The sequence below is a fragment of the Pseudonaja textilis genome, chromosome 2, assembly GCF_049901715.1.
Source record: "Pseudonaja textilis isolate UNSWEBS1 chromosome 2, rPseTex1.2, whole genome shotgun sequence".
NCBI lineage: Eukaryota > Metazoa > Chordata > Lepidosauria > Squamata > Elapidae > Pseudonaja > Pseudonaja textilis.
In genome coordinates, this window is record NC_141991.1 from 226990448 (window position 1) to 227045433 (window position 54986).

General features: G+C 36.9%; 1 protein-coding gene across 1 annotated transcript; it reads left to right on the forward strand.

The window, feature by feature from the left end:
* The first annotated feature begins 3130 nt into the window (after nucleotides 1–3130).
* THBS4 (thrombospondin 4) lies at nucleotides 3131–43565 on the forward strand. Its single transcript, XM_087927193.1, has 22 exons — nucleotides 3131–3505; nucleotides 5556–5759; nucleotides 15460–15707; nucleotides 17098–17203; nucleotides 18903–18985; nucleotides 19757–19808; nucleotides 20188–20360; nucleotides 21281–21418; nucleotides 22777–22854; nucleotides 24306–24458; nucleotides 25106–25210; nucleotides 25429–25536; nucleotides 27474–27633; nucleotides 29778–29896; nucleotides 32097–32149; nucleotides 33256–33449; nucleotides 33977–34155; nucleotides 37020–37068; nucleotides 37979–38175; nucleotides 38366–38538; nucleotides 40152–40291; nucleotides 42074–43565. Exons 1-22 carry the CDS (start codon nucleotides 3415–3417, stop codon nucleotides 42133–42135), a joined length of 2865 nt encoding a protein of 954 aa, XP_087783319.1. The 5' UTR covers nucleotides 3131–3414; the 3' UTR covers nucleotides 42136–43565.
* The last annotated feature ends 11421 nt before the right edge of the window (nucleotides 43566–54986 follow it).

Sequence of the window (54986 nt, forward strand, 5' to 3'; positions counted from 1 at the left end):
CACTGTAAAGGTTGAGTTGAAACTCATAATTTAGCTCACATGTAGAAACTGAAGATTTAAAATACAATAAACAGTTTCTTGTCCCAAATTTCTAGTTATTTGTCTAATGCAGATTTTTAAACATTTTCAGGCTGTGGAACCTATTACTTAAAAAAAAAAAACCCAAACACCTTTGAAACTTAGTCAAGAGGTAAAGCTCTAGTTCAGTGATTCTCAATCATAGCAACTTTAAGATGGGTGAACTTTAGTTCTCAGAATTTTCCAGCCAGCATTTAGTAATAGAAAACCAGCTGTTTGAGTGATACATTTGGGTGGTTTTTTTTTTTTGTCCTTAGTCCCTTGAGAAATCTCCATCAAGTTTTGAGGAGTTGAAAACTCTGTATTCATGTATAGCCATGAAATCTCTAAGAACCAACTTATTTCCCTTTTAACCTTAAATACAATTTGAAATCTTATATATAACCTAACCCTGCTACTGATTATCAATACAGTATATTTGCACATGAATCAGTTCAATGGCAACAATTCCTTTATCTGGAACAAAGCAACGAGGATTTAAGAATAGCAAAAACCTCTCAGAAGGAGATGGGTGGTTAAATATGAAATATAAATAAATAAGTAGTTCTTGATTTCTGACCATAATCAAGCCCAAAATTTCTATTGCTAAGTGAGATAGTTGTTAGGTGGGTTTTGCTCCATTTTACCTTTGTTGCCACAGTAGTTGAGTGAATCATTGCAGTTATTAAGTGAATATGACTTTCCCACTGACTTTGCATGTCAGAAGTTTGCAAAAGGTGATCACATGACTTGGGGACATTGCAACCTGTCATAAATACGAACCAACTGCCAAGCACCTGATCACATGACCATGGGGATGCTGCAACTGTCATTAATGTGGAAAAAGGTCATAAGTCATTTTTTTCAGTGCCATTGTAACTTTGAACAGTCACTAAATGAACTAAATCAGGGATGTCAAACTCCTGGCCCATGAGTCAGATGCGTCACACACTGGCCACGCCCACACCATTAATGAAAGGGAAAAAAGTCCTGATACGTCACATGATGCTGCCTTGGCAACATGAGTTTGACATCCCTGAACTAAATGAATAAGTCAAAGACTACCTATATCTGGAACCAACTGCAATCAAGGTATTTGTGGAACGTTCATTGAGGTAATGGAATGTGTACAAATATGCCTGAATTTAAATATATTCTTCATGTTAATAAGTATTAGCAATCTGTCTTTAGTTTTGGCAGTTTCATAGATTAACAGATTAAAGTGTCAAGAATTTAGCTTTATTAAATAAAATAGTAGACATTAGGGTTGTACATACTTCTTAAACCAGATGAAATAAGGGCTTTAGACTTCACATAAGCATCTGTGCCATAAATTAAAGTAGCCCAATTTTTACAGGTATCTCTGCCTTAAGAACTCAGTCATAAAATAGGTGCACTGGGTTTTTTTTCAGGGTCAAGCAAAACCCTGAAAAATTGTCAGGATAGGTAAATGAATTGGAAATAATGCTAGGCTTGTAGTTGTCCAAGGTGTAAAACACTTTTTGCAAATCATTTTGAAACATAACCCTATTACTAAAAGAATTCTCTAAGTTGTTAAAAATGATATCGAAGTGCAAATTTTCACAAATGTGGAATTTCATATTTCAAAGTGTTAACCCAAGCTCTTTATAACTCATATATGGGTTGAGACATTTGTTTCCTTTCCATAATTATATGACAGCATAAATAAACATTTATAAATAGATATAAAAATACTAATAAGCTAGAATGTGCAATATTACATTCTAGATTCCTTTTAAGCTAGGGTCATTGTTTTCTTTTATTTAAATCTCAGGGTACCTTGGATTTTCTGGTGATTTCCTATCAAATCCTAAATTGGCTTAATTTTAGTGGATTTGAGATCAACCAAAGGGGCAAAGAAAACTTCAAGAAACTCTCAAAACACTGTACTCATTAGACCCAAAATTTAGAAAGATAGCTGGGAGAAAAATACAGGAAAAAAATGGGTGAGAATGGAATTGTACTCTTTGTAAGAAATGATTGGCTGGAATTCTGAACAGGCAAAGAATGGATAGCCTATATCATTTTCTAGCAGGTAGCACTTGCTTACCTGTACATTAACTCAATTAAAAACATTTCGTAATACACAGATACTGTTGCCCTGATAATGTGACTAATAATCCCACTAAATGAGGGAATAGATTCTCAGAGCTATGGTCCACACATATTTCATTAATTTTGAATTTCAAAAAGCTCTTACAAAGCCATAACTGTTAGATAACTTTTGAAACCTGCTGCTTATCATATGGCATCCTGCTTTCAGTCTTACTATGAAACATTAAAAATGAAATGATTCCTGAACAAAAATTAAGCCTGTTAGCATTTTATGAAAATTATATGGATGCTGTCTAAGAGAGCTGGATGTTACTGTCAAGTGACAGAAGAGAGTTATGGATTTCTAATTGCATTTCCAGAGAGAAATAATAGACCGCAATATGCACAGACACATCATGCAGAGGTGCAGAGCTGATTATTTAATTATAAAGCTCACACATAAACATACAAAATAAATTCCACCAAGAATTAAAAACTAATAAATCTAATGTCAAATCCTCTACATATTTAACCCTAACCCTGGGACTTACTCCAAAATGCGTGCAACACTATCTTTGCATGGGATTGCACTATAAAGAAGTTCCATTTCAGTCAAATCGGATTGTTCAAAATCTGCACTGAACATCCTCATAAATTACAAATTATATACATAAAAAACATGGCACTGGTTTTTGTGTACTCTGTGTTGTTTATGAAATTTACCCATTCATCCTGCTCTCATCTTCCAGATGCCTATGCCTTCCAGAAATGGGAATCAAAGCCCATCGTAGGTGGAGAACGCCAAGTTGGAACAACAGCCTAGATTGGTTTCATGTTTTGATTGAGATTTTAAACCGGTAACAATATCAAGGTAAAATTATCACCGCTGCTCTGGGCAGCTTTGTAATATTCTACACACATGCTAAAATGATGGGGAGTTTTGTATCCCTTATTTGACTCGTATATATTGATGATCCGGAGGTCGAGTTTCTAAATCCCGCCTGGAGATTCCTCCAGTAGTAGTTGGCAGCGGAAGCGCACGATTTGGCCACTGGAGCCCAGTCTCGGTCCCTTTCGATCGCCTCTTTTGCTAAATCGATTCTCCAGCTCTAGCTGAAGTGGGGATGGGGGGGAGGCTGCCCCGGTTCGCGGAGGGAGGAGCCTGGCATCAGGTAGCTTCCTCCTTTCTTAAGGGGGAACCGGCCGGTTTGCCTCCCCATTCCACGCACGTGTGAAGGCAGAGACTATCGGAGCCTCGAGGAAACCAAAAGCAGCTGAGGTGGCAAGCGGGCTGTGGGCGGGATGAGGAGTCAGCGGACGGGTTCTTTCCTTCTCCTGCTGCAGACTCTGCTGCACTTTTCTCCCGCTTTTCGTGCGCAGCTCGCCCCTCAAGGTACGGCGGACCCCCTGGAAGACTTGAGGGACGTGGCGGGAGCGGGGGCGGGGGGGAACAAGTTTAAATTTTTGCCCCTCGTTGCTGCAGCTGCACTTTGGAAGAGAGAAGGATGAGTCAGAGTAGGTCACGGACTTACCTCCCGAGTACCTGCTGAGCAGACAGTTTGATGGGCAATACATGTCAGCTACAGGATCCTAAAATAACAACAACAACCCACCTTCTAAATAATTTCCCTTCCTTTCTCTCTGTTCTGCGGAAATGTGGAAGAATTCTAACTTAGAGATCACTAGTGCCAAAGATGCTGTTTTTAAGTAGTACACCTTGGGAAAGGGGGATTCGAATGGTGTTGTTACAGAAACCTCTTTTTCGAATTCAGATTTTGATTCTCCCTTACATGACTTTTTTTTTAAAGAAAATTCTCTTTAAATAAAAATTGTAAATAATCATTTCCATGAGTTTGTGGATCTCTGTTACTTGGGCATGTTACTTTGAGATAGACATACAGATTTGTTTCTGCATCTCTTTTGTTAATAGCCAACAACATTAACAAAATTATATTGTAAAGATCTCTGGCTCATGCTAAGATCTCTCATTTGAATGGCATTAGTATAAATGTGTTTTTCTGATTCCAAGTAGCATGTTTAGGTTATTGCTAAGAAAGCAAAAATAAAAGATTTATGTTATCACACAGTTCTGTGAAAGGGCACATCCTATGTAAAAGCTAACTTAATGGGACTTAATCATGTGAAAATATGCTGTGTAAAGCAGTGTTAGAAAAATAATTATTTACTAAAGAAAACTCTTGTTAATCACAATGTGATGTTCTTTTGGGTAAACGTAAAGAATATTGTTTATCCCAAATTGATTTGTTTATTCAAAATCATACCTTGCCATTTGTTATTAAAAACAAAACAAAACAAAAAGAAAGTAATAAGACCTCACTTAACTAGAACTACAAAGCAATGAAACTCAAATAGAATAAAGAGGTAAAAAGTAAAATAAAAAGAGGGGCAAAACCCAGTAAGGATCACGAAATCAATTTCATACTTTCTAAAAGGCCACTTAAGAAATAGGTATTTCCAGTGCCAAAAATTATATAGAATCTTGAGTCTGCTGGAAGACTTCTCACTGCTTCTTCTCCCAGACATCACCTAAAAAGAGGAAACATATTGAAAAAAAAAGAATGAATGGCAAAAATGGATAGAGATTTATTTAGGCTCTAAAGTATTATAACATACTTGAAATCTAATATGCTTCCTGTTAGTGGGCAAGACTGTGGTCAAATAATTTATGAGTCTACTTTGCTGCTGCTGAGGTTGAAGAGCAATTCCAAGTCCTCATTTCTTCTGCTAGCTCTTCATTTTTAACCCGGCATTTTTTCAAACAAAAGGTGCTTTTTGGATGACTATTCTGTAAAAGTAGAAATATAGTCACAAAATGGAGGAAGACTTATAAAGTCAACTGAAAAAGCTCAACTTAGGGTGAAATCTGATGATTCCTATTGAGGGACAATGACCAGAGTCATCTTACTCATGAGGATTTTGGAAAGATATATTAAATAGATAAAATGTTCTTATATTGCTTATAACAGCCAGTGGAATTTATTTTTAAAGGAAAAACAATTTGAAATAAATTTAGGCATGATCCCTTGAGATTTCCTATGTGCATTAAAAACAAAAGTACAAATCTTTTTTCCAATGTTGTAACCCAATTATGTTTAGTGGAAGAGGAGAAAATAATATAATATTAAATATATAACTAGAAGGTAGTCATCTTTAACTATTTGCATTTAAATGTAATCTAATCAAATTTAATTTTTTCTAGGTTTCCAAAAAGGTTTGTTTTTGGAGAGGAGTTGCCAGTTTAAATAGCTATTTAAATGTTAAATGTGGCATTGTGAATCATGGGTGCCCAGGTGCAACTATGTGTGAAACAAGTTGAGATGACACTACGATTGCATGTAAGCCCTTTTTTCATGAGTCACATGGAGGTTCATTTTGGAAATTGTAATCACCAATTATTTAAATTCCTTTTATTCTCTTTATAGTATTGGATCTCCTCTCAATACCCAACCAGAAACTAGTAAAGACCTACTTACAGCAGACATTGGCTGAGCCAACTGTCAATGAAATATATGTGCTCTCAACATTCAGACTACAACCAAAAAGTACTGCCCTTATATTTGGGTTATACTCCTCCAATGAAAATAAAAAATATTTTGAATTCATAGTAATGGGACGAGTAAATAAAGGTAAGTTGTATGCAATGAAAACGTTTTATGTACTTTATATCTGCTAATTGATTTGAGATCCATTCTACAAATGTAGGATATAGCTTAGCAAGTTTTCTGGCAAGAAGATTCATAGAGTTCTGGGTAGCTTTTGTTAAATCAATTAATGCAATTAGACTCAGTTGTTCTGTGGAGGGGGCTGCATGTAGGGTTTTCTAATCTTTTCAATCTTCTCCTTACTTTGACTCTGGGAGCCTGCTCATTTAAACAGAGATTGAAATAGTAATTAGGCCAACATCAATTCTGATAATTTTTTTTCATTATTCATATGTCAGCATCTCAAACCTGGGAAAAAAGGGAGGAAAAATAAAATGTTTCATTCCCAAAGTAGACTGAGAAAAAGAAAATAATTTTGTTATCTGATGTCTGGTGCATTTTGTTACCTCCTTAGAGTTTTTCTTAATTTTTTCAAATGTGATGACATTCTTCTTGAATAGTGATATCAATAGGTAGATACAATCAATAGATACAATACTGCTAAATAAATTTTAACAGGACTAAAATTAGGAAGCAAGGTGTCTGAACACAATTCTTTTTGATTTTGTTGAATTGCTGCTTTTTACTTTCAAGGAAATGTGAGTATTAGTTTATGGCAAAATTTTGTTTCTGTATGTACACAATTTTTATCACTGTTCATTCCTTCTCTTTGCCAGCAAGGTATCCCAAACAATGAAGTAGCTAATGAATTTCCCACCCCCCAATTTATTTATTAAATTTATATGCTGCCTATCTCACTATCCAGAGTGACACTGAACAACTTACAACGCAATAAAAATGGAAACATAAAAACAATTATAAATATAGAAACAGTTAAAATTAAATAAAGAAAAAGATTTTTCCCTTGAAAAATCCTGCTTCAAATTACTAAATAATTTGATAGATAGTGCACATACTGAATTCTGCATATGAAAGAAAAGAAAATGTTATAGTTGATCCCTGAATTTAGTGTAGATGCTTTCTAGAATCAGACAATAGAGCAAGAGGGTGCTTGGTTAAAATGAATTTTAGAGCTATGGCCCAGATCTGACACATTAGGACACCTCTACTTGATACTCCAGTTTGATCTACTGGATCAAACAAGGCCTATCTCCGCCTACCAGTTTTTTGTCAATTTCGAATCTCCCAGGTTGCTTACAAGCAGGAAATGGAGATGTACTCCTTTTATCCCACTGTTTCCTAAAACTGGCATTTGAAGGCACACTACCACCAGATGTAACACCAAGTCAAGATTAATAACCTTAGATAGACTTAATCTCCTTCCCTTTTAAAACCACCCAAGCCACCACATTCTATGATAACTAATTCCAAAGGTTAATTGTGTGCTTTGTGAATAAGTAATTTCTTGTATGAATCTATATTGCAATATGGAAATTCTTGAATGGACAACATGAACAAGTAAAAATTGTTATCTAGAGGAAAAGTGAATGAGGAGTGTGCATCAACTTTCTAATTAATATTGTAACCAAGCTGACTACTTTATTTAATTGCACTTAAATCCACCCCACAAAATTTAATAAATTTGTTAATTTTTAAAGAATGATTGTTGAGATGTGTTTTCAATGCTGTTTTATTGTACAAATATTCAGAAGCCTCATTTGAGAAAACATGACTTGATCAGATTTATGTGTATGTAAATTATAATCTTCACTGAGGATAGATGCAATTAATTTAGTATGCTAATCCTACCCTATTCTTTTGAAGACAAACTAATAAAAATGCAAGTATGAAGCACCATTTTTCAAAAGGTCCTTTCTCTCAACAGAAGATAACGCCTTCACTAGGATGATGCTTGCTTTGATGAGTTGGCCATATATCATATAAGACTAAAGAATAGGGTTTTTTTTTTTTTTGCTTGAGGTTTGTAACCAGCCCCTGCAATTTTAGCATATTAGAAAATAGTAAATTTAAAGGAGAAAAAAAAACATATTGGGGTTAAGAACTTTGTGTGTTCAATGGGTATATGCAGGTGTTTTGGTATGAAACAAAATTATAGGCATGTCTGTGATAGAATAAAGAATTGGTGTATGAATTGTACATATTGCTAGTGTGCTGTTTCTTCAAAATAAGAATAATTGACTCAAAAACTGGAATTTTAGAATGGTATGGAAGGTATAGTTTAAATGTTTTGAATTAGTCCTCCTGTTCTGACTTTTGCTTTAAAAAAATGTGATAAGAAAATGTTTAATCTATTTTAGTCAAAGTAAGCAAACAGAATATACAAAATATACTTCATGACAGTCATTTAGGTCTATTTTATTCAATTGTGATAATGAAAAAACAACTACCTCAGAAAAAATGAGAAGGTGTGCCACTCAGTGACCTACCCATTGTTTGAAAGATATGAGAACACACCTATAACATGATATTGATGTCTGTTGGGAGGGACAAAGAGTCTAGCAATGGATGAAAGCAGGGCTTCCCAACCCCCTGGGCCTGTTTAGAACAGGGCTACACAGGTGAAGGTGACCAGTGAACAAATGAAATCAAAACTACACCCAGTCTGTGAAAAATTGTCTGTCACAAAACTGGTCTTTGATGCCAAAAAGGTTGGGGACCATTGGACTAAAGGCATTAAAGCAGGGATGTCCAACCTTGGCAATTTTAAGACTTGTGGACTTCAACTCCCAGAGTTCCTCAGCCAGCAAAACTGGCTGAGGAACTCTGGGAGTTGAAGTCCACAAGTCTTAAAGTTGCCAAGGTTGGACACCCCTGCATTAAAGTAAAAAGGCCAGATTATACGTCATTTGGTTATATCATTTATAGCCTTTATAACTGTCTTTTTACAATTGCATGTAGACTTGTTTTATTTAAGCATCAGGCTACTTTTGGAACTTAAATATCCTTTTCCACCTTAGTTGCTTAGATTTAGTTATAGAACAACATTTTTAAATTTGGAACTTGTTAAAAATGCTGACAGCAGCAAGAATGTTTTAGGCACAAAAATGGAAAGATACTTTGATTCCCACAATGGATGATTGGCTGGAGAAACTGATGGAGTTAGCAGAGATGGCTAAATTGATTGCCTTCACCAAAGAAACGAATACAACTAACTTTGTTCCCAATTGGAAACAGCTTCTGTACTTTGTTCTTAAGGTGGAAAAAACTGAAAACTTTGGGTTTTGCAGATTAAATAAGGTTGCTGTTATAGAAATGACTAATATATATTACGGTACTATGTAAAAGTAAATTGTTGAGGCTGTATATTAATATCTTATTCTACTGTCAATGCTTGTCTTTCTTTTTCCCTTTTCCATCCTTTTCCTCTTCCCTTTTTCCTCCTCTACTTTGCTACTCTCTTTATTTTTCTCTGTAGTTTGTATTTTGATAAATTAATAATACATTAGAATAACATTTTAGTTCTGGTGGATTTTTCAGTGGTATCCTTTCAGTTTTCCTCATAAGAGTGTGATTGGAGGAACATGTTTCTAACTCCCCTGTCTTTTTCTATTGTGTCTAAGGCTTTCCAGTTTTCTGTACTTCAGTTTTTTCTCCCAGCGATTGCTTTGGCAGTAAATTTGCTTTCTAAGCTTATTTTCCTCCAGCCTTGAAACTGACTCCCGCTTCCCTCTCTATATCCTGAAAGCATTTCTTGGAGTCCTTTGATCTACAGCTTTCCTGGCTCACTTCCTTGTCTCTTTCTCCATGAATTTCCCATTCTATTATCTCATTTGACATTTTCCCTCTTTCTGGTTCTTTTTCTAGCTTGTACTACACTCAATTCATTTTTCTATTTGTATCTTCTGGCCCACTTCACTCTATTTCCTCACTGTTTCTTTCTCTTTTGGTTGCTCTTGTTTAATCTCTTTTCCTCCTCTTTCATTCCCTTTCCTGTTTCACATCTTCTAATTTGTTTGTGCCTGTCATCATCCTCAGTATATTTCCCACATCATTTATATGTCTTCATGTTTTCCAGTTTTCTGCCTTTGATCAGACACAGAAATGATGTGGTCTGGTTTCAGAGAGTGATGAAAATACAACCCCTGCTTCTAAAATCTGTGAAAACATTTATAGAATCTCTTGGGAAATTATGGTCTCTTATAACCACAGAACAAAGAAGAACCAAAAGCCTGGGAATATTACTGTTTTATTGTAAATCCTCAGACCTTGGGATTTAACAAAGATTCAGTGAAGACACCTTTTGATCTACCTTTGCTTTTGATATACCTTAATATTGCAGAAAAGCTTCTTTGATGTCCTTCTTTGATCAGAATGGAAGTCCTTCTCAAAGTAGAGTCAATGAGCTCTAACACAAAGTCTTGGCCATTTTTCCACAGAGAGAGATATCTTTTACCAATAAAGGAGAGTATTTGTAGCTCAGGGTTGAAATGAGGGGTCTTTGTTGCTCTCTGAGCTTGGTTGTTGTTGTTGTTTTTTGTTTCATTATCCAAACTAGGTAGCATCACTCCTCAACTGAATTATGGGAAGTGTTTATTCATTATATTTAGAGTGTGCTGTAACCATGACTGTGATCAAAGCTCTGGGCATTACACATGTAAAAGAAACAGGGCTTTGATCATGCAGCTGTAGCCATTATCTTGACTTTATTTTTTGACATCCCTTCCTGTTCAATACCCTATGAACCATATAAATCTTTCTATATTGGATTATTGTTATTAACTCTACACAAGACTATCTTAGAAAAGTCTTTTTGAATCTTCAAAAGTGGTAGTGAAGATGTTTAGCAGGTTTTTGCTTATTAAATGATTTTATAGCTGCTTTGAAATAGATGCACTTGTAACCAATATTTTTTTAAATTATTCTGTCATCTTGAGTGCACGGTAACTCATATTGCCTATTATCATACCAGTCATACAATAATAGCATAGTAAACATTCAGGTATCTGATCATGAGAGATGCCTGTTTGATCAAAAAAATGAACAAACTTCTCAGCAGTCAAGGTCAAAGAACTAATGAGGAGAGCATGCTTGAAACTAAATTAGCATTTGCTTTTAATTTAATTTAAATTTTTTAAATTTATTTTTTTATTAGAATAAAAAATAGATAAATTATTACAAAAACCCATAACAAAAATATTTAAAAAGAAAACAGTAATAAATAAAAACAATTAGCAATATAATCTGACAACTAGATCTTTCAGACTATTAATTTAGGGAAAAGATCTAGTTAATCATAAAAGGAAGAAGAAATAACAGCAGAACATATTTTTATAAATGTATAGTTGCTTTTTTCATATTGGCAAGCAATTTTTATTCTTTTGGAAATTAATTTTCTTAGATTAATAATTTTTAGGTGATGTCTTTACAATGTTCCAAGTGTATCTATAATATTGATATTTTTATGGAATTATAGTTTACAAAGATAGCTTCAAAATATTGAAAGAATATTATTTTTGTATAAATTATCTTGGAATTGTGCTGCTTTAAGCAAATAATTATAGGTTCTTAACAGTTTAAAACATATTCTAGAAACTTCATATTTTGAGATGGTTATCTCTTAATGCTACTAATCAAAATCTTATAGCTCATCAATCTTTTCTAGCTTGATACATTTTATCTGCAAATAAAAAAGAAGAGAGAGTACACAAAAAGCTATAGCTGCCAGGGTTGCCTCAAATTGATAGGAAGCATATACATTTAATTAATAAATAAAATAATAAATAAATACAGGTGGCAGATGTCAATCATTATCTTTCATAATGTTTATGAGACAAAGTAATTATGCAATAATAATATTATTAATGCTTTGTCTAGAATTTCTTTTGGAATTTGTCAGCCCTTGTATTTTGTTAAAAGTTATTGAAAGTAAAATATAATATCTGACATGTTCTAAACATATGTCATAATATATATTGTGCATAATATTATAATATAATAATTTAATATAGCATAAGCACACAATCGTGCCTACCGTCCCTGTCCTATTGTCCCCAATTATTACTTCCTATTTCTTATATTTAAACTTATGTTTTTTATTTATTTCTATTATATTGTAAGCTTTTGACAAAATAAATAAATAATAAATAAATAAACAAGCAGTCTATACCTGGATAAAGCAGTCTACATGAATATGGTTACCGTACAACAGAGGTATTCAGCAGGTTCTGACCTGTTCTGGAGAACTGGTAGCGGAAATTTTGAGTAGTTTGGAGAACCAGCAAATACCACCTCTGACTGGCCCCACCCCCATCTATTCTCTGCCTCCTGAGTCCCAGATGATTGGCTGGGTCTTCTTTGGTTGCCCTGCACAGGAGAACAGAGCTGGAAATCAGGTTAGTGGGTGGGGAGGAATAGGGATTTTGCAGTAACCTTCCCCCGGGAGTGGGGAGGGAATGGAGATTTTGCAGTATCCTTCTCCTGCCACGGCTAACAAGCCACGCCCACAGAACCGGTAGTAAAAAAATTTGAATCCCACCACTGCTGTACAACTATAGTTGCAGGACAAGGTTTTTGATTCTTTTATTTTGGCTAGTCTAGAAAATTTCCTTTCTTGTTTGTATGTTCTGTATGTTTTAAATGATTGTAAATGAAGCAGAACTTGCTTATAATCTGATCTGCTTCACTTTGACACAACATTCTTTAAAAAGTTGATTTCTCTCTTTTTTTAAAAAAAAACTTTTTTCTTAAACGAATGCTTCAAGAGGCAAAAAAAGGTGATTGATTTATTTCATTGCTCATTTGACTAATTTGACCAACAAAATTTACTTACTGATTTACTTACTGATTACTGTTACACCTGTATTGCGGTTAAGGACACTGCACTTGTCAGCTGGAAAACTGACAGTTCGGGTTTGAGACATGAGCACTGCTTGACGGGGTGAGCTCCCATTACTTGCTGTAGCTCCTGCCCACCTAGCATTTTGAAAGATTGCAAATACAAGTAGATAAATAGGTACCACTTCAGTGGGAAGATAACAGCATTCCGTGCACCTCGGCATATAGTCATGCTGGCCACATGACTACAGAAGTGTCTTTATATACACTGACTCCCATGGCTAAAAAAAAAAGATGAGCATTGCCCCCTTGAGGTGGACATGACTGGATAGGAGAACCCTTTATTTTTTCTTTACCTATACCTGCATTATGAATTAATGGAGTGGAATGTGGATAATGCCCTCATATTAATACAGAATTCACCAGTATAACCCTAAGATTGGGATAGATGCATTATCTACTGTAGTCATTGGGGGTAACATCATGGACTGCATCTTTATTGTCACAGTGAAATCCTTGTTTTTTTTAGAGGTGTTACATTCAAAATATAACATATTTTGAACACTATTAAAATACATTGATTTAAGTGGGGTAAACATTTAATTGGTTGAGAAATGTAGCTAGTCTTAAAATTTTTACTTCATTTTCTTCTGATCATAAAAACTGACTGGGTTAAAACAATAAAAATGTATTTCCTGGAAATGAGCCAAATAATCACAGAAGCATCTGGGAATTGAAAGGCTACCCCTTTTGGGTAGGCAGCAACGTTTTCAGATGCTTCCCCATCTGTTCAAATTCACCACACCATCTGTAGCTTCTCTCTGAGACAAAATGGCTTACCTTTGAAAATTGTTATAAATGATGTGACTTCAGTAAAACACAATGCTTTGAAACCCCATTCAACTGTTCGATGAGATCTCTGGTAACTTAGATTTGTACAAACGGCACTGTTTTTCAGAAACAGAACAGGGACTTTTGGGTTTCCCACAATGAAAACAACTTCATTGTCTATTGGCACCAGTAATTCAAACTTGTTTTTCGTAGCACAAGGGGACAGAAACACAGATGTTTTAAATATAATTATGCCTTTGGTTGTAGACAGCATTTCCCTCCAGCTCTCTCCAAAAACAAGATTCCTCCCCCTCAGATGGGCCTTGATCTTCCATCCAATATTGCTGCCTTCGGGCTTTCCAGTCTCTTGGTCCTTTGCCACCTTTGGGCTCTTCTACCTTTTTCTGCTTTTCCTTGCTAATTGACTTTCTGTGTAGTTCCACTCCAGACCTTACATATGCAGAAGACCTGCCAGATTCAAAGGCCAGCATTTGTTCATCTATCTAAAGTTGCAATGCAGTGAGAGAGAAGATGGTTTGTTCTGTTCATTTCAACCCACTCAGCCTTGTAGCCCCATCATACCCCCAAAGGACATAGAGAATCTGAAGTCACCAGTTTTACTCAAAACTTCATCTCTGCTTTAGATAGTCCGTCCTCCCTCTTTCTTTCTTTCTTTCTTTCTTTCTTTCTTTCTTTCTTTCTTTCTTTCTTTCTTTCTTTCTTTCTTTCTTTCTTTCTTTCTTTCTTTCTTTCTTTCTTTCTTTTGCTTCCCATCTTATCATCAAGTGGCTTTTTATTTTGTTTTGTTCATTTAAAAAATAAAAATAAGAGAAGTTCAATATTTAATTGACTTCAGATTCAAGCCCAATAATCTGGTTACAAGGTTACACTACTGTTTCTTTAGCAATATCTAAGAAAGTTTTGTGTTCTAAATAAACGGGTTAAAAAATGGTTTATTTAATGCTGCTGAAACTCATTCCAGTTTAGTAAATAAAATGTAAAAGTCATAGTTTACTACAGTGTGTGAACTAGACCTAGGTCAGCTTTTCCTAACTAAGATCCTCTAGATATGTTGGATTATCTCATAGGAGGGCATTAGATTGGAAGAAAGCTGCATTGAATGTGACATTTAGGTTATCTATCATCTGTTCATTCATCCATATGGATAATGTACAAAATGTACAAAGGAATATACAACTAGGTATTTATTTATTTTCATATTTATTTGGCTAACCATCTCACATGACAACAGACCATAAAAATAATTTTAAAAACATAAAAAGTATAAAAGATATTACTATCAAAATGAGTGTCAGACATTCTTAACAATAATGTCTCATCAGTTCACTGTTCTCCTGTGATCACCCCACCCCACCCCGGCCTATTGACACAATTAGGTTTTTAGAAACCTAGGAAAGTCAGCAAAAATGGAGTCGATCTCAGTTGTGCAGGGGGATAATGTTCTATAGGGAGAGTGCCACATCAAAAAAGACTTATCTCCTGGGTCCTATCAAATGTAACTCCTTAGTAGACAGAACCCACAACATGACTCTTTTGCTATACCTGAAGTGGCAGTCCTTCAAATAACCCAGTGTGGGAGATAGGCTGGCTGAGCCAGGAGGAGTCAAACAAGGACTTAGTCTAGAATCTCTACATGGGGACAAGAGGACACCCCCTTTGCCCATGTATGGATTCTAGACTAAGTCCCCATTTAACTCCTTCCCTGGCTCAACCAGCCTCTGTCCTACACCCAGCCCCATGCTATGAAGGGATTCAAAGATCAAAATCAGCACCTTGAATTGGATGTGGAAGCAAACTGGTAACCTGTGCAACTCATGTACCCCATTCTAGAGGCCTGTACCAGCTGAAGCTTCTGGGTATCCTTAAGGACAGCCCCATGTACAGCACATTACCATAGTTCTCCTGGGAATTGACCACAAATAACATGATATAAATGTAGATATACCATTGATACGGTTGTAAAGTCAGGTAGAGGACTGTATTGCTACAACAGAGGATTTTCACCTAAGAACAGCTGTGTAGGCAAAGAGTTGCTATAATTTTATTTTCACTTTCTCAAACAAACTGATATTTCTACCATATGTTGTGAATTTTATTGTATTCATTCACATTTTCCAATAATGTTATTCTCTGTTAGTTTCTCTGAGATATTTGAGGAACGATGGGAAATTAAATGCTGTGATCTTCCCCAACGTGCCTTTGGCTGATGGAAAGCGCCATACAGTCCTCCTTCGGTTAAGTGGGGTGCAGCATGGCAACAGTAAAGCTGAATTGTATGTGAACTGTGTGCAGGTGGATTCTGTTCAAATTTTGCCTAAAATCTTTTCGGAGCTGCTGCAAAGCTCAGAATCCATAGAATTGCGAACACTCCAGAAGAAACCACAGGTAAGTACTGAAAAAGAAAAAAAAATGTCTGTGATGGAAGGGTTTATGGCCCATGAACTAATGTACTTGTTCTGACCCATATTTGCATGCCTGGAATCTCCCAAGATTCATCACTGAAATCTGGTAGCAAGATGGCATTTTTCAATAGTATGATTTTCAGAGTTTTTATTTTAATAAAACAAAGATGCGTGATGCCTTCTCTATCTTAGCATGCTTAGTTTCCTTTAAAAGAAGCATTACCAGCTCCCCCAACATTAAATAGGGAACTGAATTTCAGCCCCATCCTCCAGTGAAATCACTGCATTGCTGCCTTGTCCTTTGCAGCCCTTTCATCCCAAATAAAGGAGAACAGTTCAGTTTCTAAGCCCAAACCTTGGCCTATCCTTTGTGCAGTAGAGATAGTCCTTGACTTAAAACCATTCATTTAGTGACTGTGCAAAGTTACAGTAGTACTGAAAAAAGTGATTTACAACCGCTTTTTATACTTATGACTGTTGAAGCATCTCCATGGTCACAAGATCAACATTTGAGCACTTGTCATGTATTTATGATGGTTACAGTTTGCTGGGATTATGTGATCACCTTTTGCAGCCTTCTGCAAGCTGGATTCACTTAACAATTGTATTACTCATTTAATAGCTCCAATGATTCACTTAACAACTGTGTAAAGAAAGGTTGTAACATGTGACAAACTCAGTTGTCTTGTTTAGCAACAGAAATTTTGGGGTCAATTGGGTCATAAGTCAAGGACTACCTGTATTTCGCCTTGCTTCTGTCCCAAGTGTTGACAGCATCTGTTCTGACCATGTGCTCACCACAGATGGGATGAGATGAGATGAGATGAGATGGGAAGAGTATGCAGGCAAGAACTCCGTTGGCAACTCCCTTGGCACAATACTTGAGTGAGGACTTTGCAAGGTCCACTTCCTCTCATAACCGGAAGAGCTCTGCTGTGTGGCTTGCTTCTTTCCTGCTCCTTTTTCACAGGAGAAGAACGAATGCACACAGCGTGCAGAATATGATATGTATGCACACAGCATGCATAATAGAACACATGAAAGGCAAGAACAACAGCTATATTATTCTCCCATACTCTCTGGAGATTAGGTGAAAAAAAATTACCTATTCATGAAACTGCTAAACTACTTACAGGCTGGAAGTTTCCTTCTAGCATGGAATTATTTTATTAGTGAAATTGTATCCATGTAGATCTAATTGGTGCCTTTAGGGAGAAGCAGTGGTTTCTAAAGGAAAGGTTTGTCTGCTTTATATATATTCAGTGCCTGTGTTCACTGCATGTCAGTAGTCAGAAAATCAAGGTATAAAATAAAACAATAAAATCAAGGCAATAGAACCATTCTTCCTTTGCCCCCTATCTTTTATTGTTCAGGAGACTTTAGATGACTTGAAGCTGATTGTGAAGGGGTCCTTGTCCCAAGTGGAAACTCTACAAGACTGTTTTCTCCCACAGACAGAGCCACCAGTTCAGTATTCAGGTAAGGTTGATATCTTGGTCATAGGTAAACTAAACAACTCTACATGAAACTGTTATTTAAAGCCTTCATACAGCTGTATTTTTATCTGGGACTCCAAGCCATCTGCTCACCATATGCTGAATGCACTTCCAGAGCAGCAGGATCACTCAAGGAGTTTTTTAACATTAGATGTTCATGTTCTTAGAAATTTATTTGCATGGTGGATATGTTTCTTAATATTTCTTGACTTAGCAAGTCTTGACAACCAAAAATAATTTTAACAATTTCATTAGAATGAAACCTAAAAGAATGTGGACATGTAAGATTAGTATATTTTGTGTATCAATTGGAATTAATGATAAATAGGTATAGTACAATTATATTTTAGTGTATGCATTTATATCCTAACCAGCAATGATCCTGTGAGGTGGGTTGACCTGAAAGTCAATGACTGGCCCAAAGTCACCAAGCCAAATTGGGATTAAAACTTACAGTTCCCCCAGTTTCTAAACTGGTGCCTTAATTACTAGACCAAACAGGTTCTCAATACAGAGTCTATACAGTACCTAAATTAAAACAGGTTTGTTTTTTTACATGACTGATACCTTCTGCATATACTTACTTAGATACAAATGCCATAATTCTTTATAAAGAAAAGTTTCTGGGATAAATTAAAGAATAGAAATAACTATGTAAAGCATGATTTATAGCTGTATTATGTAAGATGTAAAAAACAGATCTTTCATAAATTCTGTTTTTGAAAAAATATCAGTTTATATGCTTAACTGCAAATTTGAAAATAATCACTAAAAATTAGATAGCAAACAATACATCTCCCACGATGACTTGTTTGCTTACTATTCTTGTTCTCTAGATCTTGGAAACGCCACAGCTTTCTGCTCCCTTTTCTTACATTCCTTTTATTCCAGGGACAGGCAACATTAGGATGGTCCTTAACATGTGTTTAATAGTTGAGTACTGCCAAGTGGGTGGGACCATAATGAAACATATGGGTGGGGCTTGATTGGGGAAATTTAGGGGGCTGCCTTTTTTAATCTGAGGGTTGCCTATTTCCAATTGTTTCTGCCGACCTGGTACATTTGGACGGAGTGGATGTGCTCTGGGTCCCCTCTATTAAATGGTGTCATCTTGTGGGACCAAGGAAATACACCTTCTTCTTTTCTTTCCAACAGTTCTGGGAAGCCCATAATACCTGGCTTTGCTCCCAGATCTAGAATTAATGTATTTGTGGGACTCTTGTGCTTGTATTGTTGTGGTTGTTTTTAATTCAGGATGTCATGTTTTCTTTAATGTTTTTTAAAAACGTTTTAAACTCTTTTAACTATGTAGTTGAATTTTATAAGCCACCAAGTTTCCTAGACTGGGTGGCCATTGTAATTAATTAATTAATTAATTAATGGAAACTGCTTCCAGTATTCAGCTATCATGGCCTGAGGCAGTTGGGGTCTTTTGGCCCCCAAGCCACAGTGTGATCTTTACTTTATTTTTAAACCATGCTTAGGTTGGAATGTCTTTCCAATAAAGGATAGTTCCCTGTAAATTGGGATGCCTAGGTATCTTATGGTTAAATGAGAATTTCACTCAAGTTCAACCATATAAAAGAATGTATGAAAGGATTGTATCACTTCTTGTATTGCTAAGATTTCTGATCCTACTGTATATTCTATTAGTTGCTTGATTGTCATACATGTCTCTACAGGTGACTTTAACAGGCAATTATTAAGTCACATGTTGCAAATGAACCAGATACTAGTTGAAGTGAAAGATCTCCTCAGACAGCAGGTATTTCTGAGCTTTCTGTTACAACTTTTTTGTTTTGCTCTAAGAAATATATATGATAATATTATTTTAGGAAAGGAACTGATTGTGTTCAAATGCCCAAAAGATAGTTTAATCTTCTCCAACTTAGTTCTTAGTTCTTCTTTCATTTGCTGGATTTCTGATCCCAAAATTGAAAATGATGTCTCAGAACAGGAAGATGTGTCTAATTTAATTACATTATTTATCAGCAAAGAGCCCATTCATGCAAACCCTAAAAAGACCTGCCAAAATTATGAACACTAGGACTATTTAGGCTGAGAGCAAGAAGATGATGCAAGAAATGTGTGTCCATTGAACTGTCTGGTCACCTGAGTAAAACTCTAGATTCCCACTAGATTTAGATGCTGGAGCAAAATTTTAATTCAACAACCAAGCTTAACATGCAATAAAGGTGACATTCATGCAAATGATAAGGTGTACATTTTAAATTAATACTTTGGCTTGAGAGATGTAGTTTTAAAGCTTAGACTTAAGTATTAGCTACTCTATATACTTCTAGTAAATTCATCAGAGAGCTAAAATATGAAAAGGTGGCTGTTTACTTGGAACAGACTTGTCATAAGTTCAGCATGAATAAATATGCTAGTACCAATCTCATACTGAGGAATTGCAAACGTAAGCTATGTTATAGCATTAATTGTATAATGTGCCTTTTATGGATAAAAAGTGATGAAGTCAGAATAATTTGAGGTAGATGGCTCTCTTTAACACATTTTTTTTTGTCCAACTAAGGTTAAGGAGACAGCCTTTCTGAGGAATACTATAGCTGAATGCCAAGCATGTGGTAGGTCCTTTTGATCTCCTGGGTTTAAGGAGGATTTTTATAAACTTTACAATTAAATCACAACAAACCTGTTGTTATGTGTAGCTGCTAACTATGTAGCTAGGTGGCATGAGATGACTGATTTTTATGGGGCTTCCTTAAATAATGGTGGAATTATGCACATAAGCCTTAAGTGATTACTACTGCAATTAATTTAATAGCCTCACCCTAAGCATGCTAATTCAGTAATTGTGTTATGCACGCTGCTGTTCACATAATAATTGCAGAAATGAACTACTCAGATTCAGTAGGAGAAATGACCTGCTACCTTACTGAGGGATATTCTCATTGGCTCGCTCAAGATTTACTTGATTTAAAATGCTATACTTTATCATCATAGGATTGGGAATTGGAAGTTACCCCACTCCTTCCCCACATCCCCCCAAACCCAAGTGTGAAGCTGATACTTGTTTCCCGGGGGTACATTGCACAGATACAACAGATGGGTACCAATGTGGTCCTTGTCCTGAAGGCTTCACTGGAGATGGAATTATTTGCACAGATATCGATGAGGTGAGTTATTCTATGAATGCTTTTCAAAGCTAGCCTGAGGTACAGTATTTTGCTATCTGAGACATAGGTGGAGTTAGCAGAAGCTGAAGCTAACTTAGAAGGGAATCAGGTTTTCTAACACACCCAAAGGCAGCAAGTGAGTTTAAAAGTTGCAGGCATCCAGGCATAAATAGCTTAATAAATAGCATAAATAGCATAAATAGTTCTCTGAGGGAGAAAAACAGAGAATCACTCCACCTGCCTCTTTGCTTTTGTTCCCTGTGGTACAGACAGTCCTCAATTTACCACCATAATTGAAGCCACAATTTGGTGGTAAGTCATGATGATGGTTAAGTGAGTCACCATGTGACTGCACCTGAACTTTATGTCTTTTATGTGGTGATTATTAAGTGATTGTAAAGTGAATGTTTTGATTATTAAACAAACACAGTGGTTGTTAAATGAACTCATTGTTTGCTATGGGATTTTTTTTTTTACTTCTGGTAGCTAGAAGTAAATGCCAGTTTCTGGCAAAAACATAATAAATCATAGTAATATGAGCACAGAGGTAAGGGGAGCCTGGCTGTCTGAACTTCAAATCCAGGTTGTAATGGGTCCGTTGTAGCTGAAAATTTGAGGATTACCTGTAGGTGTGTTGCTCTCCCTAATGGTATGATTGGTCCTGAATAGACAAAAACATGCAGTACTGAGGATCAATACAACCCAAGCTGTCTTATTCTCTGGCTGAGGATAATTTCTCAATATCTAGAGCACCCATATTTGAAAAAGAAAAATTTGGGCTCCTTTTTAATTCTAATGTTATAATTAGGGATTCAGAATGTGAGTCAAGTAGTGCATCTAATAAATATCTGCATGTTTAACTTGGTTGGCTGGATACCTTATAATTAGTATGTAGTAAAAATTGGACCTTTGTCTTTCAGTGCCAATATAAACCATGCTTCCCAGGAGTGCAATGTGTGAACATGGCTCCAGGTTTCAGGTGTGAAGCCTGCCCACCAGGATATATTGGGCAGATCATCCAAGGAATGGGAATAAACTTTGCCAAAAATAACAAACAGGTTTGTCATCTCATTATTGTTCTTTGCAAGCAAATGCAGTCTAGTTCCTGTAAATATTTTGCTTCATATAACTGGACTAATTTTTCTTCAAGATCCAATTGGTAATCTCTATACAAATACCTGCATCGTTTCTCTATATACAGCAAAATGTGGTTTATATTATTAATAGGCTGCAGTATTTATTTCAATTGATGGCCTGCTCATTTTAAGGCTTCCAAGGGCTTTGTAACATTTAAATTTTATTTTGTCATTGTTTTGTGCCTGGTCCAATACACATATCCTTAGGTTCTTCCTAGTTGGCTTTGTTGAAATGTGATTCTATTATGACACATTACGCCCTTGCCCCTTCTTGAGCCATGCTTCACAGGGTCTCCCCACTTCCTCTGAGGCACCCCTCATTCTTTAAATGGGATTCCATTTAACAGCTTGTAAGATTGCTTAATGCTACAACTGGAAATGCTGGGATTGTTGCAAAGCAGTCACATGGGCATCTTGCTTAGTGACTGTTTCGCTCCACAACTAAGATTTCAGTCCCAATTGCAGTTGCAAGTCAGGAACTACCTGTAATTTAATTTTCATCTGCTCCTCACTTCAAAAGCTTGCATTCATGATCATTCAGCATTTATGGACTGTGAGTGCTGAAAACAGGAGATTTGAAGTCAGCTGGTATCTCTGAAGTTTCAAGTTGATCCTTCTTTTTTCTAGACTCAGTGCAAAGACCTGCAACTTTCTCTGATGTTCTAGGATTATAACAAAATGGAAACATTGTGATTTAAACTTTCCTTTCTTTTTTGTTCTCTGGGTTTTGCTTTGTTTATTGTTCTGCCTCATGAAGAGTTCTAAAAAAAGTTTTCTCATTATCGGGAGCTTATATTGATTTGTTTGATTGGATTTTTTTAAAAAATGATCTTATAATTCTTTAAAGTTATTATTTAAAGGAAATAAATGCCTATAGTTTTTATCTACAAGATAAAAACAGCTCAAAATAAAGACTTCTCTACAAAGAGCAAATATTGACTTAATATTAGTTACATGTGAAATGTTTTGCATATATGCAATAACAGATTTCATTTGTTCCCCAGTTAGTTTAATAGCTAAATTCCCTCTCTTGTATCTTCCCATCCAATATCATCCATTCTTTGAAATATATATGCATTTATATTGTACAGACTGAATACACCTGCTGCAGTAGAATGATTTGACTTTTTCTTCTACATTAAAGCTCATTTATGATTTAATAATATAGTTCTTTGAAAATATTCCTTTTTCTATATTTTAAAATATATATTCCTTGCTATAAACATTTTATTCTTAAACAGCAGATCTGTTAGAGTCAACTTGCTTTTTTATCACATTAGGCTTGTTTGGACATAGATGAATGTCAGCGTATAGCAAATGGAGGTTGTGTCCCAAATTCCCAGTGTATAAATACCATGGTAAGCGTTACTTACAATTGTCTGAATTTAATCATTCTTTATTTTTCAGAAATAACAGTAAACTTGTCTTGCTGATGACTTTTTTTGCGGTGAATAGAAGAAAGCAAAAGCATATTAATTATAGCAACAGCACTTATTTACCATTTCATAGTGCTTTACAGCCCTCTCTAAGTGGTTTACAGAGTCAGCATATTGCCCCAAACAATCTGGGTCATTTTACCCACCTCAGAAGGATGGAAGATTGAGTCAACCTTGAGCCAGTGAGAATCAAACTGCTGGCATTCAGCAAAATTAGCCTGCAACACTTCATTCTAACCACTGTGCCACTATGGCTCTTATATACTTGACTTATTACCAATTAATGACTAAAAACAGATAAAAACATGGAAGCTTGATATTGATGGCAGCGTGATCACAAAGTACTTCCTTACCTTGAATAAGTTTTGCTCTCCCAGGCTAGATGAATTGCGTCCATGGACATTTGTTTATGAGTGGGGAGAGGTTTTAAATGATGATATGTACATCATGATAAAAATGCCAGGACTTCTATACTTGCATTAGATATTGGGATGCCTTTATAGTATGTAAAGCTGGGATTTGCATCCTGAAACAAGCATGTGTGCATTTATTTATAGATATATTTATTTATATTTTGAATTTCTAGATTGCCTGTCTCCCTCAAGAAGGGACTCTGGGCAGTATACAGTATCATTTTACTTCATAGTGGCTTGCTGCAGATGCTGCAGATTACAAGAAACTGAAAGAAGTTGCTGATAGTTTATCTCAGTATTTCTCAAACTTGGCAAATTTAAGATGAGTGGACTTCAATATCCAGAATTTCTCAGCCAACATGGCTGGCTGAAGAATTCTAGGAATTGAAGTCTACCCATCTTAAACTTGCCAAAGTGGAGAAACACTGGTTTAACTGAATGTATAAATATTACCTTTAGGACTTCTTAGATAAATGGGTAAAATGCCAAATGATTGAAGAACAAAAGTTGAACTTAATCTTCAAAAAGGAGTAAAAGAAAAACCCAAGGAACTAGAACACTTATTCTGACAAAAATGTCCACAAAACCCCAAAGCAGATAATAAAAAGATTGATCTATTAAATATCTTGAACTCAATACAATAATTAGAAGTCAGCATGGATTTGGCAAAGAGCAAGTCTTTTCAATGTAATCTCATTTTTTTTGTTAGATCTTCTTTGATAAATTGTGGAAATGCTGTGGATCTAATATATATGGATTTCAACAAAGCAACTGTGAAATGCTGAGTAGTGAGTTAATAAGGGTGGACTGGATAGCAACAAATTAATGATTTTAAGATAGAAGAAGACAGGTTCCAACTGAGTATTAGAATGGAACCACTTACCTAGGCAGGGGTTGTTTTTAATCACTGGTTCTTTTAGTTGCAGTGTTTAGTTTATGGATTTATATGTTTTTCCCAAGGGTTCTTACCATTGTGGTGCTTGCAAGCCAGGATTTACTGGAAATCAAGTCAGAGGATGCAGGGCTGAACGAAGCTGTAGAAATCGTGTTCTGAACCCTTGTAGCATCCATGCCGATTGTTCAGAATTAAGACAAGGAGACATCGTGTGTGTTGTAAGTCCGTGCTCTTCCCATTATTATTAAATATATATAAAACTTAATCTAGAGCAGAGATTAAGAAGAAAAGAAAAGTGAGCAAAAGAAAAGCATGCATGACAAATCATATTTTATATTATATTTGTATTTAAAATTTGCTATAGTAGTATTTTGGAAGTATATTTGTATCCATGTTTTGTTTGGAAAATTCTGTTAATATATTTTTTAAAAATGTCTTACTGTGCCTACCTTTTCCAGTTTGACAGCTTTTGGATGTATTGGGACTGCAGAATGTCAGCCATGTAATCAGTCACCATCTCATCCTACCTATGAATTTTGGAAGTTTGCAGACATATCTCATTTTAAGCAACTCAGAACTGAGAAAGTTGTAGTATGCATGTGTATAGAAGGCTTAGAATATGTTCTAATTTAATTTAATATCCTTAGATATTATGGGAATATAGCTCCTGAAATTCATTGGCTATGCATGTGGAAACTCCAGGGCCTACAAACTCATTCAGAAGACATCAGAAAGCGAAGGATGACATACAAAGACAGGATTCAAATTCTTTTTGAATTTCAGTTGAAAAAGAAAGCATAGGAAGGACTGTACCCACGAAGACATCTCCAATGTTGCTTTCATTATGTAATACTTTTGCTCACAGTGTGGCATTGGCTGGGCTGGTGATGGCTTTCTGTGTGGAAAAGATGTTGATATTGATGGCTATCCAGATGAAAAACTTCCATGCTCAGCTGACAGTTGCAAAAAGGTTAGCAGTTTGACAAAGGCCTGGGTGACAAGATGAGTATGTTTTATGTTTCTTTCATGTTTCAAAATTTAATCAAAGAACGTTTATGTTCTCGAGCTATAGTGAAATACAATATGTACACCTCTTATTGATGCTACTTTGATGATTACCAACACTGCAATCCATCATATCTGATCGCACTGATTGGAAAAGGATGCTCTATTGTGTTTACTTTGTAGGACAACTGCATGTTTGTTCCAAACTCTGGACAAGAAGATGCTGATAGAGATGGTGTGGGAGACGCCTGTGATGATGATGCAGATGGGGATGGTATTCCTAACGATCAGGTACTGGTTAGGAGTTGGTGTATTTTCTATCTGCAACCAGTCTGGACAACAGGGACCATTGTATCAAAAAATTAGTCCACCTCTATGTTGATTTTTACCATTGTTGTACCAGCACTTTTGGCACTTCTAGAGATTAAAAATCCATTTTATGCAATAGAATAAATAGGCCATGTCAGCTAGTAAAAATGGTAAGAGTAATTGAGGATGGGTGAGCATTTTGTTCCCCCAAAGTTACAATTAAAAAAAGAAGTTTGAAAAGGATATTTCTACTCTGAAATCACAATGTTTTTTTTTTTTACTAAATGTTTGTTGGAAGAAATGTCTATCTGGGTTTAGTTCCAAGTGGGAACATGGAAGCTGCTTGGAAGGATGTTTTTTTGGTGAACAGGACCACATGGGTTTGAAGTCCTGGGTAGCCAACCACATGGAGTGGAGAGGGAGAGATATTTATACTCACTCTTGGGCCTTGCCCTTGAGCTTCCTGTTTCTGTTCAAGAAATGCATTCTATTGGTTGCTGTAGAAGTCGTGCAAATCCTAGGAATTTGTCTGAGATAAGTTTGGTTGAACTGTGTTGGGTGATGTAATGTAGGGGCTTGGTTTGCCATGTGGTGAGCTTCTATTATGTCCTGGAGGGTCATGTCTTAATCCTATCACCCTGGAGCTGAAGTCTTTTGTCTTATAGATAACCTGGCACCAAAATATCTGCTGGGAGCAGGGAGCTGGGGCTGAGTTTCTGTCTCCAAGAGCATGTTTCTCAATTTTTCATCCAGGGAAATATAATATTCTGCCTTTTTAATTTTTCCTAAAATATTTCATTCTTCTAGGAGAGGGGTGAGTTCTAACTTTCTACATATTGTTTTGTATTTTGTGAGATACCCCAATTGCAAAAATTGGGCCACAAGAATCTGACTAAAGAAAGTGAGTGATTGTCAGTAGGCCTATCCTTCTATTATTAACCTTGCTATGCAAAATCTTCAGTGGCTATAAGCTGGGAAGGATTTACATGTGTTATATTTGACTTTCCGTAATTGTAAAGGCTTCTGCAGCTGTTTGTGCTCTGGGTAACAGATAAGGCTCTTGATAGTTAGCCTTGTTTTGTCAAACAAAGGAGAAAGTCTGACACGGGAAGGCCAAAGGGGACAAGTGATGTCACATACATTATTGTATTGGTGTACAAATGATGCAATATTCATCAATTACAAAAAATATAATTCACAGCATTTGCATGATGTTATGATGGCATCATAGCTTTACTGGAAGCCAACAAACATGGCGTCTTTTTTGTGCATTTCTCTTGTCCATGTATCTGAATAATTTTTGGATTCAGATGACCAATATCCTGTCTCCCAACTATACTCAAAATTAATGCAGGTCATTTGGTTATTTTCTTACCCATTCAGATAGGAGGCTGAAGTAAGCATAAATGTGCTTACATATTTGCAAATCTTTACAGGTTGCAAAGAACCACCATATTTTAATGCCATCTGTCAGGGGCAATGACATAGAATCTGTCCTAGATTCCATTACATGAGACGGTTTAATCAAGGGGATCCAGAGTATATCTTTCCTATTGGATTTCCTAGGAAGGGCAGAAATAATTGGAGTTAGACAGTCCTCTAAATTATCTGGCCCTGTCTCATGAAGGCTTTAAAGGGGACAATCAGCACTCTGAATTGCATTTGGAATTACAACTTTTACAGGCCTGAAAACAAAGCAAAGCTGAGTAAGATCACAAGCAAGTCACTATTTTACTTAGCAACTGCTTCATCTAACAACACTTGGTTGGCCTGGAGTAAAGACTGCTGATATCTAATCCTGGGCCATTAGATGACCTCAGCTCAGAGATTAGGTGGGAGAGGGGACAGAGTAAAACCTTGCACAAAGCAATGCCTAAAGCTAGACTTCTAAGAAAGAGTTATCTAACTCTCTGTTTCAGGACAACTGTGTCTTGACTCCTAATGTTAACCAGAAGAATAGTGACCAAGATATCTTTGGTGATGTTTGTGATAACTGTCGCATGGTATTAAACAATGACCAGCGGGACACTGATGGAGACGGCAAAGGAGATGCCTGTGATGAAGATATAGATGGAGATGGTGGGTCAATCTTCATTTCTGAGACATATTGAAAAATCATATAGGCAACTACATGTAGCATTTAGGGCTTTGCAGTTTGCATATCAACAATCACATTTAGGCAACTGTATTGTATTGTATGCTTTGAAGTATTTCAGACCTGCTTTCTCATATCAGTTTATCAGAAAGCAATTTTTGAGTCAGATAGGCAGTGACCTCATTGCCATATCATGGGCAGGAAATAGGAACATAGCCTTAGATTGAAAATCAGGCAGACCCAGACAGAACATCTATGTTCACTCTTTGCTCTGATATTGGAGGAACTGAACTTTCTAAAATCATGCCTGTGACAGAGCAGCAGCACAAAACTGAAGGTGCACAGGTGACAGATCTTTTGTTTCAAGGATACTCATTTAACTAACAAAAACAATTTCTTCCTGATGCTTGCAAGCATTCCTATTCAACTGCCTTCACCTCATCCCTGCCCCTTGGGCTGGAGCAATGATTGACGGTTGGCAAGGTTTTGGATTCAAACTCTCTTCCAGCACACCTTCACCTAAACCCCATCATGTTTCTATTTCCCTATTTCTTGATATTGAACAGATGTCTGGAAACAGTGTCAGTGCGCAGCAGGGGATTTTTGGCATCAGATTTCTGGTTGATGCTCCTTATTTCTGCTTCAGAGAGTGTATTCTAAATTTTCCTGTGACCCCTGAAATATCTTCCCAGAAATATATGTTTGTAAGCAATGTGTTTTATTAATTTTTATAATTTTATGCTGTTTTATATTTTAAATATTTATTATATATTTTATTATATATTTTGAGTCAGGCATATACTTTGAAATATGTAGATAGATTGTGTTCTGACCCAAACCTGTTCCAAGAGAGCAAACACAAGACAAAGGTAGCAGCACAGCCTTTTAATGTTTCATCTATGAATCCTGTTTCTTCACAGATAAAAGGCAGCTTCCAACTAATTAGCTTCCACAAGAAAGAGCTTTGCCAAGTTTTTTCAAGGCTGCCAAAAAACAACAGATAAGAAATAGTTTACAACACAAGAGTCTTCAAATACCAAATGTAATGTCCACGAGGCTGAGTTTCAAAACGTCTTTGCTTCCTACAAAGAACATTCGCTGCACAGATGCCTTTATCTTCTTGAAGGAGGGGCCATTACCTTGCAGCCTTATTCCCGAGTCGCCCATGCTGTTGTGGTTGCTCTTTCCTGCAAGCAATCCTGCGCGCACGCGCATTTGGCACAGGCTCCTCGGGAACTTCCTCATCACTGCTGCCAGCCCCCACAATCTCTGAAGGCAGCAGTCCACTCCCTAATGGTCCTGGCCCCTCATCTGAGTCCTTGCTCTCCTCAGCCGTCCACACCTGCTGCCAGCTAACTACAGCAGATTGATACTCTCTCATACAATACATGTACAACTTGGGAGTCCTAGATTCTTAATTCCTGCTTGAAGAGTAGGTGGTGATTGTGGCCATGAGGATCCATTGAGGAAATTCCCATTGCATCAAGTACCAACAATGGAAGCTTTATATTCTAGGAGAACATCAAACCTATGACCATTTGGTCTTCCCTAAGAATGGTAGCAAAAACTGAGTAGAGCCAGGATGGATACACCACCTTCATCCCAATCCTATCAAGGCTAATCCACAAGTGATATCTTTCCACCTCTCTCTTTAAAATAGCATTGCATATAAACATATGTAAAAAGCAAACCAAGTAATAATTAGAAAGACGTCTGCCCAGTCAACTCATTCTACATTCAATCTAACAGGCTACCCTAACAACTAAGATGTGGTAGAGCAGTGGTCAACATTTTTTAATGGCTAGATCCAATATTTATTTATTTTTATTTCCCCACCAACCATGGGAAGATTTATCCATATCAGAAACTGAAAAAAATATCAAGTTTTTTTTTTAACATGGATGGTTCAAATAGTACTTTTCACAGAGGTTTAAGAAAACCTTTTCTTATTTTGCCCTGTCTCCAAAGGGAAAAAGAAAACCAGAGCCAAAGTTGTGATGCCAAAAATTGGTCATTGGGTTTAAATTTCTGTGATCTGATCTGGGAATATACTTGGACACATTTTTCCTCCCTTCTGGTGTTTTGGTGATCATAAGGTAACATTAATTATGTGCTCCATTTTATTCAGGGATTAAGAATGTTTTGGACAACTGTCAGAAAATAGCCAACTGGGAGCAGAAAGATAGAGACAATGATGGTGTTGGCGATGCATGCGACAGCTGCCCTGATATCAGCAATCCCAATCAGGTGAGCAGATGTCTGGTGTACCTGCAAAGACATCAGTCTTCAGTGGAATTAAAAATGAGAATTACAAATTTGCTATAAAGTTTCAAGTTTATTCGTCTTAGTTCAGGCTTGTAAAAAAAGTATTTTACAAGAGGTATCCACAGCCATTGCTGCTTCATCTTACAGTTACATTCATAAATTTGCAGCGAAGTCAAGAATAATTGAATTAATAAAGGTAGTCATTGACTTATGACCACAATTGAGCCCCAACTTTCTGTTGCTAAGTGAGGGAATCTTTAAGTGAATCTTAATGACCTTTCTTGCCAGAGTTGATACGTAAATTAATAAGTGAATCTGGCTTCCCCATCAACTTTGCTTGTCTGAAGGTTGCAACAGGGATGGGATTCAAATTTTGTAACAACCGGTTCTGTGGCCGTGGTTTAGTTGGTGGGTGTGGCCAACTCAATATCACTCACATCGAGGCACGCTTCTCCTGGCCTGGTCTCTCATGACTGTGGGGATGCTGCAACAGTCATAAGTGTGAAAAATGGTAATAAGTCACTTTTTTCAGTGCCATTGTAACTTTGAATGGTCACTCCACACAAGCAAAGTACCAGCAAAGGAGGGGGAAAAAAACTCCAGAGAAGTTCCGGAGACAAGAATGTAATAAGGGTTAACTGCTAAGAATGTAATAAGGGTTAACGGAGAGGCAGTTTCTGTAAGCAACACCAGAATGTTTCCTTCCTGCCTTCCTTACAGGATTAGGCCAGTAATTTCTTCTAACAACTGGTTCTCCAAACTGCTTAGAATGTTAACAACTGGTTCTAGTGAATAGGTGCGAACTGGTAGAATTCCACCCCTTGGTAGCAAAAAATGACCCTGGGGCACTGCAGCCATCATAAATATGAATCAGTTGCCAAGCATCCAAATTTTGATCATGTGACCATGGGGAAGCTGCAATGGTTGTAAGTGTGAAAAATAGTCATAAGTTACTTTTTTCAGTACCATTGTAACTTTGAATGGTCACTAAACGAATAGTTGTAACTCAAAGACTACCTGTACCAAATCCGAACAGCTTTTAATAGCTAATCAAGTGACGCCTCAATGTTTTCTAAAAAGGAAGACTTTTAAAAGCTTCCAGAATGTTATTAATAAGGTAACAGTGGCAGTTTCATTTGATCACACATATTCAGAAAGGAAGAAAAGCCCATTGTGAAAAGTTTCATCCAGACAATTTTGCCAAAGTACCTTCAAATGGGATTCCCTCCACAATTCTCTGGATAATGCCAGTTTGGAAAAGCTGCTGTAGATAATTGTTTTTCAGTGCAATGTATTACCTGTAGAGATGTAAATGTTAATATTCTAACTGGATATTGTATTTGTTCATGTTATTTATTTAAAACATAGCTATTCTCCAAAGCACCTGAGGGTAGGACAAGAAGCAATAAATGGAAACTAATCAAGGAGAGAAGCAACTTAGAACTAAGGACAATTTTCCTGACAATTAAAACAATTAATCAGTGGAATGACTTGCCTCCAGAAATTGTGAATGCTCCAACACTGGAAGTTTTCAAGAAGAGATTGGATAACCATTTGTCTGAAAGGGTATAGGGCAGGGGTCTTCAAACTTAAGACTTGTGGATTTCAACTCCCAGAACTCCTCCTCCAGTCATGTTAGCTCGGGAATTCTGGGAGTTGAAATCCACAAGTCTTAAACTTGACAAGTTTGAAGACCCTTGATATAGGGTTTCCTGCCTGAGCAGGGGGTTGGACTAGAAGACCTCCAAGGTCCCTTCTAACTCTGTTATTCTATTCTAACATTTATATAGCTGCCTATCTTAAAATAACTCTGGGCAGATCGTCACCAATAAAACTGTATAAAAACAGTTCAAAACAATATATAGGTATGGGTACTTCAACAATAGTAATATAATCTTTAACTACCTTATACACTCCATTTTGAATCTATGTGGTTCAATATGAATTAATTTAAATAGTACCAGATGTTCACATTCTTCAATCTTTCTTAGAACTTCTACCTGAGAGCTTTACATGAAAATGGCATCTTGAGTATATAACTTCCTTCTTTTGAATTCTCTTAATTCCATACTCATATAAATTTATGGAAGAACTACATGGCAGTTTTTTGTGCAAGGTAGTGACAGTATTCATAACCTTTTATCTTATATAATGTAATTTTTATTATTACTGGGTTTTACAGTCAGACTCTGATAATGATCTAGTTGGAGATTCCTGTGACACCAACCAAGACAGGTAAGTAAAAATTTACTGTAATATGCATAAGTATTGGGTTTCTCAACCTCAGCAAGATGTGTGAGCTTCAAATCCCAGAATCACAATTTTGAATCACAAAATCAGAGAGTTGGAAGGAGCCGTGCAAATAATTGAATCTACTTCCCTCAGAGCAGGAAAACAAATTAAAATTCCCAGAAGATGACTGTCTAGTTTCCATTTGAACAAACCCAGTAAAGGGATATCCGCTCTATGTATGTCTAATTGGTTCTGTTGTATGAACTGTTCTTGGAATGTACATTAACATTTTTTCCTATAAAATGTTTGTCTTTGAGCCAAGTGAATGAAGCAGTGCAAATCCATGATTGGAATTGTTATCTCTTTTAATTTTTTTTTGAAAAGTTTCCCAATGGGACAAATATTCAAGTATAATTACAATTACAGGAAATAAAATTTCTGCTCTACTTGGCATTGGTCACAACCCACTCTAAGACATGTCTCTTATTCACTTGACTACATTTTAAGAAGGGTTCCTAAATTGAAAAAGGCCCAATGTAGGGCATCTGGGATGATCAGAGACTGGGAATTAAATTCTATAGGGAAATAGAACAAATTGGATGTGTTTAACCTTGCAGAAAAGCTATTGAAGAAGGATAAGGTAGTACTTTAGGAATATTTTTCTCTCTCATCAGAATATACAATGCAGAATTATGATTCAGGAAAGCGGATTCTTGGATTCATGTTAGGGGGAACTTCTTAGGGGTCAGAACAGAGCAACAGACATTTTCAAAACTTTTTCAGTGGAAGAAGCATGCCATTTGTTCTGCTTCATGTAGAAAATAGAATCACCAACTAAGAAGATGCCAAAAAAAGAAGGAAGAAAACAGAACAAAAAACATTCTGTTTTAATTTTGTGCAAAAAAAAAAAAGGATACTAAAGTCACGAGCATCTGAAAGAGCAGAGGAGCAGATAATGAAACGTGAATCACCATGTTATTGTGTAAACATGGCCTCTTTTGTACTTGCGTTATGTTGCACACAAGGGTTGGAAGAGATTGCGTGGGAACATAGACATAGGAATTAGCATATTGTGTACGTGTTTTTCCCCCTATCTTGCTGTATCCTAGTGATGGGGATGGGCATCAAGACAGCACTGATAACTGCCCCACAGTCATTAACAGCGCCCAGCTTGACACTGATAAAGACGGTTTGGGGGATGAATGTGATGATGACGATGATGATGATGGAATTCCTGACCACATTCCTCCAGGGCCTGATAATTGCCGGTTGATTCCTAACCCAGGACAGGAAGATGAGAACAGTAAGGTCAACCTCTTTCTTTCAGTGCTCACTTCTGATTTTGTTTTTGAATTTACTATTGGTGACCTAGTACTTCATTCCCCTGAGCTTTTCTGGCTTTCATGGGTTTCTCTAACCTTCCTCTTTACATTAAAATTGAGCCTTTGTCATCCAAGTCCTTTAAATAAAGAACAAAACTCACCATCTCCCCTTCAGATCATGCCAAATCTCTTCAACCCTCTGTAGTTCCAGGGCTGTTCAACCATTTTGGAAGTATATCCTTGAAATAGGAAGCAGTTTGATGTATGGTGGTCTAGCTCTAAAACAGGCTGTTTTATCCAGATTGTCACGTTTGGGGCACCTTCAAGTGCTTTGGCTTGGAGAAGGTTCTGTAGGATCATCTGGATTTTCTGAATCGTTCCATTCCCAATCAGTAATTTTTGCATATCACTTTGCATCTTATGCTTTGGCAAATGAACTTATTTCAAGCATCGGTTTAAACTCCAGCTATCAAATGACACCCCTTAAACCCCGAATTTTGGTCTGCAGGTGATGGAATTGGTGACATTTGTGAATCAGACTATGATCAAGATACAGTGATTGACCAGATTGATGTTTGCCCTGAGAATGCAGAGGTCACCCTGACTGATTTCAGAGCTTATCAAACTGTTGTCCTGGATCCAGAAGGTGATGCTCAGATTGATCCAAACTGGGTGGTTTTGAATCAGGTAAATATTTTTTGAAATCTAAAAGCAACCAGGAATGGACAGTTGGACAATCTGACTATTTATTTAGTAAAGAACCCCAGAGTTGTCTACAAACAAGCTAGAAGTAAATCACCTGAGCAGAAATTTGCTTTGAGAGTTAGGAGGGAGCCCCTAATAAATTTGCCTTCTAAGTCAAGATATTTATTTTATTTATTTATAGCATGGCAAATACATGAACTTATAGTAGTTCAAATGTTAAAGTTAAATGTTAAAATATCAAATGGACATTTGGACACAATGTGATGGATAGTTTGTTGAGGAGTATCACAGTCACATTGAGGGGTAGAGAAAAGACCACACTTAAACATTGAGTCCTGGCAGATACCATGTTGGGTACGGATCCTGTTCAGAGTTGACCAGTACTGGCGAGGAAGGTCAAAACCTGGCACCTTTTGTGTAGAGTCAGTCAAGATAGTGATTGGTTAACATATGAACCTTAAAGGAAAAGTAGTAAGAGCCATTCTACTCAGGATGCTCTAAGATGGAAAAGTCCAAATCAATGTACAGGAGTCTGCAGCTATAGCATGCAATGCTTATGGCATGTTTCTTTTCCTGCCCAGAAACAACAGGCATATATCTGCAGCAAAACCAAGCTCATGGCTGTCTTTGAAAAAGTTAAAAGGTTTAAGTAGCCAATGGCCATAGTTCAGCTGATGGCAAAGAACAAGTTCAAAAAAAAAGGCACAGAAGCAGAAACGGACTTTAGAAGCAACTTTGTGGAATGATAGAAGACCAAGTCCAAGGGTTGAGAATCATAAGCAGAAAGAAGAGATTTAGAAAATGCCATGCCCTGCAGGAATCCAAAAACAATTGTCAACCCTTTGCAGATAAAACAGGAGTGGCCAGGAGAGAAAAAATAAACTGCAGGATGTGTCAAGCTTTACCTAGCCAGCACGGAAAGTCAATGATTCAGAACAGATGATTGATTCTGTTTATTGCAAGCACTAGAAAAGCCATTGAAGAAGAAATCTTAACAACTGCCAAGAATAAAATGAATACCATATTTATTGTAAAAGCAAGTTTACGTTTGTGTACCTCTTTCTACTGCCAGCATTACATTACAGGTTAAGAATTTCTTGCTTGGGACAAGAGTAACATTTGGCATCTAGCTTTTGTTACGATAACAATCCATTTTGATGTCAGGTGTTTTTCCTAACCTTGCCAGGTGATGGATCCTAAAGTGCAGAGGGGAAGAACAATTGCTGGAGCCAAATATACTACAAGTGAGATCCTTAAGCCATAAAAAAATAAAATCAAAACATTGGCTTACAAAGTGTCTGATCTTTGTTCTCTAATCACTAATGCTTAGAGCATGAGAAATAAAGATGACCTTCAACTCATAATACAAAATAATAAATATAATAAATATGATTTCACTGATACAATGGTGATGTTGGGATGCTTCCCATATAGCAACTGAAGAGTACAGTTTATGTAAATGAGATAGAAGCCATTGAAAAAGAGGGGTGAAATCATACTATTAAGAATATACATTCTTGCTCATAAATTTAAATGAATGAACTTGTTAAAGCTGTAGAAGCATCTGGCTTAAGAAAAAAGACAGGAACAAATAAATGCAGTATTGTTGTTAGTGTCTGCTATTGCTTGGATGACCAAACACAAAAAAACGATGATGCCTTCTAAAAATGCAGATCTTTCAAACAGGTATGGAATCATAATGATACAGTGAAACTTTAATTATCAAACATTTGTTGAGAGCTAAATTCTATCCTGGCCTTTCCAGTTCTAATTTGTTTTGGTAGTGATTTTTTCTTTAGAGAATGGAAGGAAGTACAAGAGGATCAACTGTCCTTGACTTGATAATATTCTATAGAAAAGACTTGGTTGAAGAATTAATAGTACAGGGGAAAAAATGAGGAAATTGAGGAAAAATGACCATGTAACACTGGAGTTTCTGATTTTACATTCTTACATATGTACAATTTAGATAGACACAGCTTTGTCACATTATTCCCTTTTGAGTTGTAATATTACGCAAAGCACAGAAAAATAGAAGCGGACAAAATGAAGGCACAATATAAGGGGAAAAAAAAGAATTCTAATTCAATTTAGTTTACATAAACACAATGCTACCTTATACCAATGCCATTTAGTGCCAAGACTAATTTATACCAACCTCTCTATGTTTTTCTATCTTTGCACACCATTCTTATTTTCACTTTGTTGACAGTGTTTATTTAATATTTTAAATATACAGAGAAATATGAAAGATAAAAAAATAAAATTCAATTAAACAAGAATTGAAATATGAAGGAGAGTATAGTTTTCCAGAGCTTCCAAGTGAGGAATAGTGAGCTGGAACATCGTTGAGTGGAGACAATGACTGTGAATAAGATCAAAGGACCAGTGAATTTTTCACTTGGTGAAAGCTTAAGAACTTAAATAATTAGAAATAAATGGCAAAAAAATGAATATGAATTTGGAATAGTATGATAGGCATGTATGTGTGTAGAGAGCCAATTTGGTGTAGTAGTTCAGTCATCAGGCTAGAAATCAGGAAATTATGAGTTCTAGTCCTGGCTTAGACAGGTGACTTTTGGTTCGTCATTCTCTGTCAGCCCATGAAAGGAGGCAACAGCAAACCATTTCTGAAAATCTGATCAAGGAAACTACGGGAACTTGTCCAAGCACTTGTCAGGAATAAAAAATGGTCTAGAAGGCACATGGAAAAAAATATGCATGTACATTTATAAAAGAGACCTTTCTGAACTTATTGGTTTGATATTTTTGTATTTTACTGTAGGAAGCAAAATCTAATTTCTTCTATTCTTTGTTTCATTAATTGTGTTACCTACAATTTGCAGGGTATGGAAATTGTGCAGACTATGAACAGTGACCCTGGACTTGCTGTAGGTATGTATCCCATTTCTCTGAAGACAGTTACAGCAACCCTCCCCCCCCACCCCCCAAATATGTTGGTATAATCAATTTAAACAATGCAATTTACTCCCATTCTTCAGCCAGTTGAATTTACCCTAGGAGTGTTCATTGCATCTCTCCTTCCAATTCTTCATAATTCTGCTTAATAGGAATGCTCATCACAGAAAGTCTAGTGAAGAATATATAAGATACAGTAGCACCAGCCTCTTGTAAACTATATACAGTATAAAGGACAAACTTTAATTCCTTTGTGTCTGGTTAAAGACTAAGAAAACCAGGACCAGAAAAATCCTTATTTGTGCCTTGAAGTGCTACTGAGCCTCACTGAGCTGCAGTGGTGTCGTGGTTAAACACAGTACTGCAGGCTACTTCTGCTGCCTGCAATTTGTTCCTCACTGGCTCAAGGTTGACTCAGCCTTCTATCCTTCCTAGGTGGGTAAAATGAGGACCCAGATTGTTGGGGGCAATATCCTGACTCTGTAAACTACTTAAAGAGGGCTGTAAAGCACGTGAAGCGGTATATAAGTCTAAGTGCTATTGTCAATAAAAGTGGTCACTGATGGGTTTGATTGCCAACCATGAGACTCAGCATAAAACAGTTGATATTTGTTGATAAGTCTTCCTGATACTGGTAGATTGCAGCTCTTGGATGTAAAAAAAAAACAGCAATCACTTGCAACAGTATTTCCAGTGGGGATGTTCTTCATATGTTTAGAATTGTAATTCCCATGGTTTTGAGCTTTCATCCACATCAGCAAACAATTCTGGGAATTGTCCCAAGGCATGTGGAAAACTCCAGGTTGGGGAAGATCTTATCAGTGGATCAGATTCTGTAATTGCAGTTGGTTTGGATTTCATGCATCTGTTTACATCTATTGAATAGGTTATACAGCTTTCAATGGAGTTGATTTTGAAGGCACTTTCCATGTAAATACAGTAACAGATGATGACTACGCAGGCTTCATTTTTGGTTATCAAGACAGCTCCAGCTTTTATGTTGTAATGTGGAAACAGACGGAGCAGACCTACTGGCAAGCCACTCCATTTCGAGCTGTTGCAGAGCCTGGGATTCAGCTGAAGGTACTGGCTTAAGCAAAATGATAAAGGCTTTCCTCTAACAATATGCTCAGAGAGAATTGCTGACATCTGTGTTGCATAACCTTACTTTGTTGGGATGTTTTACAGACTGGAAAGACCATTACAGATGTTGGCATTCCTTTGAATAGGAAAGAAAAAATGTTGATGAATACTTCTTTTTGCCTGTGTGTAGGCTGTTAAGTCAAAGACTGGGCCTGGAGAACACCTCAGAAATTCACTTTGGCACACCGGGGACACTAATGATCAAGTCCGATTGCTATGGAAAGATCCACGAAATGTTGGCTGGAAAGATAAAGTTTCCTATCGCTGGTTCCTACAACACAGACCTCAGGTTGGATATATTAGGTAAAGTCTAATATTTTCATGGTATTGACTAACAGTATTTATACTTACCTAGCCACAAATTAGCACCTATGTATGTTTATATACATATACACATACCAGCACCTGGGTTAGACTTGCTGAGTTGAATATATGTCTTCCTACTATTAAACTGATAGGCAAGGAGATCTTTTTGTACATGCCTGAATACATTTTAATAAAATCTAATCTTCAAAGTTTGAAAGATTTCAATCAATTCAATATTTTGGGTTTTTTTATATTTATTAAAAGTTTTTATAACAGAGGTAAAAATAAAAATAAACTACGGTAATATAAAATATGGGGGGAAAAATAAAAGAGAAAGCTTTAAAGTTCAACAAAGAAAGAAAAAGAAAAATAGAAAAGAAAGAAGATACAAAGAGGTGGCTTCCATTCCTCTTTTCAGCAGTTATATGCACACTTGTAAATTTATCTCTTTCTTTAAAGTTACACTCTGACTCACTTTTTCTATAATCTATCCCATCTAATTATCAAAACCATATACAATATCTTCATTTTTTCTGTTTTATGTAAAAAGTCCATCTAGAATCTAGAAAGAATCATCAAATGAATTTCTCTTACTCTGGCAGTCAGAAAATCTCTCTTTAGCTTAAATTGACTGTGCTGAATCAATTCAATATTTTGAGGCAAATTACAAAGTTGAAGGGATTCAACTAATTTTTTTGGATCAAGCTGATATTGGCTTGAATTGTGCTTGATTTACAACTCTCTGATAGATATAACAAAAAGGTACATAAATTAAATGTTAGATACAATGTCCTGTGTGTTAAGCTTCATTGAACATAATGAACAAAGGTGGTAAAAGAGAATCCAGATTATTGGGGACAATGCGCTGGCATTTGTAAACTACTGAGAGATTGCTGTAAAGCAGGGGTCTCTGTTGAGGTAAATCCCCATTAGGAGAATGAGCGCACACAGGGAGACGTAGTGAGAGTGGTGAAGAATAACACACAAACAGCACACAGATACACTGTATAGTAAAATGTAGGTTTTTACTTCCAGTAAAACGGTTAAGCAAAGTTCAACACAGTCCAAGTCATTCACGGTTAAAGCATTCAGTTTTCAGCCCAGGGATAATCTAAATAACAAAGTCCAGTATCAAAAACAGTTCAGTAACAGACTTACATCAAATCCAAGAATAACAGTAATACAGGAACGGCAACACTCTCCAGAAAACACCAGAACAGGAACTAAACAACCCAGGTTTCTGGCTCCATCTTATGGCCATTTGAGGAACCACACCCAATTACAGTTTTAGCATTCTCTTAAAGAGACAGTATTAAAATGTCTATCCTGGTTTGTATATTTTCCAACCCAACTATTAGGTGACTTACATTCCTAACAGTCTCCAATCTTGGCAACTTTAAGGCTGGCAGACTTTAACTCCCAGAATTCCCCAGCCAGCTTTGAAGTTGGTTGAAGTCTGCCAGGCTTAAAGTTGCCAAGGTTGGAGACCCCTGCTATAAAGCATTATGGAATGGTAGATAAGTTTAAGTGCTATTGTTTATAATGACACTTGCTGTACAGAGAATGAAGTCACTGATATTTCTAACTTAATTTTATTTCCATTTCAAAAGGACAAGATTTTATGAAGGATCTGAACTGGTAGCAGATTCTGGAGTAACCATAGACACAACCATGCGTGGAGGAAGACTTGGTGTTTTCTGCTTCTCTCAGGAAAATATTATTTGGTCCAATCTGAAATATCGTTGTAACGGTAGCTTTTTTTCTTCCATCTGTTTTCTTGCATGATCAAAAACCAACTGAATAAAGGCTAATTTCTTTAGTATGGTTACATGAATAGCTACATCTTTAGTCACCCTTATACACAGGGGTGGGATTCTACCAGTTCGCACCTATTTGGTAGAACCGGTTGTTACCATTCTAAGCAGTTAGGAGAACCGGTTGTTAGAAGAAATTACTGGCCTAATCCTGTAAGGAAGGCAGGAAGGAAACATTCTGGTGTTGCTTACAGAAACTGCCTCTCCGTTAACTCTTATTACATTCTTGGCAGGACTAGACTTCCTGTCTCAGGAACTTCTCTGGAGTTTTTTCCCCCTCCTTTGCTGGTACTTTGCTTGTGTGGAGTGACCATTCAAAGTTACAATGGCACTGAAAAAAGTGACTTATGACCATTTTTCACACTTACAACTGTTACAGCATCCCCATAGTCATGAGAGGCCAGGCGAGGAGATGCGTGCCTCGATGTGAGTGATATTGAGTTGGCCACGCCCAGCCAATAACATGACCACCAAGCCATGTCCACCCAGTCACATGACCACCAAGCCATGCCCACCACCTAAGCCATGCCCACAGAACCGGTTGTTAAAAAATTTGAATCCCACCCCTGCTTATACACAAATACTGGACTATACCAACCCATTATTTTTCATTTGTAAAAATGCATATGATGCTCTTGTGAGTCCCAGGGGTTTTCCTTATTTTTTAAAAAATGATGCTTTATTTATTTTAATTAAAAGAATCTTTAAAAAAACACTTTCCAGTACTGAAACAGCCGATCAATTTTGGGGTTGAGTAGCGATATTGCATATCTCCTCAGCTCCAAAGTTGGGATTCTTTGGTAGAAAACAGGCCAAGCAACAGTGTTTCTTTGCTTGAAAAGAGAAAGTCAGATGGGTCATTATTAGTTCAAAGCTTTCCACATAGACTCAAAGCACCACCTCTGCCAGCTGTATTTTTCATTGGCCTTTCCTAGAAATGAGTGTGGGGGCTGAAATAGCCACTAAATCAGGGCTGTCAAACTCCCGGGCCCGCATCAAATACTGGCCACGCCCATGCCCAGTTTAGCAAAGGGGGGGAAAAAGTCGATACGTAACATGATGCCACTGTGACAATGTGAGTTTGACACTCTTGCACTAAATGGTGTTCTGGAGGGTTAGACTAAGTTTGTCATTCATCAGATTTGTCACTGGTGAACCAGAGTGGTTCAGGTGCTGAACATGTACCAGGAAAATCAAAGTTCAAATCTTAGTTGACCATTGTGGATGATCAAGTGACTTTGGGTCAATCATTTCCTCAGGCCAAATAAACTGGGGGATAAAAATAAGGGAAAGTTCAACTGCTCAGAGAAAAGAAAAAGGCAGGATATAAATGCAAAGAAGTATTATTTTGTTGATTCAATTCTTTTTCAGATTAGTTTTTAATTAGAGGTTCATCTCTGCCCTTAATTTCACTGAGATTATAAGAATAAGTACAGGGAGGTTTTGACTATTCTTTTCTAATCTGAGAAATCATCAGCGCAGCCTTGGGGAAAGTTTCCACTGCTTCCAACTGAAATTTGCTCTCTCTTTTTAGCAGAATTATAAATAGGATGACAAGAAATGACATGCTTACATTCATATTTAATTAATTTTAAAAAGTTTTTAAGTTTTATAAATATCTCTACCATTTCCTAACCTGCAATTTAAAAATAAACAAAAAATCTCACTAATTCCATAACTACAGGGGGCAGTGATTCGATCTCCCTTCTTGATTTCAGATACAATCCCAGAAGATTTTCAAGAATTTCAAGCTCAGAAGTATGGAGTTGGAGGTATTTAAGAAGACTCAACAGTGCAAGATACTATGGTGACCAATAGTGCAGTACATTTTTAATTCTTATACAGTTGTGTGTGTATAAATGCCCAGCTTATTTGCTATGATTGATAAATAAAAAGATAAGGTAGATTAGGGTTTCTTTTTATTTTCATTTATTTTATGATAATGTAAGATTTAACTCCCAGTATGATTTTGTAGGCAATAACAGACAAAGACTAATAATGTGTTACATAAAAACATCTGGAATCAGAGGCTGTGTAGGCAAATGATTTGATATTTATAAGACACAGATATGGAAATAATTTTGCTTGCTAATGTATGTATTGATTCAAATCCATAACTAAATGCAATAATTGATTTGAATTTCACACAAAGAAAGCCTACTGGATTAATTTCTCATAGAAATTGCCCTGTAAGACCAATTTTTCAGTAAACTGACACCCCCAGTAATAAACCACTCCAAATTTAATGTTCCTCTTCAATTATAGTATTTGCAATGGTTTTGATTAGTCATAAAAGCATGCACAAGAAGGGTGGATGGCAGGGTTTCTTTTAATGACTTCTTTAAAGTCCCATCCAAATGGTAAATAATCAGAAGAAGATGGAGGAGCAAGATATAATCCAACCACCCTGCAGCAGATGAAGCAGACTTTAGATCACTGCATTAGCTAACACTCTGATCAAACACATTTTTATGTTTATGTTATCATTCTGGCCTCCTAACCCTGGAGGGTCCCACCTGGCTGCTCAACCCACTTACTTCAGCCTTCTGAGGAAAATCAGTGGCTGCCTCACCACCTGGAATCCTTTTAGGACAAGAATAGACATGAGGGCAAAGTCAAGAAATGTTTAGAGAGAGGAGGAGAAGGGATTCCAGCATTTGTGTTCTGATGCGATTAAACTTTGCTAAATGCCTGATTGTTGATTTCTTTTCCTTCTCAAGTTATAATCTGTAAACTTACTGGAAGCAGCAGAGTCCAAATGCAAGGTGCATCCTATAGAACAGATGTCTTGAAATTGAGCTTAGATGCAAAGCAGGGCTCTTCAAAATCATCAGAGGTTATTACCCTATTATAATTTTTAAGGTTTCAATAGAAAATATCTGCAGCCCAGGGTAGAACTGTGGAGTCCATGTTGCTCTCTGAACTTGGTTATTCAGTTGTAGACATTTCAGTACCCAATTTGGGGGCATCATCAGTGTGGGTGTCTATGGGGTTTGCTGCTAGCTTGTCCTGCCAGTTTTTAAAATGCTAAAATGCTAAATTGTTTATTTAGCAAATTTTTATAGCCATCTTACTGAATCTGAGAAGCATTGTCTTTTTGAATGGTGTGTAAATGTGGTTTATGTCTATGTGTCTATTGAAGGCTGATTTGGCTGATGATCTGAAATGAAGTGTGAACAAAACTGAAATGAAATAAAATTTCTTGCCACATCTTGTTTTTTAGATTTGTGCCCTGTAGAAGCGGGTGTGCCCTTGGCCTAGAGACAGTTGTGCATTATTATTCTTTTTGGTATTGGTGGGTATGTGCCCCTTCCAGAACTCCATTGTTGCACTTCAATTTTGTGTAAAAAAAAGCCACATTTATGTAATACAAAAACTGCATCAGCTTTTGTGGAAAAAATTGAAATGAAGAGTGGGATTGAAGTTAATACTGTCTCTTAGCACTCCAAAATGATGAAAATCATACCAATATTTTTAGAGATGAAAAGTTAAAGGTGCTTGGCTCCTGTTGGTTTCCTGTTTCCATTTCTAAAATAGACCAAAAAACATGATGTTCCTTCTTGCCCCTTCCTGGGATTTTGCTACATCATTAGATGATCTTCTTTGTCTAAGCTAAGTTGTAGTCTCTGGTTCCTCAGTCGTCTCCACTTTTGACATGGAAGCTGTAAAAAGGCTATGACTGTGTAGAGTAAGCAGAGATGGGCTGAACAGAAGAAATAGCCAAGCTGGGCAACACCTCTGAATTGGCATTCCTGGAGCCATAAAGCAGGTTCAAGATGGCTCCTTTTTGTTCTTAGTCGGCATTGTGGTGCTTATGCATTCTGTTATTCTGTATTCCTGTGTAGGTTAAGGAGCTGAAGCATTTTAAAGTCCAGAATAAAGTCCTGAAGCATTTTAAATCCAGAATAGTGAGGTAAAATTTGGATGTGTTTCAGGCTGACTCTTCCCTCATTCATTGAACTATAAGAAGGAAGAGGTATAGCAAAATCAGATTTGCAAGTTCCCATTATTATAGTCTTTCTGTGGAGTTTATGTTTCAGTCTCATCTGCCTAATGGAGTTGACACACCTAAAATGCCTCTGAAATAATGCTCCAACTTTGTATTTATATAAAAAAAGAAACTTAAAACTTTGAGAGGGAATATTAGATGAAGTTCTTACTGTACTTTCTTGGAATAATAACCTCTAGCCAATTCTGCTTTCACAGTGACGTTCTCAATTTTTGCCAGTGCTGACTGGAGAATTCTGGGAATTGAAGTCCTCATCTTAAAATGTCTAAAATTGAGAAATACTGCTCTATAGCAATTCAGTCCTACACTGACCTTGCAAATATCTCATTAACTTCATTGCTACTATCACTTCTCTTCTCTAAAGCCCTTCCTGCCAGAATAACCACTTGTATATAAAATGTGAGTTTAATTCACATTTGGTAATAAGCCAGAGATTCTTTAAATGTAGTTTGCTGAAATAAGCACAACAGGTCATGTTCATTGGAAGTGCCTTAATTGTGTTGTGCTGTCACATTTATTGGAGAAAACAGAAACCAGAACCTAGCACTCTTGCAACAGATTATGCAGACCTATTTTCGTTTATTAAACACTCTGGTATAGATTGAATTAAATTAAAGTAAAGTAACTGTATGAGAGAAAAATGTACCAAGGCAAAAAATGTAACAGCTTTTAATACAAACATTTAGGAGATGCATACAGGAGGCTTCCCCATGCAAGCATGTAGCAAATAATAAGCATGTCACCAACTGTTTGGCAGCTGTGCATACAAAACAGATGTTGTGTCCACAATCGTCCATACAGACCCAAGAGCAGGGGGCGTATAACCCACTGGAATGGTAGCAACTAGCTATCTGAAAGGATACGGAAGGCTTTATTGCCTTTCCTTTAAAAGAGGCGGCTGAAGGCAAGAATTAGGTGCCCCTGCAGTTTTCACATACTGTTCTTCAGTTCAACGTTTAGCTTGCAAGTGATCTACTGTTCACTGGGCTGTCCTGGGGCTGGAACGTCAATGCCTCTGCTTCTCCCCCATCCCTTCATCTTCTCCAGTTCCTGCTTCCATGCTGAGCTTCTTCTGGTCCCCGCTGGTTTCAAAGTAGCCAAGGCTTCCTTTCACATGAAGTCAGCCAACTTGCTGAGTGCTGCAATAGCTGCTGAATGGCCTAAGAATGGCCTCCTCCCCCTCCCCTAGTCTTGCCATGCACAGCACATGGCGAGACACACAAGGGTGTCTGTTGGAGTGTTTATATATATGTGTGTGTGCATTGGAGGGTGTTTATATATATATTTCAACAGACACCTGTGTATTATGTGCTTATGAATACGTGCATGCCCCACACACTCCTCTCTGGATGACTACAAGCTTTGCATTAACAGCTGGAAAATATATTCAATGATAGATCTTGCATATTAATCTCAATGAAGCAGGGAAACGTGGGCTGTTCTTTGTGTATCGTTTTATCCTCCTGATTTCACAGCTCCAATTGGCTGCATTTGAATCTCCCATCCGCTTATGCAGGGACAAGATTACAGAGAAACATCACGATTGGATTCATAGTGGATGAAGTTTATTGTTTCAAATAGGATGAGGTAGCTGCTGAGATTTCCTACAATGTAAGGAGAAAAAAATCAGTTTTCAATGTAAAAAGCCTAAGCCAGTTAAGAAGAGGCAGAAAATATTACAGATAGCCTTTGACTTACCACTGTTGTAAAGAAGTTACAACGACACTAAGCAACGTATGTCCATTTTTAAAATTATAACCTTTGCAGCATCCTCATGATTATGTGATCAAAATTCTGATGCTTGATAACTGGTTCATATTTATGAGGACTGCAGTGTCCCAAGGCCATATGATTTCCTTTTGCGACCTTCTGACAAGCAAAGTCAATGGGGAAGCCAGGTTCACTTTACAATTAGGTTACTAATGGCAGTGATTCACTTAACTACTGTGGCAAGGAAGGTTGTAAAATGGGGCAAAATTCACTTAACCAACATCTCACTTAACAGCAGAATTTTTGAGCTCAATTGTGGTCGTAAGTTGAGGACGACCTGTACTCAGTTCCTCGTGATATAACAGATTACCTTTTCTTGTGTCTATCCCATATTACAGAATTGCTCACAAGAATGTCCACTGTTATTAATTTCAATGTCCTTGGATATATTAATATATTCCATATAATAATAAATTGTCCCAGAGCATGGCAGTCTAAAAAGTTTTCTTCACTGTTTAAAAGCCAGATTATTTAGCTTCCACATGACTGTAGTGGTCACAATTGTAACAGCATGGTTGCAAGTGGTTTTCATGTGATTCCCCGGATGCTGCAACCATTATAAAGACATTCCAATTGCCAGGCACCCAAATCTTGATCAAGTGATTATGGGGATACTGCAACAATTGTTCACTAATCTGACACTCTAGATGTGTTGGTTCAGCTTTCAGAATTCTGATTTGGAATTCTTTGAGTAACCATTCCAACATTTCTAATAGGCACCAACTAGAAGAGGGAGAGCTAGATTTGATTGGTAAGCAATCACATTTTCCCACTTTAATATTTTTATGGAGTTATAAAAATATTGTAAAATACAAAATTAAATAGAAAAGTGGTGGGGAGGAAAAGAGGGAAGAGACGTGAGGAAGGCTAAGGAAAAAAGAAAAAAGCATTGACATCCAACTCTCTCTGTTGCAGTAAAATAAGGCATTAATATCAAATCACAACTTTTGCTTTTTCATAATATGAACAAGCCATTTCTGTAAAGAACTATCAATCTACTCGGTAAAACCCAAAAACAAAGTTTCATTCTTTTCCATTTCAAGTTGGAAAAAGTTCAGAAGCGGTCTCCCATGTTTTCTTTAATCAAAGTAGTCAATTTTGCCATTTCAGTAAGTGATCAAATTTTTATCAATGGAAGAAATCAATATAAACAAAGGTATTCCTGTGCTGCTGTTGAGTAGAAGGCGGCAGGAGTCGGCAAAAAAGCTAATGCAATCCTAAATTGCATTAACAGAGGGATACAATCGAGATCAAGTGAGGTACTAATACCACTCTATAAAGCTTTAATAAGACCACACCAGTTTTGGTCACCACACTATAAAAAAGATGTTGAGACTCTAGAAAAGGTACAGAGAAGAGCAACCAGGATGATTTGGGGACTGGAGACTAAAACATGAAGAACGGTTACAGGAACTGGGCATGGCTAGTCTAGTGAAAAGAAGGACCAGGGGAGACATGGTAACAATCTTCCAATATTTGAGGGGCTGACACAGAGAGGAAGGGGTCAAGCTATTTTCTAAAGCACCCGAAGGCCAGACAAGGAATTATGGGTGGAAACTGAAGAAGCAGAGATTCAACCTGGAAATAAAGAGAAACTTTCTGACAGTGAGAACAATCAACCAATGGAACAGCTTGCCCTCGGAAGTTGTGGGAGCGCCATCACTTGAGACTTTCAAGAAGAGATTGGACTGTTATTTGTCAGAAATGGTGTAGGGTCTCCTGCTTGGGTGGGGGGGTTGGACTAGATGACCTATAAGGACCCTTCCAACTCTGATTATCTGTTATGTGAAAGACTCAAAATTCAAAAACACAATTTGGTTTGATTTTTGAATTCTTTTTGTTTCTTTTTACCTTCTGAAAGACATATACTACTGCAAATATCTCCAATCAAAATTTTCATGTGACATATTTACTTTCTTATTTATTTTGAGGGTTCCTATATTGCCATGCATGAATAATTTATCATGAACAGCAATTTGCTTGGGAAGCAGTTGAAAAAAACTTTGTTGTGTTTCTTAAAAGATCACAAAATGGGATAGAAAACTCAAGTACAGCCCAAGGTCAGTTGAATTTACTAAGTCTTTAATAAATAAAAGAAGTCTACATAAGGAAAACCCCAATAAAAACCATGATTCTCAAACACCAATTGAAATGATGTGGCATTGCCGTCATTTCATTATGTTGCAAATTCTTTGCACAAAGAAAATCAGTCAGCAGGAAGAATATGGTATTTGTCTTTTTCTTACTCTACCCACCCACCCCTCCCCCCATTTATTACGTAGTAATAAAATTATTACTACGTATTTCCATGGGAGACCGTCTATCCTTTGAGCTTCCATTTGTCTCTGAGGACATGGTGAGTTTGCACAATATGCTACCTTCTAATCAAGTGATCTACATTTAGCAAATTGTCTAGGTTCAATCAATAACATACCAGTTATCAGTCTTTTAGCTCAGTGGGTTGTATGAGTACAGCCAAGTGGTGCAAGAAATTATTAACTCTTTAACCTGGGTTTTATGAAAAAAAACCTTATAAAAATTATAAGATGTATTGTAATATCTTTTTTTCTCCAACTCTGTAAGAAAAGGAACTGCAGATCATGTAGTTTAACTTCCCACTAGGTGGCAACAGTCAGCTTAGGCTTCCCAATTTACATCAGGACTCTTCATACAAAACGTTGCACTTTTCATCAATTTTAGTTAAATTCCTTACCTCACTGATAGACCCAGGGATCATATAATGTAGGCTTTGTCTTGGATGAAAATTATAAAGATAAATGTCCACTTTATCTATAATTTTAGGAAACTTCATTTTTTTGTCCATGGAGTTTGTTGGACCATACTTAAGTCTGTGATAAATATCCTAAACTTGTTATATAATCTGATTCACATTATACTTTTAAGATAATGGGTGGTTTTTTAGTTTCTCTCCCTTTGACATAATGGCTTAGGCACTGTAGAACAGGGGTATCAAAGTCACGTCATCACAGCAGAGTCACGTGATGTATTGGGACTTTTTCCCCTTCGCTAAATCAGGTGTGGGCATGGCCTGTGGGCCTGGATTTTGACAGCCCTGCTGTAGAAAGTCAGCACCCTCCTAGAGAATGAAATATTTTGGGGAATATTAAAAAGGCAGGATAGAATATTTCCCCTAAAGGAGAAATTGGGAAAATTTTTAAGGGAAGCAGAAACCATCCCCAGTCTCCCTGCTCCAAGCAGAAACTGAGGTGGGCAGCTTTTAGAAATGCAGATTTGGTAATCCATTCAGAAAGGGTCAGACAGATACTCCAGATAAACAATACAATTAGGTAAGCGAAGAGTTGACAAGATTAGCTCAGACAAACAACTAGGATTTGCACTTACCTTTCTGCCTAAAGAGCCAACCATGACCCCATAGGAATCTGACAATAGCGATTAGAATATTAAAGGACATATTCTTGCACAGGAACAGGAATTTCAAATACAAAGGCCTACCCATTCTCAACTCCATTTTGTCAGCTGTCCCAGAACTGCATGCTGTGTGTGTGTGTTGGTTCTGCTCATCAATAAGCGGAATCTTTCTTTCCAATCAGCCTCGATTTTATTCCTGGCTTGGAACTGGATCTGGATTTTCTTTCCAACAACACTAAGTGACTTAGGTCATCTACAGTGGCGGATGCCTTTGTTCATCTGTCTTCTGGTTCTGAAATGTTAATAATAATTTGAAGAAACAATTGACCACTTATTCAGCTGCTGCAAGAAGACCACAAACAATGGCACAATAAAGTAGTAACAATCTTGCATTGGAATATCTGCAAGTTATACCATTTGACTGCAAGCAAGAGCTGGTAGCACTACAAAATAGACTGAAGTTAATAAAAAATGAAAAAAAAAAACTAAAAAGTCTCTAGGATTTTAAAATTGAACAGATAAGCACTAGCAATCCAAACTCATAAAGTGTTGATTAGAAAGATGTTGCAGTATTTGTAGACAGCAGAGAAAGAATCGGAGAAACTTCACAAAACACAAAGACCTGCAAATAGAAGAAACTCTGTAGCAAAAGAAAGCAAAGTTGATAACAATATTAATATGTGTCTTAGATACAATCCCAAAACAATTGGAGCACCACTTGAACACTATCGGCATTGACAAAATCACCACCAGTCAATTGCAAAAGGCAGCTTTATTTGGAACAGCTTGCATCCTGCAACAATATCTTTTAATACTATCAAGCAACATCTGCCTATCTCACATCCTGGGAAAGAACTTGAAAAGGTTAAAATGCTACATCCACTCTAAGAAACTGGCTGGCTATGTGACCAACCATAAATAATAATAAAAAAATTATTTTGGGTAATGAGTGACTCAAAATAATCTATGAACCATTAGCTGAATTTGTCATCTTGCTTCCAAAACAAGGTCAAATAATTCCAAAATATACATTACTTTGCATAACATTCATACATCTGATGTCATCTTTATTTTCTAAACGTTTCTGGATACTCCCTTGAAAGAGTTACTGGATATCCAGGAAAAAATGGAAGGCTAATTGCCAGTGTCCAATGGCAGAAAAGGCTCTGGGAAGGGCTGAGGACATTAAATAAAACAATAATAAAATAATTCTTATGTTCTAGAGTTTACTGACACAGCTCTATCACTTGAAATGCCATACTGGTTTTAGCAGAGATTCTGGTGATAGTAGTTTGAAAACAGTGTGTTTCAGATCATGCTTAACCATTCAAAGTTTTTTCATGATCAAAAGAACTAAACAGAGGTTTCCACTGCTATTTAGACATCATGTCCTATTTAGATGCAGAGGTTAGCAAAAACCACTGTTAATGATAAAGTGCTTTTATTTTTAGAAACTTGTAATTTATTGCATACTGAAGAAACTCCCCTATATTTTTCTTAACACTATAGTTCTGTGATTCAGTTTAAATATAACCAGGAGAGCCTGCCACTTAGCAACCACAAAACAAGCTGTCGGAGAGTTCTGTCCAGAGCAAATTGTATCATACAATTAAGCAGTCAGCAGGGAAAGCCTGCATAAGATGACTTAACACTTTCAAATAAAAAGACTGTGTTGGAAAGCACAAACTCAACAGCTTTCCTCTTATTGTTCATATTTTGCGGTTTTAGATTTTCCTCCCCTAATTTTCTATAGTTTGATGGTTTGCTTCACTGTTCTGTCACTTATAACCTGGTCAACTTGTATTTGGACTACTGCAATACACTCTACATGGGGCGGCCCATGTAACATAGCTGTTGTAGGAGTTGCATTGCAGAGTCCTAGATCTTTGTCAATTATTAGCTTTGGTTTTGCAGAGATATCTTCAGTTTGCCATACCTCTTCTGGAAGCCTCTCAACTGTGATGGCACTTATGATCCTACTTCAGCTTACCTTTGCTTTAAAGGTCTGTGAAAGTTGGAAACACAAGGACTGGTTGGAAAGTTTTTTTTTTCATTACTGTCATAACTGAACAGTCATTAAGTGAGGCAGTTGCTAATCAAGGTTTACCTGTATTTGATAGGAATCAATTAGTGCAGATCCATGAAGATATAGTACCCTTCGTTATACACTGCTCAAAAAAATAAAGGGAACACTTAAACAGCACAATGTAACTCCAAGTCAATCACACTTCTGTGAAATCAAACTGTCCACTTAGGTAGCAACACTGATTGACAATCAATTTCACATGCTGTTGTGCAAATGGAATAGACAACAGGTGGAAAGCATAGGCAGTTAGCAAGACATCCCCAATAAAGGAGTGGTTCTGCAGGTGGTGACCACAGACCACTTCTCAGTTCCTATGCTTTCTGGATGATGGTTTGGTCACTTTTGAATGCTGGCAGTGCTTTCAGTCTAGTGATAGCATGAGACAGAGTCTACAACCACACAAGTGGCTCAGGTAGTGCAGCTCATCCAGGATGGCACATCAATGCGAGCTGTGGCAAGAAGGTTTGCTATGTCTGTCAGCATAGTGTCCAGAGCATGGAGGCGCTACTAGGAGACAGCCAGTACATCAGGAGACGTGGAGGAGGTCGTAGGAGGGCAACAACCCAGCATCAGGACCTCTACCTCCGCCTTTGTGCAAGGAGGGATAGGAGCACTGCCAGAGCCCTGCAAAATGACCTCCAGTGGGCCACAAACGGTCAGAAACAGACTCCATGAGGGTGGTATGAGGGCCCGACGTCCACAGGTGGGGGTTGTGCTTATAGCCCAACACCGTGCAGGACGTTTGGCATTTGCCAGAGAACACCAAGATTGGCAAATTCGCCACTTGCGCCCTGTGCTCTTCACAAATCAAAGCAGGTTCACACTGAGCACGTGACAGATGTGACAGGGTAGAGAACGTTCTGCTGCCTGCAACATCCTCCAGCATGACCGGTTTGGCAGTGTGTCAGTAATGGTGTGGGGTGGCATTTCTTTTTTTTTTTTTTGAACAAATTTTATTGATTTTCCAAAACAATACACAGACAAACAAAACATAAAATATAATGACCTAGGAATTTTTTTTTTCTTAAAAAGCCAATACAACAACTTATTTAAAGACAGAATTATTCCAAGTTATCACATTTCCAAACAAGCACAATTTGATATATATATTTACCTTATCTGTTCATCTTCATATCTTATCCCAAACTTCTCTTTATTACTTCTTTTCCTTCTATTTATTTAAATTATATCTCTTTAACTTTAGATTGTATACATTTTTTATATCCATCTGTCTTATACATTTTCATTATTCTCTTCCAATAAAAAAAAAAAACAAGACATAAAACATAAAAACATAAACATCTTTTCTGAAAGTTGCTTGATCCCGGGTTAAAACTCATCATACAGACACCTCTTCAAAAATCATGCTCCTTTTATATATCATTCCATATCTTATTACCGTTTTCCATTTTCTATATAGCTTCTTCCTTTTTTTAACTCTCTTAATTTTATTCTACTCATCTCAGTTCAAGTCATAATACTTAACATTCTTTGTCTGTTCTCAACTATCCATTCATTTTTTCTCTTTAAACAAAACCTCTCCTGTACACTAATTAGAGTATGACGCCTTTAACTCTTTCCCCTAACCTGATAATACTTAATATCACACATAACTTGTATTGGGATTCTGTTTAGCACATCCTAAAGTCACACAATATATTATATAAAGAGAAAAAGAAAGATTTTAATCGTACCTATTAATACTTATTTATATATTTATATCTTAAACATTTTATTCTATAAATGCCTATAATAACACAATCTTATGTACCTTACAGAATCCCTTTTTCAATTAAATTTACCCATTGTCTATAAATAAATTTTGTTTCTTCAAATCTTGCTTCCCATCATTGAGACTTCTCACCCCTTCCTTTCTCCCTTGCTTCTTCTTTTCCTTACCCTGTTCACCCCTTTGTCTTTCCACCTAGCTTTTCTTCTTGTGCTTTCCCCCTTCCTGTTGTTTCCTAATCTTATATCCACCCTTCAACTCATTTTTATCTTTTTTGGTTGTTTTTTTAAGTTTTAAAATCCCTTTTTCCTTTTCCTCTTCCTCCTTCTTCTCCCCCAATAGGGTCACATGTTCATCAAAAATGGTTCCTTCTTTGTCCCAATTATCCTGCTGCGCAATCAATTCTCTATAGGAATGCACCGCCATTTCTAGAGATTGAAAAAGAATGTCCAAGGTATCTTTCCAGTCTTGTTCTTCCTTTTTATATTTTAGATATTCAGTTTTAAATTCATCCAAAAGTGGTGCCATTATGAAGAGGAAAATTTTTTCCCAAAACAACCACCCGAGTGTTTTTAAACAAAGAAAAAAAAGTTTCCCAAAAGATGCAAAGTCACCAAACAATCCAGGTAAACTATTTCATTTAGCACTTTTTCCCTTCTTCCATTTCTTTTTCTGGGGTTGCTATTAAATCACAAAATTCCAAGTATAATATGTCCTTTGAAGTCTTATTAATGTTCAAATGGCTCTTTAAAATTCTAGGCAGTCTGCTCCTTATTTTCAGTTTCAATTTTTTTTCCTCTCCCTTCCCACTCACAGCAGAAGAAAAAATTTTCTTTAAACATTTAGAAATCCATATCCCTTTGGCATTAGCACAGTCTTTAGCATTTAGCATACCTTCAATGCGGGTTTCCGATTTCTCTCAAAGCTGTTCCGTTTGGAAGGAGAGTGAAAAGAAAAAAAGTTTTCCCTTTGATATCCATTCGCTGCTTACTCAGTCTGGGAACAATGTGTCTTTAGTAGGTGTTAAATACCAGGATACTTTCACTGTTCCTTTGTCCCGGTCAGCAAAATCAGTTTCATTTCTTCACAAACCCCTCCAGCACATTTCTTTCCCCGGCTGGGCTCTTCTAAATGGCGGCCATAAAAGATTGCCGTTCAGTTGCCGTCGGAGAGGGAGATTTAGCCGGCTAGGGAAGAGAGATGCGATGTCTCTCGTCCCTGCCAGAACCCCCCAGTCTTCACCACCTTCTACAAAGGTGGCTTAGCCCCGAAGCCAAATGGCTCGAGGCACTCAGGCAGTGAACACAGGCAGAAACCGTGCAGAGCCACGGAATCCTGCCTGCACTGAAGAACCACAAGCCGGAAGTCTGGGGTGGCATTTCTTTAGGGGGCCGCACAGCCCTCCATGTGCTTGCCAGAGGTAGCCTGACTGCCATTAGGTACCAAGATGAGGTCCTCAGACCCCTTGAGACTATATGCTGGTGCGGATGGCCCTGGGTTCCTCCTAATGCACGACAATGCTAGACCTCATGTGGCTGGAGTGTGTCAGCAGTTCCTGCAAGATGAAGGCATTGAAGCTATGGACTGGCTTGCCCTTTCCCCAGACCTGAATCCAATTAAGCACATCTGGGACATCATGTCTCACTC

Bases quoted from the DNA above. Each gene is read 5' to 3' on its own strand.
- THBS4 (XM_087927193.1), top strand. From the start codon at position 3,415: ATGAGGAGTCAGCGGACGGGTTCTTTCCTTCTCCTGCTGCAGACTCTG. The intron at 15,708-17,097 runs GTAAGTACTGAA...TTTATTGTTCAG, and splicing joins CACTCCAGAAGAAACCACAG to GAGACTTTAGATGACTTGAA. The intron at 32,150-33,255 runs GTAAGTAAAAAT...GCTGTATCCTAG, and splicing joins TGTGACACCAACCAAGACAG to TGATGGGGATGGGCATCAAG.